This window comes from Solanum lycopersicum, chromosome 7 (assembly GCF_036512215.1).
Source record: "Solanum lycopersicum chromosome 7, SLM_r2.1".
NCBI lineage: Eukaryota > Viridiplantae > Streptophyta > Magnoliopsida > Solanales > Solanaceae > Solanum > Solanum lycopersicum.
Window position 1 is genome coordinate 5,138,443 of NC_090806.1, and position 72,089 is coordinate 5,210,531.

The 72,089-nt window shown below is 31.5% G+C and overlaps 5 protein-coding genes across 10 annotated transcripts; 4 read left to right on the plus strand and 1 right to left on the minus strand.

Annotated features, from left to right (window-relative positions):
- Positions 1-2,238: 2,238 nt before the first annotated feature.
- Positions 2,239-12,112, plus strand: LOC101262733 (uncharacterized). Its single transcript, XM_069286814.1, has 12 exons — positions 2,239-2,471; positions 2,609-2,968; positions 3,568-3,626; positions 3,740-3,873; positions 3,966-4,050; positions 4,131-4,224; positions 4,309-4,507; positions 4,687-4,730; positions 5,785-5,971; positions 11,305-11,339; positions 11,422-11,608; positions 11,724-12,112. The coding sequence occupies exons 1-12, from the start codon at positions 2,239-2,241 to the stop codon at positions 12,009-12,011; spliced, it is 1,905 nt and encodes a 634-aa protein (XP_069142915.1). The 3' UTR covers positions 12,012-12,112.
- An 8,654-nt stretch (positions 12,113-20,766) lies between these two features.
- LOC101254912 (protein NRT1/ PTR FAMILY 8.1) lies at positions 20,767-27,603 on the plus strand. 4 transcript variants are annotated; one of them, XM_010325033.4, is made up of 6 exons: positions 20,767-20,905; positions 22,751-22,802; positions 24,600-24,711; positions 25,412-25,629; positions 25,757-26,310; positions 26,518-27,603. In XM_010325033.4, exons 3-6 carry the CDS (start codon positions 24,603-24,605, stop codon positions 27,389-27,391), a joined length of 1,755 nt encoding a protein of 584 aa, XP_010323335.2. In that variant the 5' UTR covers positions 20,767-20,905; positions 22,751-22,802; positions 24,600-24,602; the 3' UTR covers positions 27,392-27,603. The 4 variants fall into 4 exon arrangements, with proteins under 4 accessions (XP_010323335.2, XP_069142797.1, XP_010323336.2 ...); XM_069286696.1 differs by lacking the exon at positions 20,767-20,905 and adding an exon at positions 21,647-21,696; XM_010325034.4 differs by lacking the exon at positions 20,767-20,905 and having other exon boundaries at positions 22,601-22,802.
- A 4,437-nt stretch (positions 27,604-32,040) lies between these two features.
- On the plus strand, positions 32,041-34,193 carry LOC101255211 (tyrosine--tRNA ligase, chloroplastic/mitochondrial). Its single transcript, XM_004242755.5, has one exon. The coding sequence runs from the start codon at positions 32,149-32,151 to the stop codon at positions 33,709-33,711; it is 1,563 nt and encodes a 520-aa protein (XP_004242803.2). The 5' UTR covers positions 32,041-32,148; the 3' UTR covers positions 33,712-34,193.
- A 5,850-nt stretch (positions 34,194-40,043) lies between these two features.
- Positions 40,044-44,340, minus strand: LOC101255506 (protein CHLOROPLAST IMPORT APPARATUS 2). Of its 2 annotated transcripts, none has more exons than XM_004242756.5 (3): positions 42,616-44,340; positions 41,293-41,448; positions 40,044-40,283 (listed from the first exon to the last, which is right to left on the minus strand). In XM_004242756.5, exons 1-3 carry the CDS (start codon positions 43,708-43,710, stop codon positions 40,236-40,238), a joined length of 1,299 nt encoding a protein of 432 aa, XP_004242804.2. In that variant the 5' UTR covers positions 43,711-44,340; the 3' UTR covers positions 40,044-40,235. The 2 variants fall into 2 exon arrangements, with proteins under 2 accessions (XP_004242804.2, XP_010323337.2); XM_010325035.4 differs by having other exon boundaries at positions 41,250-41,448.
- An 18,084-nt stretch (positions 44,341-62,424) lies between these two features.
- LOC101256101 (probable inactive purple acid phosphatase 27) lies at positions 62,425-69,761 on the plus strand. 2 transcript variants are annotated; one of them, XM_004242758.5, is made up of 11 exons: positions 62,425-62,641; positions 64,075-64,166; positions 66,595-66,670; positions 67,111-67,233; positions 67,569-67,661; positions 67,737-67,866; positions 67,951-68,032; positions 68,114-68,246; positions 68,329-68,534; positions 68,679-69,114; positions 69,202-69,761. In XM_004242758.5, exons 1-11 carry the CDS (start codon positions 62,438-62,440, stop codon positions 69,505-69,507), a joined length of 1,881 nt encoding a protein of 626 aa, XP_004242806.2. In that variant the 5' UTR covers positions 62,425-62,437; the 3' UTR covers positions 69,508-69,761. The 2 variants fall into 2 exon arrangements, with proteins under 2 accessions (XP_004242806.2, XP_019070186.2); XM_019214641.3 differs by lacking the exon at positions 67,569-67,661.
- The last annotated feature ends 2,328 nt before the right edge of the window (positions 69,762-72,089 follow it).

Genomic DNA, 72,089 nt, shown 5'->3' on the forward strand with positions numbered 1-72,089 from the left:
AGACCTGGTCCATCCCATGTATGTCGACTTAAAAAATCTCTTTATGGTTTGCGTCAAGCTTCTCGATAATGGTTTGCAAGATTATCTGTTGCTTTACAGTTTTAAGGATTCATTCCTTCTCTCAATGATTACTCCCTATTTTACAAACATTCATATGGTCTTCTCATTGTGATTGTCATTCCTACTCATTATGATAGCCAGGCCTCCATACACATAGACAATAACTCAATATTTCATGAACGAACGAAGCATGTGAAACTTGATTGTCATTTCATTCGACAACAATTTCTTGTGATCTTGATTTCACTTTCCTATGTTCCAGCCCCATCTCAACTTGTAGATCTTTTCAACAAACCTTTTTGTCAGCCTTCACACCACAAACTTCTGGGCAGGTTTAGTGTCGTCTCTCTCCCCTCCAACTTGAGGGTGCGTGTTGAGAATGAGATAAGAACCAGGTCCAAGTCACAATAAAAAATAAAGAGGAATGGATCACAAGAGCTGCTCACAAAAGTCAAATCCAACCCAATTTTCAAGACCCAACATTCAGATCAATATTTTCAATTAAGAAAGCCCACCACTCATGGCCCATTATATTTCATCATTTTTTTACATAGCATAATATTCTTTTCTTAGATGCTTCTTGTAGAATTTTTAAGGTGTACAAAGTTTGTTAGAAGTTTATTATCTCGTTAAATTATTTTATATTTCTGTCATTTTGTATTAGGATAAGTAGCTGATTCTTCTTCAATGAAATTCACTCAGAAATTTTCCATATTTTGCCTTCATTGCTCTTTTGATTTCCTATAAATCTATCACACGTAAAAATACTAGGTGATTTCTTCTATTTGTCTAAGTCTTGGCGGACAGATTTTACCATTACATGAAAAAGAGATTTCATATATTAGTTAGTGATAGATGTAGTTAAAGTTAGTTAGTTGGGCACAGAAATCAAAATAACTGAATTAGTTAGAACGAATTGAATCCATTTCAGTTGTATTCTCAATTCTATATAAAGTGTAATACAATTCTATACATGATAGGAAATACACAGAATACTCTTCTCTTTCTAATCTCTCTTTCAATTCTTCTTCTTCTTCTTCACTACTAACTGGTTTCTCAAGAAATCCTGAAACAGTTGTTCAATCGTCGAATTCATTGCGAATTCGTGCAATCGAGTAACATTGGCATCAGAGCCATTCTTTCCTTGGCTACAATGGTGAAGGGTACTCGATCCAATGGAGATCCAAATAATGAGGCTATCGAAACTGTGGAAATACGTGATATGATGCAGCAACTACTCACACAAGTAAACACTTTGTCTGGGAAAGTTTCATTGCTGGAAAAATTAGATCAAGCAATTATTGATTTGAGGAATCAAGTTACAGCTGGTGGAATCAGAGGGGAATAACTAGAAGAAAGGGTACGCCAAGAACGAGAGAACAATTTTCACTGTCACCATTCTAATTTCAGTCGATGGTCAAGGATGGAGTTCCTGAGGTTTAATGGAGAAGATCTCAGATCTTGGTTGTTTATAATTGACCAGTTCTTTTCCATGGAATGAGTTACAGCGGAGGATAAGGTAGGAGTGGTTGCTTTACAACTAGAGGGTGAAGCTATTCAGTGGCACTTATCTTTTATGAGATATAGACAGTTTCTTCACCCTGCTACTTGGAATGAATATGTGATGGCTATGGTTGAAAGGTTTCGGACTGATTTTGATGATCCCATGGAGGAGATCAAGAAGGTTAAACAGATAGGTAGTGTGAAGGAATATCAAGCTGTATTTGAAAGGAACTTGACAAGGGTGAATTTATCACAGGAAAATGCTATCAGTTGTTTCATTGGTGGACTGAAGCATGAACTGAATATTGTTGTAAATGTGACTAACCCCAATATATTGGCTCAAGTTTACAGAAGTGCAAGGTTACAAGAGGCTTATATAGCAGCAGTTAGACAACCTGTACAGATAAATTCTCAGGTAAATTCAAGAAGATTCACAGATCAAAGAAATTACAACAGCAGACCTATTCTTCCTACACCTGGATTCGGGGGTTCTAATAGGCCTAGAGGAATAAACAGGAGAACACTAAATGCAGAGGAGATAAATGAGAAACGATCAAAAGGATATGCTACTTCTGCAATGAGAATTACATTCATAGACACAAGTGTAAGACTTCCTAACAATTGTACCTGTAAGAAATAGATGAAACAGGGAAATTCCAAGAAAGTGAATGTCTGATGGAGGAACAGGAAAGGCAAATACATGAGGAAGGATCTAATAAAATGGAATCGGTCCAACCTGCAGAACATATGGAGATATCTATGCATGCACTAAATGGATCATTAGGATATAGAACTTTGAAAGTGGTTGGTTATCATTCAAAGAAGGGCTTAAACATTTTGATAGGAACTGGCAATTCTCACAATTTTATTGAAACTGAGTTGGTTGGTCAACTAGGTTGTGAGATCAGGTCTACTTCACCTTAGCTGGTTGCTGCAGCAAATGGCAACATGAGGGTGGACAAGATGACCACTGTTACTTGGTTACTCCAAGGAGCTGAATTTACAGTTGATTTCTTACTGTTGCCACTTGGATGTTGTGGAGTAGTTTTGGGGGTCCAGTGGTTGCTCACATTGGGAGATATAAAGATGAACTTCAGGAATCTGACCATGGAATTTTGGTACAAAGGAAGGAAGCATTTACTTACACTCTCCTATTACCTACTTCTGTCAAAATACACCATATTGTGCATGTTTCTCTCTTAAAGAAGTGTTATGAGGTGCCTACACACATTTCTTATCCTCCAACTATTGATTTGGCTAGTCTCCATTGTCCTGAACCTGAGCTAGTGTTGCAGAAAAGGATGGTCAAGCGGGGTAACAAGGCTGTTGCTCAAGTGCTTGTCAAGTGGTGTGGTTTTCCTGCTGATAATTCCACTTGGGAATTTGCTAACGTTTTGAAGACCAGGTTTCCGTTGTTTGATCCTTGAGAACAAGGATCTGCTATTGGGAGGAAGTACTGTTATATGAAAAAGAGATTTCATATATTAGTTAGTGATAGAAGTAGTTAAAGTTAGTTAGTTGGCACAAAAATCAAAATAACTGAATTAGTTAGAATGAATTGAATCCATCTCAGTTGTATTTTCAATTCTATATAAAGTGTAATACAATTCTATACATGATAGGAAATACACAGAATACTCTTCTCTTACTAATCTCCTTTCTATTCTTCTTCTTCTTCTTCACTACTAACTGTTTTCTCGAGAAATCCTGAAACAGTTCTTTGATCCTCGAATTCATTGCGAATTCCTACAATCGATTAACATTTACCCTCTACTTCATGTAATTAGTCGAGGTGGACGCAAGCTGGCCCAAACACCATTGTTATCCTTGTGACTAGGAAATCTTCCTAAGGTCATGTGCTCTCTATAACTGTAAATGGTGACTCATTTGTTTAAAGATTTGGTTGTGGAAAGAAGGGATTCGGGGAAGGTGTGATATTTGGGTTTGATTGATATTTATGCAACTATTTCGTCTGGGTGTGATTAAATGCTGCTTTGGAATTAGTGGTTTATCTAGTAGATCAGCTGAGGAGCTGGGTATATATCTCTGTTTGATTGAACATGGTTTGTTCCGAGCAGTTGTTATATGGCATAATTGCTCCTAGTTATTTCTTTATAACTAAAAGGGCAGCCCGGAGTACAAAGCCATGTTTGAAAGAGACGATGTGTCATTTTAGATACTTTTTGGTATATTGTTTTAAATTGTTTTGCTTGCTGTCCACAGAGATTCCAGAAATGTGAATATGCAAGAACTAAGTTGTTCAGGACTGAAGGGCGTGGCTGGGGTCTTTTAGCTGATGAGAATATAAAGGTAATTCTGCTGAAGCAGCTGTAGTTATGATGTAGTTACGGGCCTATGGATTATTTATAATTACTAATTAGCTTCTATCAACCGATTGTTAGGCTGGACAGTTCATCATGGAATATTGTGGAGAAGTGTTATCATCTGAAGTAGCAAAGAAAAGGTGTCTGTCTTATGAAGCTCATAGTAAGTTATCGACAATAGAGATGGTTATCAATGCATCTACAGATCGATCACTACTATATAATTTCGTATGATTTTTGCAGAGGTCAAGGACGCATACATCATGTCACTGAATGCAAATTATTTCATTGATGCTACCAAGAAGGGAAGTCTAGCAAGATTCATTAATCATTCCTGGTAAGCACTGAAACTTCAATTATTGAAATTATGAAAAGTGAATTAAGTCCGTTAACTGATACTGTGTGTTCCTGAATTTTCCAGCCAACCAAATTGTGAAACAAGGAAATGGATAGTGTTAGGGGAAACAAGGGTAGGAATATTTGCAAAGAAAGATATATCCGTTGGAATGGAGCTTTTATATAACTATAACTTTGAGTGGTATGGTGGTGCACGTGTTCGTTGTCTGTGTGGAGCTGCAGACTGTTCTCTTTTTTTGGGTGCCGAATCTCAAGGATTTAAGGTAACTTAAGTTTCTTGTGAATTGTTATATCTAGAATGCCCTTTATACCGCCATTTCACTTATTCCTTATTTCCAGAATTAGACAACACAAATAATGTTTTATGATAGATGCTTCTAAATTCGGTATGAGTCTGTCAATTCCATTTCTTATTCTTTCGTTCACTTTTTAATCTTGGCAGTTGGCTCAGGAGTGCAGCAATGTCTCGGAAGAAGAGGGTAACAGGTAATCAATGTTCTGTTAACTTGATTTGTTTCAGGAGCTCATCTCTTTCCATTACGTATGCGTCTTGATTCTCTATGTAAAAGAGAAACATTAGTGATTCCATTAAAACCACACTGAGATATATAACTTTGATAGGCAACGGCTTCATAAGAGATCTTACATGTTTTATTTGATGTGTTACGCCTTTCCATAAGCCGAAGTATGAGAAGAGCTGCTCCTCCCATAATCTTAGGAATGGGAAAGCTCAAAAGCTATCATATGGAACTGGCTTGCTCCTCACCGCTCTATAATATATCATAGTCATATTGTGTTTCATACCTAGTAGCTACCCTTTCGTTTCCTCATTGTAAGTATAAAAACAAGAGATCGATTTTTCTCTCATTGATCCAATATTGTGTTTATATACAAGAATGGACTAAGTAATTGCCTAAACTAACTTCTCTGAAAGTGAAGTGCTAAACTACGTGAAGAAATATAGGAGTGCTAGACTACTAGCTGAAGAATATATCAGACAATAATCAACTAAATATAATAATTAGCATGTGCTTGAATAGTAAGATACATGTAATAGTCAATGAAGTGAGGAATAGCCCTGATGTCTCGAGTTCATATCAGAGTGGAGACAAAAAAAAATAGGTGATTTTTTTTCATGTGTCCTAACTTTAGTGACAAACTTAGCCAATACATGGGTTGGTGGGAGGTAGCAAGTAAGGGGCAGAACTAGTTGAGATGCAGGTAAAAAGAAAATATACTATTTTCTGAAGTATTACATGCTTAGGTAATAAGGGATGATGAAATAATATTAAAGGCAAAGACGAAGCTTGTTTCATTTTGGTTCACTGTTGGATTACTTGAACTTTACTTTGGAACTAAATGATATAATTAAGGTAGTTCACTTATGTGTCAATAGTAATATAAGAGTAAAATGTCAGGTAGTTATTTATGAGTTCCATTGGAGCAAATTGCCTATGATAATATAGTTTGGATGTTACAACATCAACTCATTTCCTTGTAATGTTTGGATATTTATTTCAATTTGGCTTTCATACTGCAGATATATCGTGGATAATATTCCACTTTATGACACGACGGATGATGATGAATCTTCTCCAGTGATCTCTGGAACTGGTGAAGGAAATAAGCACACTAAGATATTGAATGACAGTGAGGCGTCTACGTTCAAGGTGGAACCAACTAAGAGCAGAACCAAGAAGAAGTCTCAGCCCAAACCCAAGATGAAGGTAAAATATCCCGTTCTAAATTTTAAGATGACTGTGTGATGAGAATGTCTCGCCAAGGCTTAAGATAATTCTATATACTGGTAGTTAGATCTAGACTGTTGTATGATAAATTGAATTTTCTAGCCCTTTGTAGCTCCTTCATTCATCCAAGGGCCAAGTACAAAGGCCTGAGCTTCAACAGCCTCACTCCTCATCTACTTCGTCCCCTCTACATCAGCTATCGATTAGCAAGGATAAAAATTCAATCTAGCTAACGTTCCTTTCAATTTGTTGTACATATTCCCTCTATGATGTTATCTCCTGTGTGATAGTCTTCACAATCTCATCTTAACTTTGTTGCTTCTGTTTGGATAGTCTTGCATTTCGTTCTTGCCAAATGTGATAGGCAGCGCTTGCCATGGTCATTCTATAGATTTCAGCATCTCGTGTTTTCCCCTTGTGGTGTGTGTGTTAGGTAGTTCACTCACGGAGTGTTACCACGAATTGTTTTCTCTCTCTAGATTTCTCTCTCTCTCTCTCTCTCTAGATCTCTCATCTCTTTCTTCTTGAAATTCTTGTGTTCTTGAAACTTCAAGTGTGTGTGAATTAGATCCTAACAACTGGTAACAGAGCTAAGGAGATTCAACACGATCACTGAAGATGGATGGTTCAAAGCTTGGAATCGAGAAGTTTGATGGATCCGATTTCAGTTTCTGGAAGATGCAGATCGAAGATTATCTGTACCAGAAAGATTTTCACGAACCGTTGACCGGTGTGAAGCCGGAATCCATGACGGAGGAGAAGTGGAAACTCAAGGATCGCCAGGCTCTAGGGTTGATCCGGTTGACTTTGTCAAGAAACGTGGCGTTCAACATCGTGAAGGAGAAGACTATGTCAGATCTGTTGAAGGCACTGTCAAACATGTATGAAAAACCATCGGCTATGAACAAGGTATATTTGATGCGTAGATTGTTCAATTTACAGATGTCTGAGAATGGATCCGTTTCTGATCATATAAACGAGTTTAATATGATTGTGAGTCAACTCAATTTTGTGTATATTAATTTCGAAGATGAAATTAAGGCGTTGATTTTGATGTCATCTCTGCCCGATTCTTGGGATACTGTTGTTGCTGCGATTAGCAGTTCCCGTGGATCTGAGAAACTGAAGTTTGATGAAATCCGTGATGTTGTTCTTAGCGAAAGTATTCGCAAACGAGAAGTGGGAGATTCATCGGGCAGTGCTCTCAGCGTTGACCGAAGGGGGAGAAGTAAGACGAAAGGCCAAAATCAACATAGTCGATCGAAATCAAAGAATCGAGGAAAATCCCAAAACAGATCTAACGTGACTTGTTGGAACTGTGGAGAAAAAGGGCACTTTCGGACGAACTATACAAAGCCAAAGAAGAACCAGAATCAGAAATTCAAAGATGACAATGATTCTGTAAATTCAGCAGAGGACATTGGGGATGCTCTAATCCTTAGTGTCAACAGCCCGGTTGAATCATGGATTCTGGATTCTGGTGCATCTTTCCATTCGTCTCCAAGCAAGGAGTTGTTCCAAAATTTCAAATCTGGAAGTTTTGGAAAGGTGTATCTTGCTGACAATAATGCCTTGGAGATTGAAGGAAAGGGGGATGTTTGCATAAAGACCACCTCGGGAAACCAGTGGACATTGGAGGATGTGAGATATATTCCTGGGCTCAAGAAAAATCTGATCTCTGTTGTCAGTTGGATAGCACGGGATATGCAGCAGAGTTTGGGAAAGGTTCGTGGAAGATTGTGAAAGGTGTTATGGTAGTAGCTCGTGGCACAAAATCTGGAACCTTGTACACCACTGCAGGGTGTATTAACATGGCCGCTGTTGTTGAAGGTGCTTCCGGTTCATGTCTGTGGCACAACAGACTTGGACACATGAGCGCTAAAGGAATGAAGATGCTGGCTGCAAAAGGAGCATTAGATGGTCTGAAGTCTGTTGATATGGGTCTTTGCGAGAGCTGTGTTATGGGAAAACAGAAAAGAGTAAGCTTCACAAAGACTCCTAAAGAGCCAAAGAAAGTGAGGTTGGAAATGGTCCATACAGATGTTTGGGGACCATCTCCAGTATCATCACTTGGAGGATCCAGATTCTATGTTACCTTCATTGATGATTTCAGCAGGAAGGTATGGATTTACTTCTTGAAGCATAAGTCAGATGTGTTTGCAGCTTTCAAAAAGTGGAAAACTGAAGTTGAGAATCAGACCGATTTGAAAGTCAAATGCCTAAGGTCTGACAATGGAGGAGAGTATGAAAAATCAGAGTTCAAGGCATTCTGCGCAGCTGAGGGAATTAGATTGATGAGGACAGTTCCTGGTAAGGCAAGGCAGAATGGAATTGCTGAGAGGATGAACAGAACATTCAATGAGCGTGCAAGGAGTATGAGGATACACTGTGGGCTGCCCAAAACATTTTGGGCGGATGCTGTGAGCACAGCTGCATACTTGATCAACAGGGGACCATCAGTTCCTTTAGGATTCAAGATTCCAGAGGAGGTATGGACAGGAAAAGAACTCAAGTACTCACACTTGAGGACTTTTGATTGCACTGCTTACGTTCATGTTGATCCAGAAAAGAGAGACAAGCTTGATGCCAAGGCTGTGAAGTGTTACTTCATAGGCTATGGTTCTGATTTGTTTGGTTACAGGTTTTGGGATGACAAGAACAGAAAGATCCTAAGACATTGTGACGTGACATTTGATGAGTCTGTTCTGTACAAGGACAGAGAGCAGAAGGTCCCAGAGATTACAAAGCAAGTGGGAGTCGAGGTTGAGTTGGAAAAGAGTAACCCCAGAGATGTCGAAGCAGATTCTCAACCAACTCCTACTGAAGAATCTGAAGTGGAGCAAGTTACACCTGAGCATGTGTTAAGGAGATCATCCAGAACCATCAGAGCACCAGATAGGTATTCACCTTCATTACACTATTTATTGCTGACTGATGAGGGGGAACCAGAATCTTTTGATGAGGCCCTACAGGTGGAGGATTCGATCAAGTGGGAGCAAGCCATGGATGATGAGATATGGTCACTTGAGAAGAACGACACATGGGTGTTGACTGAGTTACCTGCAGGGAAGAGAGCGTTGCTGAACAAGTGGGTGTTCAGAATCAAGACTGAACCAGATGGCAAAAGAAGGTTCAAGGCTCGTTTAGTGGTTAAAAGATATTCACAAAGGAAAGGTATTGATTATGCTGAAATTTTTTCTCCTATTGTGAAGTTAACCTCTATTCGAATTCTGTTGAGTATTGTTGCATCGGAGAATTTGCATCTAGAGCAAATGGATGTAAAAACAGCATTTTTACATGGAGATCTAGAAAAAGAGATCTATATGCAGCAACCGGAAGGATTTGTGGTTCCAGGCAAAGAACACATGGTGTGCAAGCTCAGCAGGAGCTTGTATGGACTAAAGCAAGCACCAAGGCAGTGGTACAAGAAATTTGACTCTTTCATGACCAAGAGTAGATTCTGCAAAGCTGAAAAGGATCCTTGTTGTTACTTCAAGAAATACACTGATTCATATGTCTTTCTACTCTTGTATGTAGATGATATGTTGATTGCAGGATCTAGTATGAGGGAGATTAACAATCTGAAGACAAGGCTGTCTGCAGCATTTGAGATGAAAAATTTGGGTCCAGCGAAGCAGATTTTGGGGATGAAGATTTCTCGGGATAGATCTGCTGGCACTTTAAATCTATCTCACGAGTTGTACATTGATAAGGTGCTGAGCAGATTCAGGGTTAATGATGCTAAACCCAGGACTACTCCATTGGCAAATCACTTTAAATTGTCAAAGGAGCAGTCCCCCAAGACTGCCGAGGAGCGTGATCAGATGGCACTTGTTCCATATGCTTCAGCAGTTGGTAGTTTAATGTATACTATAGTCTGCACCAGACCTGATATAGCACATGCAGTGGAAGTTGTTAGCAGGTACATGGCGAACCCTGGGAAAGAGCATTGGGAAGCTGTGAAGTGGCTTCTGAGATATCTGAGAGGTACATCCAGTACTTCACTTTGTTTTGGCAAAGGCGCGGTGACTCTACAGGGTTTTGTGGATGCTGATCTTGGTGGGGATGTTGACTCGAGCAAGAGTACATCCGGTTACATTTACACGATAGGTGGAACAGCAGTGAGTTGGATGTCCAGGCTTTAGAAGTGTGTTTCTCTTTCATCTACTGAAGCTGAGTATGTGGCAATAGCGGAAGCTGGGAAAGAGATGATATGGCTGGCAGATTATCTTGAGGAATTGGGCAAGAAGCAGAGCGAGAAGATTCTTTACTCAGATAGCCAGAGTGCCATACAGTTGGTGAAAAATCCAGTCTATCATTCGAAGACAAAGCACATCAGAAGGCGATACCATTTCACTCGCAGGGCAGTGGAGGATGGTGATATGTGCTTGGAGAAGATAGAGGGTGCAAAGAACCCGGCAGACATGTTGACGAAATGTGTTGATGTTGGGAAACTGGGGTTATGCAAAACCTCGGTTGGTCTTTTGTAGTTGTTGCTACAGATATTGCGGTGCGGTAAAGATGTTGATGATGAAGAGATATTTTTTTTGAGAATTTTTTTTTTGGTGATTGAATCAGTCTCCAAGTGGGAGAATTGTTAGGTAGTGGGAGAATTGTTAGGTAGGCTTTACTATTTATTCTCCATGTATTCTCTGTAACTAAATACTCTGACATATTAATATAAATATACCCACCGCCGTGGAAGTTCACTCACGGGGTGTTACCACGAATTGTTTTCTCTCTCTAGATTTCTCTCTCTCTCTCTCTCTCCAGATCTCTCATCTCTTTCTTCTGAAATTCTTGTGTTCTTGAAACTTCAAGTGTGTGTGAATTAGATCCTAACAGTGTGCTAGCCCAAAGCACTTCTTGTTGGCAAAAGATATAAACGACTACTCCAATAAGATGTTAACAGAGAGAAACTTGATCTTTTTCTATTACTTCAGAAGACAACGCTACAAGTCTTTAAATAGAACTTGGAAAGAAACAAACCTAGAGAAAAAATATGGCACCGTTTTGGCCAGTCGTAGCATAAAAATCCAATTTGGCGACCCCTTGTTGTTACAAACTAATATTCTCCGAGTAACCTTTGGGAATACTCCTCTTAGTTGGATGTACATTTTATTTATCGAGAATCTCGGCATCTTGATCAACTCAGCTTCTCCATATCCTGCAGTTTCCTTTGTCTCCTTTATTTTAAGAATTTTCTTTATTATCCATGATAAGCCTCACCGTTGAAGTGTTTTCTAAAACATAATAGAAGCTTCTAAATCTGATACGAGTCTGTCAATCTCATTTCTTATTCTTTTGTTCAGGGGTGCAACCATGTCTGGGAAGAAGGAGATAACAGGTAATCTTTGATCTGTTAACTTGATTTGTTTCATTACTTATACGTCTAGATTCTTTATTTCAATCTGGCTTTCTTACTGCAGATATATCATGGATAATATTCCAGTTTATGACACGACAGATGATGATGAATCTACTCCAGTGATCTCTGGAAGTAGTGGAGGAAACGAGCAAACTAAGGTATTGAATGACGGTGAGGGGTCTATGCTCAAGTTGGAACCAACTCATAGCGCAACCAAGAAGAAGTCTCAGCGCAAACCCAAGCTAAAGGTCAAATATCTCATTCTTAATTTTATTCCTTGTACTTTCATAGTATCGTATTCTTCATTTTTACTACTATTTATTTTGTTTATCTTGTTGATTATGTTTCATTGATCTTTAACAGCGGTTAAGAACTGAGGACCCGGGTTGGAAATATGGGAAAAGAGCAAGTGAGACCAATAAGGCTGCAGTTGAGTGTAACTTTTGTAAAAAAGTTACTACTGGCGGAATCTTTCGTCACAAACAACACCTTATTGGTACTTGCATGGACGTCACACGGTGTGAACAATGCCCGGATGCCGTAAGGGAAGAAATGATAAGATATGTTGATCAAAAGAAGGAAGAAAAACGCCAAGCTTTACTTCGATCGGATGTGACTAAAGATATGGAAGAAGGTGAAGCTACTGAATAGTCACTTCCTTCAACAGTCATAAAATGCAACAAGCATAGCTAGTTGACGAAGCTGAGGAAAATGATGATGAACAGTATAATGATAACATTGGAATACAAGATTCTGACGATGTTAGAGAAGTAAAGTTTTTAAACAATGAGAAATAGATGTTGAACCATTATAAATTTGATTTTGTTTGTCCTATGGTGTATGAAGGATTTTGTGATAACTACCTTTTAGCTTTTAATGTGAACTTCTGTGTATATTTATTGTCTCCATTTATTTTGGTCTTTAATGAAGTGCGCGCTTTGCTTCACACTCTAGCACAAGTATAGGACGTTGTCCCTTTTAGTAACAAGTATGAGTCGCATACCAAAACCTATTTACTGTACAAGGAATAGTCGCGTAAATCCTCATAATTCGTAAATTTTAATTGATAGAATTCGTAGAGTATCTGATGAAGACTTTTTTTTACCACTAGACAGTGGTCTAGTGGCTTTTTATTGATAATAATCATAAAAAAATCTCAATAGGAATAAATACAAGCAAGGGAGGTTAGGTCTTACCTTATCAATCTTAATGAGGTACCTAACCTCTACTAGTTAACAACCACAACCATAGAGAAATACAAACTAGAGAGAATTAGATAATCATCACAAAGTTTATAATACACTCTATGATGATATTAAAAGTGAGGATTCTTAAGTAATGAAAACTCATAAACGCCAAGGAGAATATTGAGTTATTAAACCTCAAACTTTCTTTTACAAATGTATGAACTAAATAAGATAGATTGGTCTTCTAAGAAACCTGATATATGTTTCTCTTGTCTTCTTCTTCTTCATAATTATCCAATAACAGTTGATAGTGCATCACTTCTTGGCTTTATTGAATCTTGTTGAAGTTGTTGATTGATACTGTCAAAGGATTTTGCTTTGCGAGTCGCATCGGTAGTTGTCTTGGAACGAAATCCTTAAGTCACTTTACCATCCCAACCAATGGTGGCAAATGGACGGGTTAAAAATGGGTCAACATAAAATGGATAATAATTTAACGCGCCCATATTTGATATGGGTAAAATTGGTTGGGTAAGAAATGGATTGGGTAAAATACTAGTTTGCCCATATTTTCATGAGTAAATAGTATTGTACTAATTTCAACTTAGAGAAAATATTTGTCTTTTTTTAGATGAAAAATATTGAAAATGTTTCATTTCTTACCCAATCATTTTTACTCATATCAAATATGGGCGGGTTGAATTATTATCCATTTTATGTTGATCCATTTTCAACCCGTCCATTTGCCACCGCTAAGGAGTTCATTCACCCAACCCATTTAAATATGGGCGGGGTGGACGGGTTACCAAAATATGGGCTTATTTTGCCGGCACTAATCCCAGTTATGCTTTCTTCAATGCTTCATTTTGTGGTTGCATTGTTGCCTAGGAGAAATATCCGCATTCCTAGTTGCAATTGCAAAACAATAATCCAGCATTTCCTCTTCCTCACCTTCATCACCCTCCTCAGAGATGTCCTCATCATCTAGGTTAGCAAACTTACTTGGGGACGAAGTACTACTACCACCAACTTGAAGTTGTTTGTTAATGTTAATCGGTGCAAGTGAATGCAAATTTTCAATATTAGAACTCACCAAACGATCACTTAAGATTGCAACAACATTTATTGATGGTGACAAACCTTGCTTGGAAGTTACTAACTTGGCACTATAATTAGACACAAAAGTAGGAGTTGTTCTTCCTCTTCATCTGATATATCTATCCATCTCAGAGTACTTGTCGCACCTTATTTTTCCTTAGAAATAACTAATTCATTTGTAGAGTTAACTTGAGATAAATTGATCTCAATTGCACAATACTATTCGTAAGAGCATCAAAAGTGTTAAAACACATGACCTCTTGTGGAACAATTTCTCGACCACCTAAATTCATAGTTTGACTATCTACAACTTGTTGCACGTGTTACTAATAAGCGAACCAATTCCAATACTTGGAGATTTTCTCTTCGTCACTACAACCCAATTAGATTCACTCCCTCACCTGTACTCTTGGAATTCATCAAGGCAATTGAATTAGTTCCGACATCACTTTCAAATTTTTTGTTGATATTGTCAACCTGTTGCGTCATGTTCTCAACCAAACATTCAATAGTTTCAACACCATGAGTATTTCTAGTAGTTAAACTTTGATCCCCTGAAGCCAATTCGTGCACAACTGCGAGTTGCCCAAAATTTTCTTTATTTTGGCACTCCTAATCTCATGCCACAACTACCTGATCATGGACACCACTTTTATAAACCACAAAGGATTTATTTTCAGCCCTCTTTTCATCTAATATTTCTCGAGCATCACCTTGATATTTTTCATATCTCAGAGCCTACTTGTGATGCTTCTTCTTGGTTTTTTGCTGCATTATTTCCAACAATAGTCGATATTCACTTTCGTTGTGGCCTTGGTGCTTATAAAAGTTGCAATAAAACGACAGATTACCATACACAAACTTCTGAAATTGCTCCACACTTTTTCCTGTTTTCTGATCGACATATTGAATTCTCATGTGGCAAATTTTCTAGCAAATCAAGTTCGATTTTATCTCTAGCCATGCTAGGTCTCGAATTATCTTGAGTGGCTTTATCAATCGCTATTGGCTTACCAGCAGCCGAAGCAATTGCAATAATGTTTTGGACTGAATTTAGACATGCGGCATAAGTTGCTTTTGGATTAGAACTAGTGTTAGTGTTATGAACCAAGTCAAACCCAATATCGATACCAAGGTCACACAAGTAGCGCTATTGGGCTGACAGGAGCTATTGAGCCGAGAGCAAGTAATAGTCCAGGCTATTTGGAATCCGGGTCAAGTAGTGGTTATTAAAACGGTTCCATTATATGGGGCAGTGGTCGTTATTGAGGGATTATGTATATTGAAGAAAATGTTTGTCTTCCCCTCTTCATCTAGAGTGTAAGCTTCTCATCTCCATTCTTCTTCTATCTTTAATTACTCGTTATTTCACTATTTCCATTATAATTCGATAGTTTGATTATTGCAATTAAAATCGTAAAATTGTAATCGTGTTCCAGTGCTCTTATTAATATAGTGTGGATATCCTAATTATCCATTGGGGATTTTGACCTCTATGATATTAAAGACGAAGAAATCACAAATATTGTGAAAGAAAAATAACTATATGTTAAATGTGTGTACATATTGTTATAGTAATTTACTCATAGAATAAAAATAGATTAACAAAAAAATAGTTACAAATTAGAATAATTGATTAAGAAAAATGTATAGAGAACTTTCACATATATAATAAATATTAGGCAAGATAGAATGCATACTCATATTGCAGCTATCTCTAATTTTCTTTTCAAGAAAATCAACAAAGTCTTTCTTTTGTAATGGAAGATTCATGTACTTTTTTCTTGTAAAGATGGTTCTTAACTTAAGTAAGAGAAATTAATCAATTAAATTAGAGAATTGTAACTTAAACTTTATGTTAGAATTAAAATGAATTAAATGAAAGAAAGTGAATGATGGGAAACAAAGTCTCAAACATCTTTACATATTTCATCAATAGCTAAAGGCCTTAGTAGATGAATATGGCCAATATATTGAATTAAGTGTATTTAATTATTAAGTAACCCTTCAAATTCTTCAGATTTTCTATTTTCAAAGAGTGTTATACTAAATATATATTTATAGGATTATTTTAGTAAATCATATGACAATATTAACAACTTTATCAAGATCCAACAAATCCAAGAAGTGATGAACTATCAATTATTTTTGGACAGATTTGAAGAAGGAGACAGGAGGCAAATACTTCAGATTACTTTAGACGGACAAACTAGTTGTTTTATTTCATACATATATCAAATGAACTTTGAGGTGGCTAACTCATCTCTATTCTTAGATTTTATATTCTTGCATTACTTAAGCATCTTCATTTGTAGTATCATCATAAAGAGTATTATAAATTTCATGATTATCATAGAATACCGAGTTTTCTCTAGTTCTTTTTTTCTTCATGCTTGTTAATAAGTAGAAATTTGTTGTCTCATTAGGATTAGTAAGGTAAAGCCTAGCCCCCTTACTTATACTTACTCTATTTATATCTTTTCATTTAAAAAAAAATCATTTAGACAACAACCAAAAATAAAAAAAGGAATTCAACCTTTGACTTTTTGCTTTCCACCTTTAATCTAATAGTTCTATTTTTTGTTATGAAGTTTGTAAAATAAAATAGTAAATCAGAGAAAAAGTTATCTAAAATCTATACAACATACATTTGTGGTCACCAAAGCAAGAATAATTAACAACCATGCAAAGACGTAAATAAAAAAAAATTGAAGTCTTATTTTGTACAATAATTTTTTATTTGTAGTTATTTATTTATTGAATAGGAATTAACTCGGAAAAGAAAATAGTGATTTTTTAGTGATAACTAAAAGAGCACCTCTCAAGAAATCAACAAAAAAATTATAAAATAAAGTTACAAGTAACAATGTGAAAGAAGAAAGTAGAAAAAAATGTAGAGAGATAAGATGTGACAACTTTCTTTTTCTCTCTTCCAATTATTCAAAATCTCTTCTGGTGTGTACAATGTAATGTTCAAATACCATCCTTTATAGGATATAATAATTGAGGGACTTAATCATGAATATGTCATTAACCCATTTCAACGATGAAAGGTGAAAGTAACAAACATAATATTAATGAACATCAAAAAATGTATAACATCTTCATTACTATAGGGAAAATGTACAAGTACCCCCTCAACGTGTTGACAATTTTTTTTTAAGCTAGAGTCACGTAGATCAAAATGGAGTAGAAAATTATATATGAAATAAGTTCAGGAGTAATAAGTGTGTCTCTGAGATTTCGGACATAGATTGAAAGGTACTTATGCATTTTTCCTTACTAATATAATAACACAAAAATAAAAAATTCCACTTGAACACATAGAAAAGAAACCTAAGCAGATCTTAGTTAATCTACAATAAAATTATCAATCAAATATTAAGATACAAGAAGTGAAGAGAAGTAGCTATCATCAAAATTAAGACAATATATATCATGGCACAATTTACAGATCGAAAAATCAGTGAAGCACGGAATGATATTATAGCCAAGAAATATAGAAACTCAATAGTCAAGTTAGAAAAAGAAAGTGTTATGGAGAAGTGAAAGGGCACTTTATATTTTATTCATTAAAAATAGTTAAATTTCCAAAATTATTAAATCCAAATTTGTCGATCGGTTATTGTTCAAAGTTGAAGCGTATGATTCTATATACTCATTTTGTCCCTATTTAGTTGTCCTTTTTCCTTTTATAGTTATCCTTAATTACTTGTTCATTTTGACAAATTATAAAAGGATAAAAAGAATTTTTTTATTATATCCTCAATTAATTATTTAGAAAGAGGTAGAACTTTTTTAAAATATTAATTTTTAATTCATCTATTTCATAATTAATAGAGGTAAACGGGTAGACTCATTATGTCAATAATTATTTTCTTAATAGGTGTGTTAATTTAAAAATTGATAAGTAATTAGGGACGGTGAGAATACAATATATATATATACTTAGAGAATTGTAAGAGATAATGTACTAATACACATATAAGAATATGAAGAATCAATTCTGAAATGCATATGACTTCTAATGACTTTTTGAAATTAGTAAAATTGATAGGTGGAGAAGCATATAATTATGATTGAATCATTGTATTGTACTCAATATGATATTTAGCATTTATTTAAGGCATAATATATATATTAGATTCTAAATTTGACTTTAAATTTTAATTTTGACTTTAAATTTTCATAACGCACAAACAGACACTTTAACTATCCAATTTTTAAATAAATAAACACATGAGTCCTACATGGCACAATACACATATGACACCACGTAGGACAAAAAATGACATGTAGGATGACATGTGGGACATGTGTGTCTATTTGTTCAACTTTATACAAGTTTAACTGTCTATTTGTGCACATCCAAAGTTGAAGGGCATAAATGTAATTTGAAGCCAAGTTAAAGGGCACATTTATGTATTATGTATTTATTTAAGGGAAAAGGGTTTGATATACCCCTCAACTTTGTCATTTAGAGCTGATATACCCCTTGTTATGAAAGTGACTCATATATACCCCTACTTATAAACAAATGACTCACATATACCCTTTTCCTCTAACGGAAATGAAAAAATAATAATTTTAATCTAAATTTTTATTATTTTTTTCTAAAAAATATAATCCCATATGAGTAAATTTAATCCTCGTCAAACATATTTTTTTTTACTTCTTTTTTTTGTTTCAATGACTAATTTATAATTATTATTTGGGAAAAGGGTCTGATATACCCCTCAACTTTGTCATTTGGAGCTGATATACGCCTCATTATAAAAGTGGCTCATATATGTCCTTACCGTTATACAAACGGCCCACATATACCCCTGCCGTTACAAAATGGCTCACATATACCCTTCATTTAACGGAAGTTAAAAATTTAGTTTTAAATTTATATTTATTACTTCTAATTTTTTTAAAAAAATTATTTAGGGGTATATATGATTCTTCTATCAAAGTTCAAGGTATATTTTAATTTTTTTCATACATAAATTATTTTTTGACTTCTTTTATTATAATTATTTGAATTTCTTATTCTTATTTTGTTGTTTTCTTTCATTCTTTAGTTTAAAGAATAAAAAATTAAACTATTTTTTGTGTGTGTATAGTAATTTAATTTCGTATTCGAAGAAAAAATTTGGCCATCTACAATAAGTTTTACAAGAATATTAGTGAAACATAAATAAATTTGACTATCAAAATAATAATTATAAATTAGTCATTGAAACAAAAAAAAGTCAAAAAAAAATATGTTTGACGAGGATTAAATTTATTCATATGGGATTATATTTTTTAGAAAAAAATAATAAAAATTTAGATTAAAATTATTTTTTTTTCCATTTCCGTTAGAGGAAAATGGTATATGAGAGTCATTTGTTTACAAGTAGGGGTATATATGATGCACTTTCATAACAAGGGGTATATCAGCTCTAAATGACAAAGTTGAGGGGTATATCAGACCCTTTTCCCTTATTATTTTGATAATCAAATTTATTTATGTTTCACTAATATTCTTGTAAAACTTATTGTAGATGACCAAATTTTTTCTTCGAATACGAAATTAAATTACTATACACACAAAAAAAATAGTTTAAGTTTTTATTCTTTAAACTAAGGAATGAAAGAAAACAACAAAATAAGAATAAGAAATTCAAATAATTATAAAAAAAGAAGTCAAAAAATAATTTATGTATGAAAAAAATTAAAATATACCTTGAACTTTGATAGAAGAATCATATATACCCCTAAATAATTTTTAAAAAAAAATTAGAAGTAATAAATATAAATTTAAAACTATTTTTTTAACTTCCGTTAAATGAAGGGTATATGTGAGCCATTTTGTAACGGCAGGGGTATATGTGAGCTGTTTGTATAACGGTAAGGGCATATATGAGCCACTTTTATAAGGAGGGGTATATCAGCTCCAAATGACAAAGTTGAGGGGTATAACATACCCTTTTCCCTTTATTTAAACATATAATTACATTTTCTTTTGTACAAATTACTAAAGGAGTGTTTTCTTTATTTGCAGGATTAAAAATTTTAATTGATTATAATAGATGAATTTAATTAAATATTTTATAACATTTTCATTTAGTATATAGGGATAGAATGATAATTCAATTTTTTTACTTTAGAATTTCTTACTTATAATAATATATATGCTGATATGATATGATAATGATATGATTATCATGAAAAGAGATGAAATAAACTCATAGTGGGCTAATTCGTGAATTGAACCAAATGGAATTTTTCAAATTTGAACTTAATTAAACTAAAGAGTTTGTACTCTTTCTACGCCCTATAAGAAGAAGAAAGAGGCTTAAGTCATCGCTTCAATCGATAAGGAGCTTTTTCAGGAGAGTCCGTCCCAACAATTGTTAAATAAAAATATGAATAAAAAAAATTTAATCGCCTTGAGAGTCGTTTTTTCATTTTTAAGTGAAAGTTCCTTATTATAATAAAATAAAAATTGTCCAAAATATATTTAAAAGACTATTTTAAACCTAAACTCAAATATACATGAATCTTTTTGTCACTTTTTGTGCTCCTACATAAAAAAAGAAAAAAAGGAAAGATAGAACAAATTTAAGATCATCACAAACAAGGAAGAAATAAGAACTTATAACTTTGTGTGTCTGTGACGGAGTTCCAATTGTGGAAAGAGATTTCAACTCCTGATGGTGTTTTTGATACGAAGAAAAATATTTTTTCGAAAGCAAAAGATATATAAATGAATCTCTTACTTATTTTTTGTATTTATTTATAAATAAATAAACATCATACTTAATCTAGATAAATATTATAGAAGGAAGATGTGAGGCTGGGGCCTACTATGGGTGTGTTGGAGGCTCTGAATGACACAATCAGATGAAGTTGTTTTCCCCATTTATTTAGAAAAGTCATTTTTCTCATTTTAGGAAAAAAAATGTTTTTCTATAAAAAAAAAAGTATTTTAGATTTTTTTGACTAAACAAACATGATAAAATCGAAAAATATTTTCAGCGACTTTCATTAAAGGACAAATATTACTTAAAATATAATTTAGGGACCATTTTTTAAATATTTTCTATCTACTCCTACATTCATTTTAAAAAATATATATAAAGGACAGATAGAACAAATTAAGGATCAATTATAACAAAGCATAAATATAACTTTGTATTTCTGTCACTTAGTCCCAATTGTGGATTTCTAATTTCAGGAACAACCTTTTCTTCTACTAAGAATTTCTCTTACAACAACAAAAGGTTTCAGGTTTGATTCTTTTTCATATCTTTTTGCTTCTTCTGATCGATTCGTATTAATCTGTGTTTTGTTATAGGTAATCATTATTTATATTGTTTAAACTTTTCGAAAATATTAATTAGTGTATATTGGATTCTTCAAAAATAATGTATTTTTGAAGGATCGACATGACTGATGCAATATATAATATTTTTGATGTTTGAGTAACATAAGTCAAGTCAATTCAATTCAATTTATTTGGTCTTTTCAAAAGTATTTTTTTTCTTAAGTTACGATCATTTTCCTTTTTAGAATCAAACGATAAGAATTTTGATTAATAGTATTTTATGATGTATTTTTTCATCGAATTGATATATGTCAAAAAAATTACAATTTATAATATTTTTCGTATAATTTTTTAATATCTAAATTTTTAATTTAAAATATCAATCTTATTAAATTTTTAAAAATAGTCAGTTTTGAGAAATATAACATGACAACTAAAAATCAACGGACACAATAAGAAATATGATATTAATAGGATGGTGAATAAAAATTAGGTGTATGTGAATGTAGATTGCCGTTTGAGTTTAAAGTTTAATGACTTTCATGGTTAACTAACACCTACTACTCCAAAAATAAAACAATAATTCAATGAAAGAGGGAGAAATGAAAAGTAAATTAAACTCTTTGTTTGTCTTTTTTCATCAATTCAATTAATGTATTGTAACCAATATTTTATTTTATTTTTCCAATAGGAACAAATATTAGTATTTATTGTGCTCATCTGTACTCTCGAAATTTTTGTTCCATTTTAGAAGGTATCTTTGTTTAGTTTGCTTATTTTATTTTATTTTTTTCCATTTATACAAGTACTAGTAAAACATGCTAATAGAAATTAAGGAGTCATAATGAAAATATACTAGATGATTAATATTGCATATTTATTCTTTATGTTTCAATTTATATGTTTTAATTAGACTTATTCTAAAGTTTAATTATCAAAACTTTTGAATTACATGATCTTAAACTAAAAATATTATGGAAGGTGGGTGTGGGGTGGTGGGAAGGGGGTTATGTGCAGTAGCGGCAAAAGTAGAAATTCCGTTAAGAGTATTTAAAATTAAGTTTTATATATATGAAAAATAATTGTTGTGCTATATATTTAGTGTAATTTTTTATATAAATATTAACTTTTTCACGAAGGGTGATCGACTGGCGGCATACAATGTGCAAATGAGATCTGTTGAAGGATGAATAAGATACAATTAATGTCAAAGCTTATTTTTCTTGAGAAAATATTTTCTAAATTCTAACTAACTGAACATGAAAAATCAAACACACTTTTTCCACTTAATACATCCTCTATCTAAAATTCAGTGATTTTCATCATTAAAGGAAAAAAAAATGGTCAAAATACTTCCTTTGACCCATTTATTTGTTCATTTTTTGACTTTTACTAGTCATTTTTGATAAATCAAGAAAAGATAATATTTTGATTATCATATCCTTAAATTTATTTAGAGAGATACTATTTTGAAAAATGTAGAACCTCTTTAATGAGTAAATTTATTTTGAAATTCTATCAATTAATAGAAATAAAATGATAAACTCATTATATCAATTATTATTTTTTAATAAATGTTTTAAATTAAAAATGAACAAGTAAATTCGAACAAAGTGATTATATTTATGGGAGGATTTTTGTCATTTAAAGGTCAAAATATAAAAATAAAAAGGACAGAGGATCAAATCAAGGATCATTTATTCCAAAGCATAAATATAATTAAACAAATTAATGATCATTTATCACAAAGCTTAAATATAATTTTGTGTTCTTTGACTGAGTTCCCAATTGTGAATTTCTAATTCCAGGAACAACCTTTTCTTCTGCTAAGAGTTTGTCTTACAACATCAAAGGTTTCAGGTTTGATTCTTTTTCACCATTCTTTTTGCTTTTTTGATCGGCTCGTATTAGTCTGTGTTTGTTACAAGTTATTATTTTTATGTTGTTTAGACTTTTTTTTTAAAAGAATATCGATTGATTATGTCTGATTCTAAAAAATGATGTAGTTTTAAAGGATCAAGAAGAGTGATATAATATTTTTTAAGAGCCCTAGTAAAATTAAGTCATTCTTCATTTCCTTTAGTCTATTGGCTCTTTTTAAGAGTACATTTTTCTTAAATCCCGATCATGTCTTGTCTCCGATATGGTGAAAAAAGAATTGATCAAAAGATAGAAAAGTAGATGTGACAATAATAGGATGAAAAATCCCATATGAATAAATTAGGTGCATGTGAAAGGAGATTTAGGGCTCGAGTTTGAAGTTTAACGACTTTTATTGTTGACGAACAAACACCTACTATTTTTATAAAATTAAATTCTTTATTTTTCATTTTCATCAATTAAATAAATGTATTGTAACATTTTTTTCCCAATGAGAACAAATATAAGTGTAGTATTTATTGTACTCCTATGTTCTCTTGAAAAATTTTGTTTTACTTTTTCAGGTTTATTTGTTTGTTTAGTTTACTTTTTTTTCTTTTCTCATTTGTACTAGTACTAGTAAAACATACTAATAGAGATTAAGGAGTCATAATGAAAGCACACTAGATTATTAATATTGAGCATTTACTCTTTATATTTCACTATATGTGTCTTAGTTTGACTGAACATGAAATTTAAAAAAATACTAAAAACTAATTTGACTGAACATGAAGTTTGAAAAAGTATTGAAAACTTTTGCCTAAACTAAATAATAATTTTAACTTTTACCCTTAACTCAATTCAATAAATGTGGAGAGAAATTAGTATAGTGAAAAAGAGAAAAGTATGAAATTGAGATCAAAGAATAAATAAAGATATATAATTTAGTCAAATTACTCTTTTTTAATTAACGTTTTCTTAAAAAGCGTCAAAAAAATATAACAAGTAAAATGGACCAAAGTGAGTATATGAGTGATATATCAAAATATCAGCTTCCGTTCACTTTTGTTTGTCCAGTTTGAAAAAACAAGAGATAATTTCACTTATTTTTTTGTTTGCCTTTATTATTAACTATAGTCATTTTCAAAAACATTGAATTTATGTTATTCAAAGGTGATATAGTAAAAATATCGTTTTATTTATTGTTTCTCAAAAAGTGTGATAGGTCAATACTGATCAAATAAAAATGTACGAACGAAGTATATATATCGAAAGTGATATTTTTCTTGAAATGGACTAAAAATGACGTAAACAGACTGAAATGAAAAAAATAAATGAGATGAAAACTCAAATAAAACAAATTGGTTGTGAGGAATTTACAAGGATAGTTGATTGTTTTATTTTATTTTTCAACTTTATCTTATTGTTTGATTGATAATATGAACCACTAATATTCCAACAAACTAACACAACACTTTCTAAGATGTATCTAGCCTTTTCATTGGTTAATATACATCTAACTTTTCTATGCCTCATAATTCAATTAACCAACATGTCAACTAATCGATTACGATAAACTGAATCAATTTTTTGCTATTTTTTCCCAGTAGTACCTCGACGTGACATGAGCATAATGCCTTAAGGTTTATGCTAATGAACCTTAAGAATAACATTGTGAGATAGCTCAATCTTTTTGCCTCCCTCTAAATTGAGTTTTGAGTTTCTAGGTATCGATAATTTATTTGATCAACGAAAACCAGGTTGATCAAGAACGTCGTTTTGTTTCATCTTTGTTAGGCCATGGCAGAAGAAGAAGATGTCTATACCAAGGATGGAACTGTTGATTATCGGAATAAGCCTGCAAATAAGAAGAAAACAGGAACTTGGAAGGCTTGCCCTTACATACTTGGTAATAATATTCACTTATTGTCATTATGATCATTTCATAGTCTAGTGTTTTTTTGGAGTCGGGACAAACGTAGTTCTATACCATAATCTTCACGTATTATGTTTGTATCTTTTATTTGTGGGATAATGCACAAGTAGTCCCTCACCCTATGCTCGAAATCTTAGAGACACACTTATACTATGTAAGGTCCTATTACCCTTGAACTTATTTTATTGATAATTTTCTACTCTTTTTCTGCCTACGTGACACTATCTTGTGGGTTCAATGCTGGTTGACTTTTTTTTTCAAGTTAGTGTCACATAGGCCGAAAAGGGGTAGAAAATTTCTTATAAAATAAGTTCGGGGTAATAGGACCTTAGTATAGTATAAGTGTGTTTCTAGGATTTCAGGCATAGGTTAAGAAGATACTTGTACATTTTCCGTTTATTTGTCAAACTGTCTGCACATTGGTTCGTCTTCCAAGCAAACATTTACAATTTTATGCCAGACTATTGCGTGGTCACTCAACTAATTGTAGTTATTTCTGAAAGTCGTATTTCTTCTTGATTCTATTTGTTTTTCAACAAAGAAAGTGACTTTCTGAGATGCTAACTATTAGTTGAGTGACTATAACACGCAATTAGTTTGGCATAAAATTGTTGAGAAATCAACTTTCTGCGATTATAACTATTGTTGATATTAACTGTTGTCATTTTGACAGGGAATGAATGCTGTGAAAGATTGGCATATTATGGAATGAGCACCAATCTTGTGTATTATTTCAAGACTCAACTCAGTCAGGAAACTGTAACGGCGTCTAAAAATCAGTCGAATTGGTCAGGGACCTGTTATGTTATGCCTTTGCTTGGAGCATTTCTCGCCGACTCTTATCTTGGAAGATACTGGACTATAGCCATATTCTCAATCATCTATGTTTGTGTGAGTTTATTAATTTACTATCTGGTGTCTACAAGTGATTTAGCGACAGATGAGTAACGAAGTTCATAGCTAATTCTAGTTTCTTTTGTACTGATGTTTTAACTGATTTTTCTTATCATTATTCAAGGGGATGACACTATTGACAGTATCAGCATCAGTACCGGGGCTTAGGCCGATTTGTTATGAAAAGAATAAATGTCACTCGACGGATAGTCAAACAGCAGTGTTCTTTGTTGCACTTTACTTAGTAGCACTGGGAACCGGAGGGATCAAGCCGTGTGTCTCATCCTATGGTGCTGACCAGTTTGATGATGCTGATCCTATCGAGAGGAACTACAAAAATTCCTTCTTTAATTGGTTCTACTTCTCTATCAACATTGGGGCTCTCGTTGCTTCTTCGTTGATAGTCTGGATACAACAGGATATTAGTTGGGGATGGGGATTTGGTGTTCCTGCTGCAGCTATGGCCTTAGCTGTTGTATCGTTCTTTTCAGGATCTCGTCTCTATAGATACCAAAAGCCTGGAGGAAGCCCTTTGACGCGTATATGCCAGGTTGTTGTGGCTTCTCTTAGAAAATTTCATGTTACATTGCCTGCCGAAAAATCACTGTTATATGAGACTGCAGAAGCTGAATCTGCCATCAAAGGGAGTCGAAAACTTGCTCATACAAATGACTTGAGGTACGTTCAGAAATGACGTAATGATTTTCCATTTTCATATTGAAAAAGTAATTCATAAGAATGAAAGGTGTTAAGCTTTTGCTCAATTGATACATCTGAAAGAATCAATGCCTTGTGAGTCGAGCCTGTCACATAGATTTTTAACTAGCTTGATGTTTGTAGCATTTACGAGGTTCTGTCACTCGAATATGTTTGTTACTTTTACAGGTTCTTCGATAGAGCTGCTGTGAAAACAGGGTCGGATGAGAACAGAGGTTCAATAAACAGTTGGAAACTTTGCACAGTGACACAAGTTGAGGAGTTCAAGTCTGTTGTCAAGTTGCTACCTATTTGGGCTACTGGGATCATCTTCAGCACAGTGTATAACCAAATGAGCAATTATTTTGTGGTGCAAGCCATGTCTATGGATACATATTTAGGCAAAATGAAAATCCCCGAGGCTTCACTATCTGTTTTTGACACCATCGCGGTTATTCTATGGGTTCCTGTCTATGATAGAGTGCTTGTACCATTCGTACGAAAGTTCACAGGTCACAAGAATGGATTGACTCAACTCCAACGAATGGGAACGGGGCTTGTTATATCTGTCTTTGCTATGGTATCTGCTGCACTCGTAGAGGTAGTTAGGCTCGGGATAGTAAAAAGGCATAACCTTTATAACTCCAAGGACATCCCAATGTCAGTATTTTGGCAAATTCCTCAGTATATGATAATTGGTTGTGCTGAAGTTTTCACATTTATCGGTCAGTTGGAGTTCTTCTATGATCAAGCTCCTGATTCAATGCGGAGTTTGTGTGCTGCTCTCTCTTTGACAACCACCGCGCTTGGGAGTTATGTGAGCTCGTTGTTAGTAATCATTGTCACGGATATCAGCACGAGGAATGGGAAGATGGGATGGCTAACAGACAATCCAAATTACGGAAAGCTTCATTATTTCTTCTTCCTATTGTCCGTTCTAAGCGTGCTAAACTTCTTCATTTTTCTCATCGTTGCAAGGAGATACAAGTATAAGAAGGCAATCAACAAGGACGACCCTGTTCCAATGATGGCTAACGATGATGACAATAAGCTCGCTTATTGATTTATGATGTAACTTTGGTTTGCCTTGTGCTAATTAGTATATGTTAAAAAGTGTTATCTATTAGACACTTTTTACTCACATGACATAGCGTGTGAGATATATCTAAAAGTTTTGCATGTAAGGTTATAGCGCTAGCTACAAACTTACATCGTCTATAATCCGAACGTATTCTATAGACTTATCTCATGGCTACATTTTCTCTCTGATTGTTATATGTGGTGTTTGGAGCTAGAGTGTTCGCTACAGGTTCAATGCAATCTAGTAATTTTGGTCAAAATTATATTTATCTTATGAAATTCATTAAAAACATATACCAATTACTTAACTTACAGCCCAATAACTTAAAGAACAATAATATTATAGAATTGTTTGTTCAATTATAATAGAGAGTTAGATATATCATATATTCGTCTATTTGACTTATGATAATAGATATTTTAGGGGTCGTTTAGTAGAATGTATTAGGGAATTTGATACAAGTAGTTGTTATTGTATTATTCAATTCTTTGTTTGGTAAGATTTTTATCTTATGTGAATAATTATGCATAGTTATATTATACACTAGGTAAATTATTCGCGATTCGAGGTGGTTACTTCCCAAATTAGGTCATCTTTTATTTGAATTTATAGGGTAGCTATTAAAGATAGTATTAACACATAAGGGCAACTTATTATCATTTTATTTTTAAAATGTCTATATGGTTGTTGATGGATGTCTTAATCTTCATTGTTTGAGTCTGAGGAAGCCGGGTTAAGTATAATTCATTCCCTACAAAATTGTTTGCACGTACTAACAAATTTTATTTTTCATCTAACTCTTAGTGGGCATCTGTTATGTAACCTATTATATTATTGATCTAACAAACGGATTATAAGCCTAATTTCACTTCATTATATTTAGAGCTGTCAAAATAGGTTTGGCCTGCTAGGTCGGTCCAACTCAACCCTTGAATTAAATGGGGTTGAACTCAATTTTTCAGCTCATTTAGAAACGAGTTTTTTTTAACCAACCTCATTTATTCCGCTGGCCTCGTAGGCCAAACCCGCAAACCTCAGAGGTCAGCCTTCGGGTCGTGAATTTTAAAGATATCTATTATATATATTTTAGGTGGTGTTTTACTTGTTAAAATTTTGTCAATAAATATTTTTAAAATATCAACATAAAATCAAGACTATATTTTTTACATATCTTTTACATTTTAGGGTTATTAACCCACTAAATTTCTTATTAGCTTAAGTTCATTACTCCATTATAAGTATGAATTTTTGACCTCTTTTACTCTTTTTTTATGCCTAAATTTCCATTTCTCCTTTATTGTCTTGTTTATAAAAATAATGATCACGTGATGTTTTTTGCTCGAATGAATCTTATGAATATTGTATCTTGCCTATTATGTATTTGTTTTGTAAATTTTCACTGAAGTATGTGTAATTCATCAATGAATTTATGTATGTGTTGATATCGTATTCATCTGACATCAACGTTACGTATCTTTTCTAAGAGGAAAATGTTGTCCCTTTTTTGGTTGAAGGATCAACCCGTCCCAATCCATGGCCTCCTTTGGACTGCATTGAGCTGTTATTTTATAGGCTCTGTAATTAAAAAGATTAACCCGTTTCAACCCATTTAACTCTCTAGCCCTTTAGAATTGAATTGGATTGGATTGGGCCAATCCATTTTAATAGCTCTAATTGTATTGATGCAGCAACTGTGTAAGAGTATTCTTATATTTAAATAAAAGTGAACATCAAGAAATAACACATACAACATCAATTTTTAAAGCAATTTTCTGCAAACTATAAAATCGAACTTTGCTTTGTCTCCATTTCAACTGTCATTGAATTTATCGCTTCAACTAATACAATGAAAAACTTATTTTTTATTATAATTTGTAACTTATACATGTAGGTCAAGTTTGTTAGAGATACTATTATTGATTCTAGGTTGAAATTAAGTGTTTCAGATTTATGTATATTAAGTTAAAAGAACTATTTAGTTACGCTGTTTTAAATCTTACATATTGCAAGTATAAGATCTGTTTTGAATACTTCATGGGTGTTAAAATAATCAGATAGTATTTTCATTTAAGAATTGATTTAGTAGCACCTGTAATTCAGTTTTACAAACCGCGAGTAAAATTTCGCATGCATCCCAAACTTGACTGCAACTCTTTTTTCCCCAAGTTGCCACTTTTTTCAAAACGACAAAGATAATTGTCCATTAAATTGAGAGATGATAAGTGAATAGTGATATTTGTACATCAATACCATGAACTGACATATAAGTTGTGATAAGGACAAAGAAAATTAGAGTGAAACTTGCGTGTGATTATGGTCCAAATATTCTGATCCAGTTATCCATGTATATTTAAGAATGTGAGATTCATGGCTTTATGACCAATTACTTTTGCGTCTGGTGTTCTCTAAAGAAATGTTTTCAGTGATCACTAAAGTCTGGTATAGAACACATTATTCGAGGCTTTTGTTCCTCTTTGTGGTGCTCAAGAAAATTAGTAGCCTAAAGTCAAAAATAAGAATTATTTTTTTATGCTTGAGATTTAAGTTATTTTTTTTCTTTAATAAAAAAAGTTATATATATATATATTTAATCTTGTGGTCTTAAACATATCATGTGCAAGTTAAATTTAAAAGTTGATTTATAAAAAAAATATTCTTTAATATTTCGAAAGAAATTAAAACATTCTTTGTTTTTTTTTTAAAAAAAAAAAGAAGTTAAAGATAATTTTATTATTACTAAACAATTAGGCCTTCGATTTTGAAAGCCTAAGGCATATGTCTCATCTTTAAAGGCATTGAATTATCCCTACTATACATTTCTAGAGAGATTCTTAATACATAGTATCCTGCCACGGTACAGACTCGGGTTCGATTTCCAATGCATTTGATAAATGTTTTTACGACGCATAAATGAACTTTTTATGATGGCATGGTCACAAAAAACAGTATGATTATAACTTGGATAGGCAACAACCGGGTGAAATACTTTCATCAAAATCATTACCAAACATCAGGCCCAGAAGAAAAAATAAAGAGAACCCCATATATATATCATAATGATATTAGAAATACAAAGGTTATTACTTATTACTATATGGATAAGTATGCGAAAGATAGAATTGTCTGATACAGTAAATTAAACTGTGGATATATAGAAAATAGTTTAAGCATAACTAATTTCATTATTATAAATTTTAATATTATTAATACGATATAATTAATATTATTTTTATACATTCTATCAAATGAATCTTCAATGTATAGGGTTTAAATTTTACATATAAAATTAAATTATCAGTATAAAGTGTATGTTCACAATTAAGATGAAAGTTAGACAAACTATTACTATGAATCTATGATCATAACATAAAATTAAATATTATTTATCTTTAAGTGTAAAAATAATATAGTTCTAATTTTTTATGCTTGTACGTTTCTATATATATTGAACAAAACTGATTAAGTTGAGGTAGACGTTTTAATTTAGAAAAACATATGCTATAAACTATTAAATGTACAATTATTATGGGTTGTATATGTTAATTATCATTTTAATTTGTTAAATGGTAAGATTCAAGGGTAGATCAATATGCATAATAGATTGGATAGTAATGATGTATATTAAAAGTTTGTGTTTGAATATAAATATTGATTATATGCCTTTTGAGAAATATATAAATTTTTGTTGTGCAAACTTTGCAAGTGAATTTACTAACGAGTTTACGAATTCAACCAATTTAGTAATATTTTTTTAAAAAAATTACCTTTCCGCCGGAGCTTCATGGGCGTTGCCCCGTTCCCCAATCAGATGTTTGGATGTGAGCTATACTCCGCGAGGAGCCAAACGGGCGTATGGCCTTGCCTTGCCATTTGACCTCTTTTCCCGTGCCTCAATTTATATGGTACTTACTATTCATTTTTCGTGAGTCAGATAATTTAAGTTTAATTATGAATTTGGGCATAGGATGTTAAATTTTTTTAAAATAAAATTTATATATTTGTAAACTGCATAAAAAGTATTATAAATAACAATATTGTCAATTTAAAATATTTAAAAGATATTTAAAAAAATTATGATCAAAGATAATTTATTTGAATCTCAAAATTTGAAAGGTGTCACATAAATTAAAGGGAATAAGAAATTAAATTCACCAATAATTTATGGAGAAACTACCCAATTACACAAACATTCCTACTATCTTTACTAATTGTCTCCATAGTTTGAAATAAATACATTTTATCTCAATATTTAACAATTTCATATCAAATTTTAAGGCAAATACGCTTAATATCTGTTTTTTGATACCAAATACAGTGAATTAGGGAGAAAGGCGAACGAGAACAAGAGGTAGACAAGTGAAATTTGTCCACATAAAATAAATGAAAATCACGTTACACACATATCATGTATAAGTTGAACTTCACATGTATCTAGAATACCAAATATATCATAGAAATGGCAAGCGAGATACGAGAGAGGCAAACTACATTTATCTATATATATCAAATACAAATAAATTGACTTGAATAAATTACATCTAATTTTGATCATATATATTTTAAAATACAATATCTATACGTATCTAAATAAATCAAAATCTAAGAAAATTTATAATATTAGAAACTTGGTGTATCTAAATTATTAGAAATATGGCCTTCCAAGAACAGTGTGTTTCCAGTTAAACTCATCCAAGCAGATAAAACAGCATCACTCAGCTCAACAGTCAACACCCACAAAAATGGCCGCCGGTGCCGGTGCCATTAACTCCGGCCTACGTTCTCTTCTTCTCAATACTACCCTTAGACCTTTCACTTCATCTTTATTGAGAAAATTACCACTACCCACATACGTTTTTCTCCCCAATACCCCTTCTCGCCACAACTTCTCCCATCGACCCTTTTGCTCTATCTCACCATTGCCGGCATCCCAAGAAGACAGTTTTAGCAAACCGAACAGTAAATCACGACCCAATGTTTTACACATTCTTGAAGAAAGGGGGTTATTGGAATCAGTGACTAGCGAATCATTACGCTCCGTTTGTTCCGACCCGAATTTGGGTCCGTTGAAAGTGTATTGTGGGTTTGACCCGACTGCTGAAAGCTTACACCTTGGTAATCTTTTGGGTATAATTGTGCTTTCTTGGTTTTTACGTTGTGGGCATAATGCTGTGGGGCTTATTGGAGGTGCTACGGGTCGAATTGGTGACCCTTCTGGGAAGAGTTTGGAGCGACCAGAGCTTGATTTAGTGACTTTGGAGAAGAATATATCTGGAATTGCTGGTATTGTTAAGAAGATTTTGGTTTGCTCACCAGGTGTTTGTGAAAATGCTGGAGAGGTACAAATTTTGAATAATTATGATTGGTGGAAAGATGTGAAGTTTTTGGATTTTTTGAGGAATGTGGGGAGGTATGCTAGAGTTGGGACTATGATGTCGAAGGAAAGTGTGAAGAAAAGGTTGGAAAATGCAGAGCAAGGGATGAGTTATGCTGAGTTTACGTATCAGCTTTTACAAGGTTATGATTTTGTGCATTTGTATGAAAAGGAAGGTGTCAATGTGCAAATTGGTGGTAGTGATCAATGGGGTAATATCACTGCTGGTACTGATCTTATTCGTAGGCTTGTAGGAAAATCTTCCGATAATGGAGCTGTTGTTGGCAGCGTTCCGGTTGTTTTTGGGCTTACTTTTCCTTTGCTTCTCAAGAGTGATGGTACCAAGTTTGGAAAATCAGAGGATGGTGCAATTTGGCTATCCGCTTCACTTTTGTCGCCGTATAAGTTCTATCAATACTTTTTTACGGTCCCAGATGATGATGTAGTGAGGTTTCTTAAGATACTTACTTTTTTGAGCATTGAAGAGATTGCAGAGCTGGAGAAGGATATGGGAAAACCAGGATATGTTCCTAACACAGCTCAGCGTAGGCTGGCCGAGGAGGTTACACGGTTTGTTCATGGACAAGAGGGATTGGAAGAGGCTCTAAAGGCTACAGAGGCTTTGAAGCCTGGAAATGCTGATACCAAATTGGATTGGAAAACAATTGAAGGTATTGCAGCTGATGTACCATCTTGCTCCATGAATTATGAACAGGTGTTAGACATACCAATTTTAGATCTTTATGTTTCCAGTGGTTTGCTTGAAAGCAAATCAGCTGCACGACGAATGCTTAAGCAAGGGGGACTTTACTTGAACAATGCCAAAGTTGATAGCGAGAGTAAGAAGATTGAGGCAGATGACATTGTGGATGACAAAGTTATCCTTTTGTCTGCCGGGAAAAAGAACAAGATGGTTGTTAGAATTTCCTGAACTGTTGCTGTTCGTCTAAATTTCCATTTGTGTTCGTATGTAAGGATGAATGTGGCTATTCCCACTGGTTGAATTTGAGGAGTACTTGTTTTTGAATCATACTTGTAGATGACAGTTCCATATTAGCATTCTGAGTTGGCAAGATACACAGTTTTACATGATATGCATATGAATGATAGAATGAGAGGAAGACAGACAAGTGTTGAGAGGAAGTGAGAAGTTCTACATTACACAACGGAAAATTTTTCCTCTCCCCTTGGTATTTTTATGTAATTATTTTAAAAATAATGCTCCAGGAGGGAGACAAACATGAGTTATGCAAGCTTTAAGAGTTTCTTGGACTCTTGCAGAATTTCCTTTGATTGAAAAAGGTTCTGCTTGTTATTCTCCTTGGACAGACGTGATATCTTGTTGCAGTTAGGAGGACTCCTTATTTATGGTTCAACTTTAGTGATTGCATCTTTTGCCTCTTTTCTATTCAATTTTGCTATATATCTTTCATTCGACATGATTTTAGAAGCTAGTTCTATCACAGAGAATCTGCAATCTTGTTTTAGTTGAAAGCCAGATACAAAGTACAATTGGCTTAGCTAATACTATACTGATCCTGGGATACACATAATAATTTGTCTGGGTTGACGAGCATTATTTGTTGGTTTGGTGAGATGTGATCTGAAATAGACTCTACCTTTATCGGTTTCTGGAACTGTACCAAAAATTTTTATTTGTTGTGTTCAAATTATAAACTTGCCTGTCCACTTTCCTGTTTAATCGTTGGAGTAACATGTATAAGTTTTTGTTGGTTGCCAGTGTCCTTTGGGTATGTTGTGTACTTTTCTGAAAAGGGAGAATTGCATCAGCTTAGGTTTGTCTCTTCTGGTGACCAACACATTAGTTGGAAGTATTGAATATTTAATGTTGCTGGTATTGATGCAAAAGAAGACTATGAAGAAGAAAAATGACACTGATTAAAAAGAAGAATAGAAGGAGGATGATGATCTTGTTTATTTTGTTGTGGGAAAATAAAAAGGAATGTTGCTTCTATCGTTCTTGGTCTCTAGCCCTTGATTCATTATGAGTCTTCTTTATATGATTGATATGCGTAACTTTTTTCAAATGTAAAGGAGGGGTGGCCTTTGCGATGTTGCTTATATTTAGTATTGTCAAAGGCAAAAAAGCTTTAGAAAACGCTCCAAATATATTGAGGCTTTTGGCGCAAAGCGCAGTTAGATCGTGGGCTTTAGTAAGAAAAAGTTAAGAAAAATAATTGTAATGCAAGAAAAAAGTAGCAATTCATTCATAATAGTTTCCTTAACAATTAATACATCCCTTTGTTAATTACATTTATTGTTTAGTATTGCTTAATTCAAATAGCATTTGCAAGAAATGAGGCGCCCGCCTTAGTGTCTTCCCTACACTGGAGCAACATAAGCAAGGCGAAGCATCCTCATTGAGCTTTTTGAGCTTCAGGACTTGACCACGCCTTAATACACCTTTGAAGTTTGAGCACACTGCTTATGTCATTCTTGGTGGTTAGCTTTAGCTGTATCTCTTATAATTCAATGGCTTCTCTATTAAGTCTTATACTTAAATTGACATAATAAGACATGAGTTTTTACCAATGTGTTTGACCTACACAAAGGAAGGGTGTTAGAGGTACCTTCGTAGAAACACTAGCATGCTGAATGTGTATCATTAAACTTAATATGCTCAATGTGGTTACCTTTTTGAATTTGTGAAGGAGTGATTCTTTGGCCTTTTTTATTTCTGATGTACTTCTTTATTTGGTTGTAACTTACATGTGTGTTGGAAGAGAACATGTATTTGCTTAGTTTGGCAATGGGGTAGAGCAGGACAGAGCTGAGGCTGGGTAAAGCATAAATAGTGAAGTGAAGATGAGTTCTTACACGAAGATGAGGCTGGGTCTTTAAGCCTGAATGCCAAAGTGAAAACACAGTTTTGGGAGCCATTGTTGCTGGCAGGTGTTACCTTTTGCAAATCCATTGTCTACAGCTTCCTCGAAGTCATTCTTGACAGTAAAAGTGCTTCCTTTGGTTAATCTTTTTTTCCTCTCTCACTTCATTCTTCCTTTATTTTCTAATGTTGGTCTATGTTTATTTGACTTTAATCTAACTTAGCTTGACCTCAATATGATATATTATGATTTTGTGATATAGTTTCTCTTGTTTCCGTTTGATTTTTAGTGTTGTGGATTGAATATAATTTTGTCTTAGATGGGCACTTGTGGGTTTCAGATAGATAATTACCATAGCTCAATTTCAGAATTCGCTATATCAGTTTGAGCAGAGACAAGGAATTTTAACTTCTTGAAGCATAAGGTTGACGATTGAATGAACTATTTTCTAAAATATAGGTGAAAGAAGAAAACACTGAAGATAAGGAAAAAATGTGTACCTCCACTAATTAGAATGTACCAATCTTATCTTCTTATATAATTGAAGAAAGACTTGAACTACATTCAGGCAATGGTTGATGCAGTCCTCCATTATCTTTCCCCTTCCTAGGATGAATTTGACACCTTCCTGTTCCGGCTTACTCGTTCAGTTATTTTTATTTTTTATGATGGTGATGTCGAGGCCAACTTGCACGTATCTCTGACTATTTAACTGGCACCTACTACCTCTCGTAGCACAACTATTGGTAACACTGCTCACAATGCTAAGGCAGATGAGAAAAATCACCTAGTATATTTTTCGCCTCTGTTGGTATTGAACCTGAGACCTCATGGTTACTTTATTGACCTCTAGATCACACCCTTGGCTGCTTTACATATTTACTTTTAAGCAGTAACCGCCTCTAGAAGTAGGGTCAACTGAACAAATAGGGGTTAGTTGCTTCAATGTCTAGACTTAATTGTTTCAAAGTTCCTTCATCTTTGTAGAAGTCTTAATTTCCTATGGGACATTATCAAAGGTCAAGAAGAAAAAGTTAGTTTCATACAAGTGTAATTCTGTAGTGACAAAGAACATGAGATCAGGAAAAGTAGAAAAAGAGCTAAAGTGAGCTGCATATAAAGAAATAAGTGTGAAATTGCTAGTGTTACTTCGGAATGAATAAGACTACTTTACTTTGTCTATGTAGATCATCTAAACAATAAAGTCTAGAAGATATTATGTGTTGCTTCTTATTTGTGTGTGTGAATGCAATCTAAGCTACCCTTATCTGCTGGTACTTTGTAATCTGGAGGGTATTATCAGATCAATATTGCCAAAAACAGAAAAAGTGAAGATTCAAGGGTTTCTTCCCATCACAGATAACGGTAAACTCCATTTAGGTTCCACGTTCTTATATGGCTCTTGCAGCTCGGTGATTAGAAAGCTTAAGTCACCTCTGTAAGCATTTTAAATTCATAAATATAAGTTGCATATTGTATCAAGAAGATATCTCATAGAGATGATTACTCGGCCAAAGACACATTGCCATGCTTTTATCTGGGAGTTCATCTTGAGCTTGTTCAACTTCCTGTTAGTTCTCAACTTCTTTTCATTGTGTAGTATTCTTGCTATACTAAATTACTAATACTATTATATTTTTTCTTCTACGTTATCATTTTCTGTTCCTCTCTTTTCTGTGCTGATTGTTGAGCCACTTGTGCATTTAATACATCAGCAACATTGTAATGAACGTGTTGCCTTATAACACTATGAAGCATCACAACAGTTTGGTGACAAAAAATATTATGGGGCAGTATTAGCGATATTCAACTTCAACATATTGATACTAAATTGATGCTTTGAACTATCTATTTTCTTTTTAAGTGTGATTTCAGTTATTCATAGAGTTTCACACTCCACTTTGCTCAATGAAGAGTGGTCTATAACAGGTATTGTTGGGGTTGCTGGTTGTGATTTATGGCGGCTGTGGTGCTGCAAGTACGAAAAATGGTGTGGGTGGATATTGCAGCAGTTTAATTTGCTTTTGATTTTGGTGAAGACTGTGGCATAGCTGCACAATTTGTTTAGTTTTGCCGCTAGCCTGTTAGTATGCTGCAATATACTGAAGCGGGACAAATAAGCTCAAATTAAAGGAAATGCTTTCTACATTCAGAATCTGAAATCATCCAATGCTCTAACCTTGCTTTAGACTTCAGTGTTTTCTACTTTTGCTGTTTCATCTTGTTAGAGTGGCTAAAAGTCCCACAATGGTTGGGGAATGGACGGATGGTCTCCTTATACGGACTTGGGGAATCCTCCCCTCATGAGCTAGTTTTTGGGGTTGAGTTAGGCCGAGGTGTCATATCTTGAAATGGCATCAGAGCCAGGTCCGTTCCCGTTTGGACTCTCAGTCCACGCTCAGTTGGGTCTGAGCGTGAAGGGGGGTGTTAGAGTGGGTAAAAGTCTCACATTGGTTGAGGAATGGATTGGTGGTCTCCTTATATGGACTTGAACAATCCTCCTCTCATCATTTTCTAGTGTAATTCGTGTTTGTTACTTTATGATAATACAGAAGGGCTGGCTATTTGAGTTTGGTTCTCTTGTATTTGGAAAAAGCTCTCTAAGGATTTTTCATATGTACATGTAGGGTGACATGACCAGGTACGAGAGCGGCCTAATGAACTCCACTTGTGAAGAGTTGTCCTTGCAGCTATGTATTAGTTGTGGTTAAGTAGTAAGGGGTCGTTAGGTGTGAGGGATAGAAATAAATAGTGATGGGATAAGAAAATAAGGATAGGATAAAGTTTTTTGTATCTTGTTTAGTTGTCATATTTGAGATAACTTATCTCGCCATTTATATCATAGTGATGAGATAAGTTATCTCATATATACAATTATCCTGAGATTACTTGTTCTGAACCAAACGACCCCCAAGAGTGCAACTATTGATGTGAAGTTATGTTATGTAGTAGTGGCTATCAAGTAAAAGCCTTGCCATGTAGACAAAATCCTGGTGCTTAAAGTGATAGAATTCATTATTCACCGAGTTTTGAACCGCGTAAAAAGTACATTGTGGCAGTCATGTTGTCTATATGTACTTGTTTGGGGGTATTGGAATGTTGTACTGTTTCGTCACTATGGTGGCACAGTTACTGGTCTTTTGGGTTGTAGTTGGGGCCAGAAAAAGAGTGTACTATCAAAAGGTATTACTGAATAATGATGCATGTACTTGGAGCACTTCTTTGTCCAAAGTTAGAGTTGTATACATAAAAATATAGAAAATTGTGAGCATCTCTTTGTCTATTTTGGTTGTATCTTCCAAATGTACGTATATTTATCTAAGTTAGCGTTTGGCCATAAATTTTTAAATACTTTTGACAAATATTATTTGAGTGAAAATTTGGGCAAAATTTCACCATGCGTTTGGCCATATGATTTGGAAAATATATTTCATCTTTTTAGAAAAATATGATTTATACTCATAAGTAGTAAAAACTATCAAAACTAACTATAAGTTTGTATTACAAGTCAATTGAATGTTTGATACAACAATAAAGAAAATAGTGTCCATGATACTGGAGCAATGTGGTAAATTGGAATGAGTACAACAAGTATCATTCCATACATCGTGAAGTAGACGAAGCACGTGACTTTGTTAGCTTGAGCTAATTTTTTATCATTTTCATCAACAATCATATCATTATTTAATATTCACTAAATATTTCATCACTATTTTGGTGTTCACGTAAAAAATTATGTAATACAACGCAAACAACTACTCTACAGAGGGTGTTCTCGTAAAAGATAAAAGTTGATGATAAAATTTAATTTTCAAAAGATCTCAAATAATGAGATTTGATTCAAATACTAGAAAAAATTAGTATTTGAGAATTTGGGATATATTTGTCAAATAGTGACAAATTGTATGGACAAACATTATTTGCCGAATTTTTTCCCAAAATATTATTTGGAAAATCTATGGCCAAGCACTTGTGGAATCTATGGCCAAACAGGCCCTTAGGGTCCTCTTGAATTCATACAACTTATCGAAAAAAATATCTCATCGAGGAATTTTACTTTATCTTGAATGTAATTTGATGATTATTTCTTCCTTGACTATCCTATCTTGGTGATATGCAACCGAGTGGTTAGTGCTTCTTTATTGTAAAATGTCTAAAAGACTTGGCCGATTTTTGGCCTTTTTTGTTGTGGGCACACAAATGTTTACTACGGAAAAGGGTCGATGTGGGACTCTTCACAGTATCTGCTTTGGCTCGATGCGACTAGATGAGTGGTCTTGAAGTGAAGGAGAATTATACATAATTGTTCAGTATCAACATATTTCCTACTTCTAACTGTCCTTCTAACCGCGCTAAGATAATAAGTTTGGTACAATTAACAAGAAAAATGAAAAAAAGAAAAAAGGAACAAAACATAAAATGAGAAATAGAAATGTAACTATTCTGCTTCATATTCCTTGTTCTCTACTAGTCTATCTTCCTTGGTACTTTATTCTAAATATAAAAAGGAAGAATAACTTTTTAAAAAAAGAAAAAAGAAAAAAGAACAATGAAATAGAAGAAACAAAATTGCAAATACTCAAAAAAAATTCTAATAATTTTAGAAAAATCATCCTAGCTCATCCTCTGGTGAATTTGGGCTTTTGACAAACCTACCCTGCAATAATAATAATAAAAAAAAGAATATAAAACTTGAGGTCCAAAACATAATAAAGATAAAATCAAGGGATGCATAAAGAAATTGAAATATTTTGAAGAACATGTATAAGTACAAAATTTAGAGACTTTTTTTATTTATTATATGAAAATGGATTATATAATCAAATTTACTTGTTAGATATGTTAATTAAGTGGAGTTTTGATTCCCCCTTATAAATATATGACATATAAATGAGGATTTAAGAAGAAATTGTAAATCTATCCTTAAATATAAAATTTGGTTTTTTTTTCTTTAGAAATTTTCTACATTTCTACCTAGTATAGGAAATCAATTTTTTTCCTAAAATTTAAAAGTGATTATAAAAAAAAAAATCATTCACAACAAGAAAAACTAGTATAGAAATTCATCATTATATAGTGTAAAAATAAAAAGTATTATTTCCTAAAGTTTTAAAGTGCCTTTATTTGATTTATTAGATCCCCCACCATCTTATTTGTCTGCACAATGATTGAGTTACAAGAATTTAACATTGTCAATTTTTTAATAGTAATGATAAAAATAAAAGAAAAAATCATTTACCTTTATAAGATTTAGAACTTTTATAAATATTAAAAAAAAATTGGTCATATGTTCCATGTTTTACTTTTTCTTTTTACTCATTTCTCCTTGTTTCACATTAAGGATCAAATCTTTTTTATAATAAATATATATATAAAAAATATAGTGGAAAGATTTTTTTTTTAAAAAAAAATACACCTTTTTATTTCTTTCTCTATATTTCAAGCCCAAATAAAATCAAAATAATTAATTGAACACTTCAAGTATCCCAAAAACAAAAAAAAACTCACTAAAACTTACTATCAGATTACTCAAAAAATAATTATAATGTTGATAAAAAAACGAAATAAATAACCTTAAAAAATTATGGGAAACAACTAACAATGTCTAAAAAAAAACTCTTACATTGTCAACGTATATAAGTTGATTTTTCTTCTAATAATAATACCTTCATTCTGGGTCGTCGATCCGCGTTGACTTTTCTAACTTGGTATCTAATTTTTTTAGAAAATAATCGAGTACGTCGTTTTTCTTTGTAACGTAACACACTAGCCTCTCTAATTCCTCCATTTTCTGAGAATAAGTCTATTTGTGCTAATCTGGCCTGCATCCAAAAAAAATAAAATTAAAAATTAAAACAAAATGAAATAAAATAAATAAAAAGAAAAAATATATCTTATTACTATACATTCTTCAAATTTTAATAAACTAGTTCTAATTTCTTATGGTGAAAACAAACATGTATATAACAACATAAGGGTGAAAACAAAAATGTTGATTGTAACAACAAGACACTTAAATATTTTTTTATGAAATATATGATAATAAATATATATTCAGTAGAATCGTACAAATAAAATATTTCACTATTTTTTTTATGGATATTTCATTTTTAAAAAGTGAAAATTAAAATATCAATAAAAAATAACGATAACAAAATAACAGAATAAATGAACCAACAAATAATAATAAAACAAGTAGAGAAGAATTTTATAAAATATATCTTAACAAAATGAAGTCATAATAAATGATTTGATAATAAAACACTTTATTTTGGATGCATTATTAGTCTATTACGTCAACAACAACATTATTGAATAAACTATTAAAAAAAAGTAATATTTAAAATTATAACAATCATTGTGTGTGTTAAGGATGCATACACGTAGTATTAAACTAATTATTTATTAAATACTATATTTTATATCAACAATTATTAAACTTCGATGGCTTCAAATTTAACTTCAAACAAGTATATACTAAAAGTAATATAAAACAAATTGAACTTTTCAAAAATATTCTTAATAAACACATTAGTATTATCACATAAATTCAAACTATAAAAATAATTCTTTTTTCAAATTTTATTAACGTGAGAGATTTTATATATCGAACTACGATTTTATATATTAATGTGTCAAAAAGGTCCCACTTTCTAGCTGGAAAGAGGCAAGATTGTAACAGTCATTTGATGCCAACTACCAACTTGAATATTATGTCATGAAATTCAACAAAAAGAAAAAAAAAATAGAGTCAAATAAAAAGTGTATAAAAAAGCAAGAAAAGTTTTTTAAAGAAAAAAATAAAAATATTTCTTAATAATTAAAGAGAGAAAAAAAAGCATGAAATGCACGTGTCGTGGTCCAAAAATTATGTTGCAGTTTTATCTAGTATGCTTACTACTTTCAACTAAAAATAACAGAATCGAATAAATAAAATTCTTCCTATTATTTCAAATCATAAAAGATAAAAATAAAAATAAAAAACTTACTTGTACATCATTTCCTGCAGCATCCGAACCCTGAATGTCGTCGGAGAACGGTGATTCCTTATCGGACCACGCGTTCAAAACATCATCGAAGTTCAATTTTAGTAACAACCCCGATTTTGGTTTAGGAACGTCGATTACCTCTTCTTTAATCGAATGATTTGAATTCTCCTTATTCTTCTTCCTTGTAATCGAATTATCTTTAGCTGATGATGTTTCCGCGCCCACTCTCATCTCGACGAGTCTCTCGACTTTCTTTTTCTTTTTTTCGATAGGAGGTTTACTAAATTTCGGAGTAATGTCGGTAACGTTCACACTAGAAGTATACCTCCACCAATTATCACCATCATCAACATTTCTCAATGGTCTCACCCCACCTCTCATTGTACCAAAATCATAATATTGGTACCCATTTTCGAATCCTAATCCTATCGGAAAACCATAGCAAGTGCCACCAGAATTATTCTGGTGGCGCTTACTATGACTATAACTATAACTAAATATCGACTCATTCTTGAGTTCATTCTCATCTCTTATCTTTCCCATGATATTATCAATAACACCTTCTTCGATTTCCTCATCTAAAATCGATTCAGCATCGAAATCTTCATGAAATTCTTCACACACGTCTATCGAAGCACTCCCTTTAGAGTCGATTTCTCCAGGACTCAGGCATGGTTTTTCACAAGAACTAACAGATTTATGCTCAATTACGACGCAATCAGGTTTTTCAATCAATGGAGGATGAAGCAAAAACCCCGAATTTTCGACAATTTGGTAAGGGACAACAAGGTCTGAGGAGTCATATGAAAAGGGGTAATGTGGTTTAGTGAATTTGCAAGGCTTAGTGAGGTGTTTTTTTGAGAAAATTTTGGGATAAACTGTTGATAAAAGAGCAGCAGCTTCATTGTAGGTTTGATTAGGTCTTTTTCGAGGTGTTCGAGGTTTTCTAGTAGAGATTGCAATGGGAGAATTGCTCGATTCAGATAATGTTGAAGATGGCGAAGATGATTGGGAGATCCACGAAGTAGATGGAGATTTTATAATCTCTAAATCTAATTTATAAGCTGCTCTACCACCAGCTAAACAGGATGACATTTTCTTTTTTCTACTTTCAAATATCAAAAATAAACAGAGAAACAAAACAGAGAACAAAAATTTCAAAGCCCAATCATTTGGGTACTTTTAAAAAAACAAAGTAGTTGGTGCAATACAAACAACTTTCTAAAACCCTAAAAAGAAAAGAGTGAAAAATGAAATTACTCATTTCACACCATAAACCAAACCTTTTCGAAATACTTGTTATCTACTTAAAGATTTATCAAATAAATGAGTCAAGCAGTAGGAATAACCCTACCAAAAACATAAGAAAGAATTTTGACAAATTAGACAAATGAAGTAACTAATCCCAAGAGAATCTAACCTTAAACAAGAAGAAGGGGAGAATTATAGTTGGGCAAGAAGATGAAAGCACTGAATTCAAGAAATATCTAAGAATGGGAAAAGGGGTATTTAAATAAAGGAATTCACAAGGGTTTTGGGGTTTGGCATATATATATATAAATATAACAAAAAATATGAAAAAAAATTTAAATTGTTTTGAAGTATGATAGAAAGAAAAAGGGGGTCACGGGGGAAGATAAAAGGCTAAGATTTGTTGTAAGAGTTCACTAGAAGAGATTGGGGTGTTTTTGGGTGATGGAAAATCAGTAGTACAGAAAGAAAAAAACAAACAAAGCCTACAACTATTGGATGGACCACTTATTGCTTTGTGATTTACAATTTTTTTATTTTTTACTTTTTTTTTTTTAAGAAGTCCAATTTTTTATTTTACTAAAATATCCTCTTAACCCAATGTATTGTTTGTTTGAAATCTTGTATTAACCTTCTTGATAAGTTTTGAGTATTGGATTAAATTTCGAATACTCGACACTGATGTGACATATAAATGTTGGTGGTGTACAGATGATTATTTTATAATTTGGAGTATTGTTCAGCTGATACAGTGAAGATCTGTTATGCATCTTTAATATTAGAGTGTTTAATTATAAGTTGAGGTTAAGATGTATGTCTATGTGTATCATGCCTAGTTTAAAATAAGCTCAAGCAAGTTTTGGTTGTCACAAGAATTAATATCATTGTTTTAATTTGTTTGTTTGTCTTGACTTGGTTTGATACGGAATTTAAGTAAGTAAAAACCTTTCAAATTTTATGGTCTTGAACTAAATAAATGTATTAAAATATTATTTAATCTTATGATTTTAAATGTGTAATGTAGACCGTTGAAATTACGAAGTTTTCAAATTAGAAAGATGTTTTTTTCTAAAATGAACTAAAAAAAAAAAAGCAATACAAAGAAATTAAAACAAATAAGTATGAAAATATATTAACAATTTAATTTAATCCCATCAGTGAGGTTTAATGACGCTAAGATGTATCAAATTTTACTTCTATCTTTTTAGGGTAGAAAATGATTTCGACGCATTGCAAACAAGCTATAAAACAAAATAACAATAAATGAAAGAACACATAACATGCTACAAAATCTATCATTAAAAATTAATTATCAATCATTAATTTTGTTTAATATTAAATTAATCATAAGATTATCTAAAGATCTTGTCAGACTAGCTATTAGCAATGAACTTTTTAACCAATTCATATTCTTTTTGTAGTCTATGGCACTACATAATATAAATTAAAAAAAATTGTACACCATAAAAATTATAATCTACATTATTGAAAACCACTCTCATATATATTCATTTTGTTTTACTAGAGAAATACAAAAAAAAAAAAAAGATGAAATAATAAATAGTATCTGTCTAGATATCCTAGGTTACAATGAAACATTTCAAAAATTCCAATTCTGGAAAACTCAAGAAAATATCTTTCTTTTTCATAAATTATTTAATAATATCTTGAATACATCAATTTTGAACAAAAAAAAAAAAGGTTCAAAGAAATGGTTATCTTGTTGTTTTATTATAAAGTATGGGGCAATTTTGTAACAAAGAAAGATAAATGAAATAAAATTTTTAAAAATAGGTAGAAAATACCATCTAATCCTTATCATGGGCACTCATGGATTTTCTTTGTTCTATCATAAAAACTGCTAGTACCATACCTAAAAAAAAATTAAAAAAATATTAAAAAGTGTTTCTTATCTAATGACGTGGTGTGTTGTGATTGGTTAATTGAGATTTTCATGGATGACGTGGAGTGTCTTATATGGAGTTAGAGGATTTTCACATGTATCTAGAAAAGAAAAAGAAAAGGGGTGGGGGGTGGGTGGGGGGGGTATATTTTTGGATGTAAAATGAGTGCAATGATTAAAACCCTATTGGTGTATTGTGGTCCTATATGTGTGGCATATGGCAATCCAACGTATGCCTCTTTATGATCAATGGCTTCTAATCAATATTGCACTACTACTCCTCTATGTTCTTCAAAACTTCCACAACTCCCCCCCACCCCACCCCCACTCCCCACCCACCACCCACCCACACCCACACCCCCACACCCTAAACCCTAATTTTTTTCATCGATCATGTCACGTCGAGGTATTGCAGAAAAAACAGTAGAATATGATTTAGTTTGTTGTAATTGATTAGTTAACATGTTAATTAATTGTATTCTGCAACATGAGAAAAAATTATTGGCTTTTGAAGTAAAAATCGAATCAAACTTTTCTTATAACAATGTTGTTTGTTCAGATATTTTGAAAGTACTATAGGAAATGTTTGTTATATAGACATGACTATCCAAGCAAAATTCGACCTACTTCATTATAATTGATTAGTTAACATGTTGATTAAGTGTATTCTGAAACATGAAAAAAGTCATTAGCTTTTGAAGTAAAGATACAATCAACCAATATTGGGTTATGGTGCATTGGTAGGAGTGGTTCACCCTTAACTTAGAGGTCACGAGTTCGAACCCTGGATATGGACAAAATCCTGAGAGTGCTACCCCCGAATTGGGTTTTGCAATGTGCGATCCGAATTTAGTAAAAGTTTCAAGGTAGGCTTCGAACACCGGATAGAAAACCGAAAAAAAAGTTTCAGATATTATTGGACGATTCTACGAAAATGTTGTTATATAGACATAACATGACTCTCCTTACAAATTCAATTCAATTTATCATAATTGATTAGTTAACATGTTGGTTAATCGTATTCTAAAACAGGAAAAAAAAAGTCATTGAATTTTGAAGTAATTAAAGTGCAATCTAGCTTTTTTCATAACAACGTTATTCGTTCAAATATTTTGAATTGCTATAGAAAAATATTGTTATATAAACATAACATGACAAATCAATTATTCAAAAAAAAGAAAAACTTAATCATCGTAATAAAATGTTTTATTATAAAACATGACTTCTAATTGTAGTTAAGAAAAGAATAGAAATTGAAGAACACCATATGAACAATGCCACAAAGGTAGAAACTATAATCATCATTAGAATTATTAATTTATTGATAAGCATATGAGTATAATTTCAAGTATTCCGTAATAAAATTTTGTGCCTTTTCTATTACGAGACAATTAAATGATCGAAAAAATCTAATAATCGCTTTGAATTAAAAAGTTTGATATTATGGAAATTTAAAGTTTTATTTTATTTCTAAAGATAAAATGAAAATTAATAAATTTTATTCGGGGAAAAAGTTAAAATAAATTTTTCTATCTAATAAAGTCTTGACGAGTAAAATTACTCTATTGGTAATATCAACGAAATAGTCCAAATATGCTATGTTATAAAATGAATACCATCATTGATAATTATTAAAAATAATAAATAACTTTGATATAATGTAAGCTACAATATAAGCTCACCTCAATTAACTTTTACAACTTGTTCTGCCTATAGGCCAAGACTATATATTTCAAATTGCATTTGGACTAATGAGGATGGATGTGCATTTTGTTGAAATTTGATCTCAGGTCTAACTTAAATCCCAAAAGTTAGCTTAAAGGGAGGAGAATTTCTCAAACCTTATAGCATCTGGTGCGTGGGTAATTTTTGATTTTGGGGGACTCAATATCGGGTTAGACGGACTCTGCTCTGGTACCATGTTGAAATTACGATTTAGGTCTGACTCACACCCCAAAAGTTAGCTCAAAGAGGAAGATTGTCCAAACCTTATAAGGAATCCACCATTCTCATTAACTATCGATGTGAGACTTTTTTAATTCTTTAACACATTTACCCCTTCTTTTAGGTCCTTTTTGTGCAAATACTAATTGCTAAATTACTTATTTTGTATTTTTTTTTCTTACAAATCTTCTTTTCTTTGGTCTAGGAATTTCAATTTTATAAAATTCAAAAAAACTATTATATTATATTCAGTTCTATCTATAGGGTCTACTAGAGATCCTTTTTAATTTTTTTTATGCTTGGTACTATATATATATATACACACACCGCTACGCCAAGAAAAATAAGTTGAGAACAAAGAGAATAAACAATTCAAAAGTGAACAAGTGTTTTAAAATTGGATAATTTTAAAAAAATGAAAAAGTACAATAAAATATTATATAATATTTTTTCATAGAAAATCATTTTCCATTTTATTTACATGACCTATTTATCTCAAAAAGCAAAGAGAACCATTAAGTTTAAACATGATTTGCTTTAGAAATATCATAATAGATGACCTTAGAAATATAAAGTTAATAATCAGCTTAATTAGGATGAGATTAAATTTTGTCTATGTAGGGACAAAAACAAATTGCAGAAAAAATAGAAAAGATATTAAAATGAGGTCCCAATTTTATTTGTTTAATTTTTTTTTTCTTCTTGCCTTATTTGAAATACAGTTTATTGATTGAAGAGACCTCTCTGTACAGAGTTTTCCCTTTTACAGCCTTTAAGGATTCTTTATCATAAGATATTTTCATAATATCTCAATGAGGATTGAATATTTTAATTAGGAAAAAGTCAGGTATATTTCTTTTTAGAGTTAATATATTTTTCGTTATTAAAGTAATTTATATATATTCTCAATGTTATACAAATGACTTGTATATTTTTTTTTTAATGAAAGTGAAAAATTAATTTTAATTTATATAAATTTTAGATTAGATGTGTATATTCTATTGGTTTTTCATTACCCTTTTTTAAAATTTACACCGTTAGTTTTTAAATAACATAATAACTATAATATATGCAGTGTAATTTCATAAGAAAGATATGAAAAGAGTGATTTTTATTCAGATTTTATTTTTACTTTGTGAAGATAAAATTATTTCTTTCAAAAAACAAAATAAAATTACCGCTCAAATATAAAAGCAAGCTTAAAAAAACATAATAATAAAGAAGTCATATTGAAAAAGGGAATAAAATGAGAAATGAATAGTATCAACAATAAATAAAGGGAATAAAATGAGAAATGAATCGTATCAACAATAAATAATACATTAGTTCAAGTAAAGGAAATTACTAATAATGATAACATTTAATAAAATAGTAGGATAGTAATAAATAAAATAATATTGGTAAAGGAAACTAAAATGCTTAACTCACTGTTAATCTTTTATTTTAATCCTCAATCTTTAAGTCCTTTTATTTATGATTATGTTCTTGGTAAGTTGATATAGCGTCATGTCTCCTCATATCAAACTTGAAATATTGCCTTAATATTATTATTTTTAAATTGATCTAGTTACAAATTACATTGCTAATTTGTTGATAAATTACACATATTTATATTTAATTAATTATTGGTAAATATAATTTGTGCCTAATTTTTGTTACTATCTAGACCGTCGTGATTGACACCCACACTAACTCTAAGGTAGGAGAACGGTTACTACAACCAAAACAAACAACTAAACAAAAAACTAAGGCATTTAAAAATACAAAAGCAATTTTAAATAACTAAATTATTTATTTAGGGACTAAACAACTAAACAATGTGAAAATACAACCCCTAGATCTTGAAAGTCATTGTACCAAAACTCTACTAACGACAAGCCTAAGAACAAGGGGTACAACCCAAAACTAAGCTACACCTTAACGAATAGTCTGAGTCCGAAGACAGTGGACTTAAACAAAAGAGAACTCAAGGCAGCCCGGAAGAACTAGCTCACCCTTGAATTCGACACGGTCACTAATCTTCTAAACGAAGTCTGTCAATAGCCGCTGAAAGAAACCTTGTACATAACAAAAATAAGGTACACAACCATAGTGTACTAGTAGAATCACACAGTTATCCCACTAAGTGAAACATATATAAGTAATCTCAACATTATAAAGAAGGCATATACCAAACATATACAATATCATTATCATTCACATTAACGAACAATTTCACAATTCTCAAAAATATACCATTAGATCATTTTAGAGCAACGATTAGTCCTTCAAGTTCAATCATCATTAGATATGAACATAATCATCACAAGTAGATACACAACACAATTCAATGGTCCTCTCATGGAACCCAAACCCAAACTATTAGTTTGCAGGAATGTGGAATTCGATCCTATAATTATGTCGGAATGTGGCAATCGATCCCAAAATTGTGCCGGAAATCAGAATGGGCAACCCAATTCAATAGTTGTACCGGAACGTAGCAACCAATCCAAATTAGCTTGCTGGAACGTGACAAACCAATCCCCAATCACACACCACAATCACAAGTACACCATTAAGATCATACAACAAGAGGTGATTCATGTCATACAATTATTCAATTATCCTCAATTACGATTAGGGTGATCAATAATGCAACATTTACATACATACGTGCATTATAACGAAGCAATTACAAACATACATCACACCAATATAAAATCACAATCATCACCTACCTCGAATCTAAGCTTGAAACCCCTAAGACACTTGAATCTTCACTGTCCGAATTATTTCCGCATGTTCTAGGTCTACAACAATTAATATACGCGAGAATCAACAATCAAAGGTCTAAATATTCGAATTATAACAAACCTAATAACCCTAGACCAACCCAAGATCCTAATAACCAAATTAGAATTTTTTCCGCCATAATTCTTAGATCAAAACCCTTTCCCCATCGATAATAACCCAAGAAAATAGGTTCTACGGATCGAAAAAATGGATTTGGGATGTTAAAACCTTACTTTTAGCCTTAAGAATGGTGAAATATTGTCAAGAACTCGTCTGGGGTCGCCTCCTTAGCCCTAAAAGTCGAGCATACAAAATATGGTCGATCGTTTAGGGGTTTATTAGCGCCTTTAATTTGCGTCTGGCCCGCTCCAGCGCGCAGAATTCTGTTCCAGCGGCCTCGACGGAGACAACACGTACCCCATTCACGGAAGATCATTTTCGGGAGTTTTATTCGCTCAAATTTAATTTCGTAAAGTGGTACGAATTTCTTATCTTCTTAGCTATCCACTTATGCAATAAAATTTCTCAATCATTACTAGATTTTTCTACACCTTGATACCTCCGATTTCATTCAAATCTGAACTAGGTTGAAAAATTTCAAGTTACTACTAGAAAGTTTTCTAACTCCAATTCTTTCTTCATTAACTTTTCCATAACAACAGAATCATATCGTTACAATTTTTTCTTTTTATTGTTTAGCCGAAGAATTTATCAGTCGCTAATTTTAGATATTCACAGTTGCTAGGACGTCATTTTTATATTCAAAATGAAAGAAGTGGATTCTTGATGAGTATACCAATTTTTAAAAATTATTAGTTATTAACTTTATATTGCAAATAAAAATTATCATAAGAATGGCTTGAAAATTGAAAAAAAAAAAGTGAACTAGATATAAATATTTTTTTGTGACATTTTCTGTTGGAAATATATGCTTATAATAATAGTGAAAATTAATCACGAAACTAATAAAGGTAATAGTGGAAACATGCATGTGATGACTAATAGATTCCAGGTATTAATAAGTAGTTAAAAACATGAAGTTGTTCGATGATAGGTCTGTTTCTCACTGAGGTTATTTATTAAAAAAAATTATTAAAAAAATTCGTTATATATTTTTCGAAATTTAATTTTGTTAAATTTATTTATTTTCTATGTGGATAGGGGAAAAGAAGCTTGGCGACAAGAGGAATGAATCATAAGAGAAGCACTAAGGTCTATTGTTTTGAGTTGTGATTTCAATTTATATCTTAAAATAAAAGACAGTTTTATCTATGAACAATAAAGTTATAAGTAATGCATGAATTTCATAAAAAGTAATTTGATTGTGTTTCGGAATGAATATTGACGATATTGCATAATACATATAAGTCAAATAAAATGTTATGTTTACAATGACAGGTACATGAGTAACACATAAAAACCTTCAATCATAAGGAATTAAGGATAGCAACGATTAGAAACGATCGTTAATTCAGTAGGTTGCGGAGAAAAGAGAGAAATCCAATCAATCAAAAAAATAAAAAGTTAACTAAGTGCACTAGTTTAAACCCTACACTTCTCCTCACGAGGGAAATATTAATAACTCAGTTGATTGACTATCTAAAATCTCACCTTGTTGTTACGGGTTCACTTTCATATACTGTGATCCCCTCCTATTTCCCATTCCCTACCCCACAATTTTTTTTTTCAAAAAAAAAAAAAGGAAAAAAAGTAATACAAACAATATTAACTTTCCATGGCGATGATTAGTAGTTGATATGATAAGATGATTAGTCACACTGGATTAAAATACGATAAAGACTCTTATTAGTCAGGGACGGACCCACATAGAGTTCACTGGGTGCTCGAGCACCCATTAATCTCGTCTCGAAATACATGTACCTATATAGAAATTAAGTGGTATTTGTATACAATTGACATAGAGCATCTAATGAACAAATGATTTGACTGGTCCATTGAATTTTTTGGTGGATGGTTGGGTGTTAAAGGCTCTTTTAGTGTTGTTGAGCTCGGGTTTGAATCTCACTATTAATAAGTTCTTTTATTTTTTTATTTTACCACTTTCAGAGCACCCACAATCTTAAAATTTTAGATCCCCACTGTTAGTAATAGAGAAATTCTTCAGTATGAGCTAAAGCTTGAGGACAATGTTGTGCAAAAGTAGAAGACACATGGTCATGAACTTCTTTATTCAAAAAACAGAGAAAAAAAATAACGATATCTGGAGAATAAGTATCAGCTAGTTTTGTGTCAATAACCATATAATTTAGTTTAATTATTAGTAAGCCTGGCTTGTAAAGTATGAGCAACCCCAAAGCCTTCTAGATTCAAACATTTATTTTTACTAACAAGCATGTGTTCATGTATGCTATTTGATATAAATTTGACATAACCTAATAGCATTGACCCTGACTTGTCTACGATTAAGAGAATTTATTAGAAATGTGATGAGGTAGGGCACGAAAAAGGTAAAAAGAAGGGCCGTCATGTGTGCATAACAAAAGTTTTCCTAATAATGATCTTTTTTGGTGTATAAACGAGACTTAGCTTTCGGAGTATCACATAAATAAAAAAGTCAATAGATCTTGAATAGCCTGTAAGAAAAGACTTATGAAGAGGATTTTACTTGATATATGTATTAAGAATTTCTCTAAATATGAACAAAAATGAAATTCAATTTTCAATTCTTATCACTCGGTTATTATTCTAGAATTTAGAACTCATAAAGAAAGATTAATGAATCTTTGATCCACCTATGTGTAACTATGAATAGTAAAAACATTCTTAACATGGTTAGAAACTAGTGTTTTCAATAGCAAATGAGTAAATAACGCATAAAAACCTATCATTTTTTGTGTTGATATACTCTCATTCCTTTAATTTTACTATCTTTTGCCACTCACATAACCTAATTGTTTTCCCTCTTAAGATAAATACCAATTTAGATTATTTTATTTTTTTTGAAAAAAAAGAAGAAGAAGAAATAGAGTAAATTTAGACAATTTAACTAAGGAGATGTTTAACCATTGGATTTTGGGTTCAAATTCGAAGTTTTAATATAAAATTAATATTTGTTTATGAAATTTGAACAAAATTTCAACTTCATTTTAAATCATAATTTGAAATTCCAAATTATTCAAAAGTAGAATTTCAAGTTCCAAGTTGTAATTTCATTTTTTTTTTTTTGATTGTCGGGTTATTATTAATTTTTTTAAAAAAAATAAGAAATCTAAATTGCATTAAAAAAAAATATCAAATCAACTTAATTTCAAACCAATAATTTATTTCCCCCCAAAAAAGTTTTACTTGAGAGAAAAGTGAATTGTGTTTATTTAAGGAACTTTACATACCAACATTCTTGAATTATTAAACAACAAAATTTCATTAATTTTTGACCTGTTATCTTGCAACAAAAGATCATATGTCAATTTGTAAATATATATGAAATATTATTTGTCATAATCTCTTTAACTTGAGGTCTAAAATTGAAATGTGTTGATAATTTCCAAAGCATTAATTAATAGCTTTAACTGTCTAATCTTTTAACAAAGAAAAGACAAGTACAAAATCTATGACTTTATACTCCTAGCTAGTTGATAAAGAGAGAATTTTCATCAAAAATATTGAAGGGCTAAAAAATCATCACAAGTATATCTTGATTAAATCTTGACCACAAATGTATATTTCATCAAATTTTCATGACCTATAGGTGGACTATACCTTATCTTGTGAGTTGGAATATTTGTAGCCCTATACTTTGGATAGCTATAATAGTAAGAAGAAAGGTTTGAAACTTTTTGAATTTAGAGTTTATAATGATTATACATAATTTATCGAGGATCTACTGAAATAATTTTTTTATCTTTCAAGATAGAAGTAAAATTTGTAACTTTGTGTAACTCTTCATCAGATTCGATTTGTGGGATTATATTAAATAACTTATTATTATATTTAATTTAGAAAACTGTTAAAATCAATAAGAGTTGTGGTACAGTGATAAATACACTTTCGTTCTCTATCAGAGGTTTGAGACTGAGCTTCAGTCTTGTTAAGTACGATATCACCTTTGTTAGGACTAATTTACCTTTTAATGTTAAACTTTTCGATGTAAATTTAAAATATAATCGAGTTCCAAATTAAATATGTGACGGAAATTTTACAAAAAGTAAGTGCATATTTTTTTGATTGAATGTAAAGGTTTATTTGTCTTTTGTTGAGATAGAAATTTGAATGCAAAAGTTTAGAGATGTGTAATTAGTGGAACACATTTTGACACCAATAAAACCTTTTGTCATTTGAGGCCATAAGTCATCCTTGAATTACAACCGTTCTAGCTAATCTTCAGACAATATATAATTGATTAATCATAATTCAAAGATTTTAAAATCAACAAAAACCAAAATAAAATATTCTTGACAATTTTCTGTGATAATGAGGGGGGGATATATGATTATTTGGTTGAATATATAAATTTATTTTGGATATTTTATCTTGTTTCATTAATAAACTTGGTATTGTTTATCCTATTTTTAGTGGGACAAATTAATTTAAGAATTACAGTCTCGGGATAATTTAGTCTTCGAATCAAATAATTCATAAATATATATTATCTGCTTATAAAAAATTTCAACTATATAAAGCTCTCATTAAAGGTAATTATAAATAATTTTGCGGAGTTAGGTTTGATAAGGGGTTTAATTAATTTTTTTTGTATGAAAAATATTATACTGTGTAAAGAGGATATAATTTTTTAAAGGGATAATTATATATAATAGCAAACTAATAACCTAAAATAAATGGAGTAGCTACTGTTTGATTTAATTGTGTCCCATAGTAAACGCTTGCTAAAGTTTGCCAGTCACCTCTCTCCCAAAACTCTCGCTCGCCACTCTCCCTCTGCTCGCCTCTCTCGCTTTATACAGCAGAAGTGTATAAATTGTGTTTCCTTTTTGTAAGCGAGAGAAAATTGTATATACACATGCAAAAACATATATATCTTCGTGCTATATACTTAATTATACAATTTACAAATATTTTTAATTTGATTCAATTGTATACAAATACAATTTTACATAAATATTGCAGCGAAAAAGGCCAAGGAATTATACAATTGCAGTGAAATAGGCCAGCGAATTATACAATTGCAGCGAAATAGGCCAGCAAATTATACAATTTAGGCCAGTGATATTATATAGTTGTATATGTATAACGAATTATACAGTTATATGTTTGCTATGGAGCGCAGTTATGCAAACTTTGTTATAGCATACAGATATAAATTTTCTGTTTGTTACATGAGAAAGTTGCCCTTTTTAAAAATATGTACGTACTTATGGAATTTCGTATCCTTGACATAAGAGAGGAGATATTCTAATTTCGAGATTAAGGGTCTCAAAAGTATTTTAGGTCTCAAATTCAAATTCTAAATATAATATTCAAGTATTTTTTTAATTTTCTTATATGTATTTTTTACTCGCTCTATTATAAAGAAATTTCTACTAATATATTTATTTTTGCCAAAATCATGTAGGAATTTTCCTTTAACACATAGCAACAAAGCTAGATAGAAGAAAGGGAGTTCAATTGAATCTTGTTAGATATTATCCAAATACATTGTGTAAAATTTTACACAAATCTCTATAACATTTTGTATTCTTAAGATAGAAGATTGGGAGATTCGGTAAAATTTCATTTTTCTCTATTCTTAAGATACTATCCAATTACATTTCACAAAAAGAAAAATTACTTGGATCGAGACCTTTTAATAAATAATCATTGATTTTAGCAATATTTTTTATTGATTATCATTTATAGCAACACTATGTTAAATCAACAATATGTATTAAAAGTGAATTATGTATGCAATAAATATGTATTATAACTGTTTATTAAAAATATATTATGCTTGTTTTGTAAGAAATTGACGCATTGATATTATAGGTGTATTAAAATGTGTGATAAATGTATTGATCATCAATAAAACTTTTATTATATGTGAATAGTAAATTATTTTTTGTAATATATATTAAAATTGTATTATAAATGTATTACAAATAATCAAGTGAAAAAGATGTTATTGCTATAAATGGTAAATACTTTCTTAATATAGTATATTTATGTAATTTCTCTTTCACAAATCTCTTTAATATTCTCCCCAAATCTCTCCATCATATACTTACTATAACTTATAAGAATGAGATATACATAAAGTGAAGCTTTATATTGAAAATTCGAGGACTAAGAAAGCTCTATTTGTGTATCCCACTCTGTATCCTGTGTATATCCCAATGTATTAGTGCGTATCACATTGTATATATCATAAATATCATGTATATATGTATGAAAATCTGTGTTTTATACACTGATATTACGTGATATACAAGTGGAACAATGTTATATGAGAAAATATAGGTGGGCTATACACATATTACAAATGATTTTCTAGGTCAGGTTTCTTACTTGAAACAATAAATATCAGTTGATCAAAAATATGTTTATATAAGTGTCAATATCCAAAATTTAGAAGTCCACTACTTGGGCTAGTTTATCTAGTTGGACTATAAATGATGACATGCCCAAATATAATTTCACAAGTAAATAATATTATAATCAAACTATATAAAATAACGACACTACAAAAAAATCTCAATTTGTCAACAGATTTTACTAACAACTTAAGTTGATTAGTATTCTACTAACAAATTACCAACATATTTTTAATCGAATAATCTTTTAAAACTTAACAACGAAATTCTAACAGATTACCAACATAAATCTTACTAACTAAGTATTTTTGTTGGAAAATATGGAGGGAAAAAATGGCGCCAAATTTAGCAACCTTCTATCAATGGATTACAAAAAAAAAAATATTACTAACGCACACCTTTTGTTGGTAATATTACCAACAAAGTATATATCGGTTGGTAAATATGACAAAAAGTTGTTTATATAATTTATTAACATATCACCGATGAATTACTAATCAAACATTTATCAACAACAAGATTGTGATGCTAAATTTACCAACCAAATATAAATGTATTGGTAAATTAGGAACGAAATGTAATTTGTTGGTAAACTTGCTAACCAATATCAAATTAGTTGAAAATTTTGCCCACGAATAAAGATTGGTAAAACTTCTATAAATTAATACTCGATTAATTAATAATTTCTCTATATTAATATATGATCCTATTAATATCATAAATTAATAATTCTTAAAAAGTACAAATATATCTAAGACAATTAGTGAAATATGATTCTATTGTGTTCTGTTTTTTCTTAAAATTTAAATCTAGTTGAAACTCTTCTCTAACTTTTTTTATTGCATCCAAGAATTTCGATGTTGTCTTTTCAACTTCACCATAAAATGTGAAGAGTTCTAAATGTGATAAGCGTTTCCTTATGCGTAATTGGTTCCAAAGATATAGTATCATCTTCAACTTCATCATCAACATGGATTTTTCTGATGGTATCCCTAGTTTCTCAAAACTGCTTTTAAATGGAGCAGAAGCAGTTTTTCTGTTGTTGGGAAGAATCTAAAAATTTCTGCTTCATAAAAAAAGTAGAAGCAGAAAATTATATATATATATATATATACACATACATATTTACCAATATATCTCTTATTAATTATTTAACATATATCATAGATTTGGTTACGTTTCATACAAGAATTTTATTTTTATTTTATGTAATAATTTTTTTTTATTTTTATATACTATTATTATTTTATATTTTGTATATTATTTTATGTCTTATTTTAGAGAATCATAAATAAATGAAACAACAACATTTTTGTAAGATTAAAAATATGAAGGATTTTATTGATTTTTGTGGCGAATTTTTGTATATATAGTGATTTAATTTATGGAATAGTTTTTAAATTTATTTTTTGATATTTTGAATTATATTTAGGTCATTATGCTAATATTATATTAATATTTAATTAATTAATTTATTTATATATAATATTGATTGAAAGTTTGGATATGATATTTTTATTAAATTTCTAATAGATATTTAAAATGGTTTTTCTCTATAAAATTATCTTAGTATTAAAAGTATATTACTATTTACCCTTTTCGTAATTTGACTCTCAAAAACACTTTTTAAAAAATATTTAGTCCAACATGATTTGCTTATCAAAAGCACTTTTTAAAAAATTATTTGAAAAAAGTATTTCTAAAAATAGGCAGTTTTTTACCGCAATGCGCTTTAATTCTGTAATTGCTAAACTTGAAAAACAATGTGATAAATCAATTAATTCATATTTATTTTCAATTTACTATATTTTATCTTGGAATTTATATATCTCATATTTATTACTTTCGTTATTTTAAATTTGTTTGTTTCATTTTGATTTGACACATAATTTAATAAAGTACATAATTTAGATATATTTATTTTCAATTTGTTATCTTTTATGTTGGCATTCCTTTTCGCAATTATTAATATCTCAATTTTACTTTTTTTTTTACCTTGTTTTGGTTTAACAAAGTACTCCCTTCGTCCCTATTTAGTTCATACTTTCTCTTTTAGCTATTCCTATTTACTTGTCTATTTTAACAAATCAAGAAATGACAATTTTTTTTCTATCATACCCTCATTTAAATTTCTTGAAAATTTTCAAGTTTTAATTCATTCTTTTTGAAACCATAATTAATAAGGGTAAAATTGTAACTTCACTATGCTAATTATTGTTATCTTAATATGTGTGTCATTTCTAAAGTAGACAACTAAATAGGGATAGAGGGATCTTCTAGTCTTACTTATATCAGGTAAGAAGTTCGAACTAAAAAATTACTTTAAATGATTTTTTTAAACAAACCATAAAAATTATTGAACAATTAAATTAAAGAAAAACAACTATTATTGATGCAGGTAGGGATGATCAAGGTTTGGTTTAGATCGTTTGTTGGTTAAAATCAAAATTAAATTAATTTAGTCAATTTTTAAATTTTTAAAATCAAACCAAATGGAAAAAAAAATTATCGTCGATTTTGTTTGATTTTTTAATTTGAAAGTAACAAATATTTTTGGGACATAGGTAGCTCGATAAAAAAAAAGACACATAGTACACATGGAAGTTGTCGACTCAATCGAGCAATTATTCATATTATTACACAAACAAAATGGTTCAATTAAGAGAAAATTTAATTATCTTATGTGAGGTAGAGAAGGTAAAACTTAAAGTAATGGATTTTGATGGACTTGGACTTAGGATTGTAATAGTTGCGCTTAAATTTAACTTTTGAGCTCGAGAAAATGCTAAAATTAAAGATTTAAGTTAATTACAATTTAACAAAATATTTATATTTTATTTATGAATAATATATTAATAATTATAAAATTTACATATATCATTATCGGTTCGGCTTAATTATTTTGCGATTTTTTTAGTAACAACAAATCATACCAAATAATTTCAGTAATCAAAATTTAAAACTAAATCAAATAAAATATCATTTTTCAATCAATGTGCTTCAAATTGCAATTCAATTTAATTTTTTAATCATAACCATTACAACCCCACATACATGTCACTCTTCATTGTTCATACCATCTCGACAAATTCATTGAAATTTTCAATTATACTTCTATTAAATATTTGATTAAATATAATATTAAAACAGGGAGACGAAGAGGTTTTTAAGGACATTTAGTAGTAATTTTATTTTTTAGTCTCAAATTATATGTAATTTTTAAAACTATTTGCTTACTTTAGAAGTTTATGATTTTTTTTTCATAAAAGATTACAAATACCTCAATAGAATAAATATTTTATGAAGAAATATTATGCATATACTTAAGACATAAATATGGATAAAGTTAATGTTTTAAAAAAACAAGTAAAAGAAAATGAGATAAATAATTTAAAACGATAGAATTGATTAGGTAAACATTTTGAATGGTTGTATCAAGAAAATGAATCTTTATATTGTCAAATTAAATAATGTCATGTTAATTAATAATTTACCTTTTAAATAATGCATGAGGTCAAGTTGCCTACCCTTTATTAATTAATAAATTAGTACTCACGCAGATCATGTTTCAGTTTTAAATTTTGATTTTTCCAAAGCTGGATCAGACGATGTAAAAAAAAACAAAAACATAATACATGACATAATACACGTAAGATAAAAATTGATATGTAGGATGATATGTAAGATATATGTGTCTATTTGTTCAACTTTGTCCAAGTTTAAGTGTTTATAAGTCATCTCCAGCCATTCAAAGTTGTCCGCATAATTCATTTAGACACCTCAACTAATCCTTGTGCCAATTGAACACTTTATTTGTTCAAAAGTCATTCCTATTAGACACAAAATGTTGACATGGCAAAAAACGTGTAATTCACTTTCCTTGAGCGCGTTAATTTATTAAAAATAATATTTTTTTTCCTCTTAATTTATATTCCTAAGTTAATTTTTTTAAAAAAAATTAACAAAAAAGAAGAAGAACAGTTGTCTTCTTCTTCTTCTTCCCTATTTCTATCAACCCCACCCCACCCCACCCCAATCCCCATACCCATACACCAGTGGTTATCTTCTTCCCCCATCACTCTAATGATTTCAAAATTTTTAGTATCAGTGGTTATCTTCTTCCCCCACCATTCTAATGGTTTCAAAATTCTTAGCATTTTGTTTCATTTATAAATTTTTCGAAGAGATTCTTTTCCCCATCTTTCTCTACCTAAAGAACGAGATGAAGTAAAAAGTTATAATTAATAAAAAAGCTAATGAAAAAAAATTTGTCGGGTTAAAGATGGAACTGTACAGGGAGGGGAGGGTAGTAATTAATGGAGTTAGAGGAAATTTATGTTTTGTTCTAGTTGAAGACAGGGAAGTTTAGGTTTTACTTTTTTTTTTTCATTTTTTTTACTTTAAAATAATTTTTATTTTTTTTACTTTATAATATAATGTTTAAATAATTTTTTGGATTAAAAAATAACACATGTCATTATTTAATTGGTCAAATTGACATGTCAGCGCGAGTGTATTTCACACATCCTCTTTTTTTTGTTTATTCTCGAAAAAATGTTCAAATGGTTCAAATTCAGAATGGTTGAAGTGTTCAACAGGTAGTACGTCTAGTTGAGGTGTCTAAATGAATAATCGGGACAAGTTTGAGTGGCCGCATATGACTTTGGCCTAAATATAATTTTGAAATCAAGTTATAAAGCACATTTATGTATTATGCCAAAAAAAAAAGAATTATGCCAAAAAAAAAAAGAATGTCCCAAATACCCTTTGTCTATTTTGAATGTTTGTAAATGAGTAGAAAAATATTTGGTGTTTTACTTCATAAAATATATTATATATATATATATATAGAAACGGATGGAGTATTTAACTCAATATTATATTCTGCCCATGTTAATCATTTTATGAACAAAATTGATCTACATTTTTAAATTTAATTGATTTATGCAAGTTGATCTAGCTAGTCACTTTCCCCATATATGTTTCTTTTTCTTGTATAGAGATTACATCCTGTTTATCTTATAAATATTTTTAAATTTTCAATTATTTTGACTTATAATATTTTTTACGTGATTTTCATATATAAATATTTCAATAAATTTAAATAACTTAAATGATTTTATCAATTCACAAACTCTCGGAATCTAAATAATGCCACATATGACATATATAAGTTGACCCCGCAGGGGCGGAGCCAACCTTCTGTCTAGGTTCATCCAAATTTTCTTTGGCGAAAAATATTATTATTTATACATTGTAATTTGTATATATAATTAAAATTATTTTTTATGTATATATAATACATGTCGAATTCCTTTTGATTAATTCGTATATTTAGTTCTTCAGATATTGAACCCCTCGTAAAATCCTATCTCCGCCACCTAACCCCTTTCCAACCCCTCTTTCATTCTTTCTATATATATATATATATAACTCTGTAAAATTAGTACTTAAGCAAAGAGAGAAAATGAGGAAGAAATTTTACTTGTTATTAGTTTTGTTGAGTTTAACTAATAGTGTTTCATGTGAAGAAAAATATATTAGATTGGGAGCCCATGAACATGGACAAATGGAACATCCATTATCTGGAATTAAAATTCATAATATTGTTGTTGCTCTATCTAAATCTGCATCCATTGAAGTTGATGGACCTACTCTTCTTGGCTCTAAGGTAAAAAAAAATATTATATTCATATTCTTCTTTTCTAATTTAGAACGAGTTCTGTGAGTTCAATTGAATATTATGTTGTTTTTGCATCGGAATCTTATTTTCTTGTTCCTCTTCCCTATGCATATTATTGGATTTAATTAAGAGGTTTCTGTTAGTTCAACTAAATGTTTCATAATCTTTTTCAAATGTTAGTGTTGAATTTAAGATTTTATCTATGAATTCAACCTTTTTATGTTAGGCATAATACATAAATATGTCCTTTAACTTGGTTTTAAATTATATTTATGCGTTTTAATTTTGGGTGTGCACAAATAGACACTTAAACTTGTATAAAATTGAACAAATAGACACACATGTTCTACATGTCATCATACGTGTCATTTTTTGTCCTACGTGATCTCTTACGTGTACTGTGTCATGTAGGACTCATGTGCTTATTTATTTAAAAGTTAGATAATTAAATTGCATGTTTGTGCATTATAAAAGTTGGAGATCAAAATTAAGATTTGAAATATTCAAGTTTAGTGTTCAATATATTTATTAGTACCTTATGTTATGTTAGAATTAAAGATGTATTTTGTGAGCTCTAACTGAATGTGTTTTTGCCTTGGAATTTTCTTTTTCTATTCTATTCCTATCTATACAACTGGATTATATTAATTTAAGATGGATTTTGACTTTGAAATATAAATATTTGATGGCCGGCTAGTCATTTTCCCATAATTAATAAGATTTCCCTCTTTAATCTATCGATTCTAAATCTTAGTGTGAAATTAATTTTTTCTAGATTATTTTTTTCTTCTTAATTTAGTTTATAATTTTTCTAAGTAAGAAGAACTTTTCAAACTGCACAAAGTTTCTTTCAATGATATAATGTAACTACATATTTGGCAAATGTATTGGACAAGGTATATATCAATGCTATTATTTGTAATTTCATTGTAAATAATGTTCTTAGCCATATAAAAATATTTAGTAATAGGGTGGTTAGATGAATATCTTAAATTATATGAAGTATATTAGGTTAAAAAATTGCTTTACATATTTATGTTAAAGGCATAATACATATATTGGATTGTAAACTTGACTTCAAATTTTAACTTTAACCTTTAACTTCCATAATGTACAAACAAACATTATAACTATCCAGCTTTTAAATAATTAACACATGAGTCCTACATGACACAATACACGTAGGATATCATGTATAACAAAAAATGACATGTAGAATGATATGTAGGACATGTGTGTCTATTTATTCAACTCTATACAAGTTTAGGGGGTGGGGGGAATAATGAAAGGAATGAAGTAACAATCTTTTATGTTAATAACCGTATTATATATTTAGAATTTACTGATTCGATTAATTGTAACGAATCTCTTCTTTTCTTCATTGGAAAAATATTTTAATGCAAGTTTTTCATATATAATAGGGTGAAGATTTTGAATGGGTTACAATAAACCTAAGGAATGCAGAGCCCTCACAAGATGACTGGGTTGGAGTTTTTTCTCCTGCAAACTTCAAGTAAGTAATCTTTTTTACAATTTTTATAATTTAGTGACTATACATTATTTATTCATAGTTATACAATAAATATATGAGATAATGCACAAGTATTCCCTCAACTTAAGTTCGAAATCTCAGAGATAAATTTATACTATACTAAGGTTCTATTACCCCTGAACTTATTTTATAAGTAATTTTCTTCCCCTTTTCGACCTATGTGACACTAGTTTGAAAAAAAAGTCAACCAACGTTGCACCCACAAAATAGTGCCACGTAAGCCGAAAAGGGGTAAAAAATTAATAATAAAATAAGTTCAGGAAATAATAGGATCTTAGTATAGTATAAGTGTGTCTCTAAAATAACGTGTATAAATTAAGAAAGTACTTGTGCATTATCCCTAAATATATTAGTATATAAATTGTACTATATAACTATAATAATAACCAAAACTGAAAGGCTAATAGAATGGCATAAATCACGTTTATAATATCTGTACCTCTTTCAAAAAAATTAAAATATATATTACACACCCACCCACTCAAATGAAAAAACAGAGGAAATGACAAAAAATACTTTTTTATGCTTAAGTTTAAAATAAACTCTCAGATATTTTTTAAAAATTTCTTAAAATATTTAAACAAACTTTATTATTTACTCCGGATATGTTTTGGTTATTGATTTAAATATTATTTAGTAAATTTATTTTTATTTGATTTTAAGAAAATAATTTTTCTACTTAAAACAAACAAAATATTTTATAAAACTTCCTTTCAATCTTACCACTTGACTCGGATCCTACATGAGACCAAATTATCGATCTTCATTCATGACCCCAACGCCTGACCTCAATTCCAATTGAGGACCCAACTCTAACCTCCACCAAGGATTAGAGTTGTGTCGGGTTCTGGGTTGAGGATCAAGTTCTGAGGGGAGGTTTAGGTTAGTATTCGAGTCAGGTCCCTTGTTGAGGGTGGGGTCAGGATAGGAGACTAGGAGACTTGACTATGTGTTTGATGTTAATTGTCTCACTTTTTGCTAATATTATACCTAAATATTCTCGAAATAATATTTTTTTTCTTATTAATCAAATATCAGAAAATAAGTAATTATCCTTCCGCCACATAAATGGGTACCATAAATTAATTAGATATTTGTTGCTTTGACTCCATATTCTAAAGGAACAATACATAAAAAAAAATGTCTGAACTTGTCTGCTAAACTTACTTTAGTACTATACCTTACAAATAATTATATACCCCCTAATCTCATTTCAAGTGAATTAAAATTCACCCAAAAAGCTGATGTGGCAAATAAAATAAAAAAGCGAGTGAAAACGTAAGAAATCAAAAAAATAAAATAAATAGGCCCCTTTGTTTCTTTCCAACCAATAAGATTTGATCTTCCTCACACCCCACCACCTTTATCCACCAACAACCCCACCCTTTCATTCCTCAAACCCTCCACCCACACCTTTCTTTCTCCTATTTCGAACCCCGCAACCATCCATATTTGCCTCACCCCTTTCTTCTTCGACGAGCTTCCCTCCCCACCACCTTCTTTCTTCTTCTTCAAAACACCTTCACTTATTTTTTCATTTCAAATTATTCTTGCTTATTCTTAGAAGTGATGAATAAGAAATAAAAAACCCAACAACTTGTTGCTTCAATATCTTACATATGAAATGACTTGTTGATTATGATGAACTTGAAATTTTTTTTAATAAAAAATTTATAATTTCTTCATCTCAAATTAGTTAACCCCTCCCATTAAAAAAGAATGACCTCATTTTTTTTAGTCTGTTTAAAAACAATTACTTCTTTCTTATTTTTGGTAACATTTTAATTTCAGCTTTCAACATATGACATGTTTAAAGCAACAAAATTAAAGAACAATTTTATACATTTGAGATAACTTTAATTTAGGACCACAAGATTCAAAAGACTTCTTTATTTACTTCAACTCCGTGTTCAAACCAGGTCATTCTTTGTGAGATAGAAAGAGTATTTAATTTGTATTATTTATTTATTTTGATAATGTGTTTTAAGTATTGAAGGTTTTCTAGTCTTTAATATGTTAGAGTTTGATTTTATTTTTATAATTTTAGATTAATTCCCAATTTTATTTCTATTTTACCTTCCTAAAATTGTATAAATAAAAATAAAAAAAAAAATTAAAAACTCAAAATGTATAATTTTCAATATGGCGCTGACGTGACAATGAAACGACGCGTGTGTAATACACTTGTCACTGTGAGACTGGTATTATAGTATTAGGGTTGAAAAAAATCACTTCAAAGATATTAAATGGGGTAATTTAAACGCGTGTGTAGTTTAAGTGCTAAAGTCAATTTTGCTCTCAAATTCTAATAGTTTTTTTCCCTATTCTATATGATTTTGTTTTAAATTGTTTGGTTAATTAATTTAATATTTAACTGTTTGAATTGCAGTGAATCCATTTGTCCTCCACAAACCAGTAAAGAAAAACAATCTGGAGCACCATTTATTTGTACTGCGCCCTTAAAGGTACGTCTAACAACTTGTACTTCCAAAATAATATATAATAAACACGTAAAAATTGTGTATACAAACATATATAGTTATTAACCGAAGCGGATCCACACTTGCAAGTGAGGTTTTACGTGCACTCGTTAATTTAAATTTTTTTTATATATATACATGTATATCTATCTTGAGAAAATTGACCAAAATGAGTATATAATTAGGCGTGCACCCAAGAGAAGCATATGAGACCAGGTAGGGTTTGAATCCAACCAAAGCCCGTTTTCAATATTTTTTATTTTAAGTTTAACTAGGTGATGACATTGGTGCATCTAAAATATCTTCAAATCGTGAGTTCGCTTTGATTTGGTTATTAGTTATGTGTATTATGCACTTGATCCCTCCTAATTTATATAGTAACACTTAACCAAAAAATGTTTGATTTTTCTTTGTTCTTATTACAGTTCAAATTTGCAAATTACAGCAATGTCAAGTACACAAAGACTGGGAAAACTTCACTTAAGTTCCGGTTAATTAACCAACGTGGCGATTTCTCCTTCGCCTTCTTCTCTGGTGGTTTGCAAAATGTAATTATATTTTCAAATTCCGCAAATTATATGATGTCTTCTTACTATACGTTGTTTTCTCTGCTTCAGTTATCGCATTATTTAATTGTTTTCTCTGTGTTTACATAACATAAACTCATTTTTTCCTTAACACTTGAATTACTTGAGAGTGACTAGCTATGATTTTACACATTAGCAATGAAACTTAAACCATAATTGTATGAAATAAAATTACTTGAGCTTTGTAGGTTAGTTTACTTCATGTCAATGATTATTATGATTTCTGTTTGTATTATTTTTATGAAGTAACTTTGATGAGACATGAATATGAAGTAACAGATTCATGTATTTTACAGCCTAAGTTGATATCCGTCTCAAAATATGTCACATTTTTCAATCCAAAAGCGCCTCTTTATCCACGTCTTGCTCTGGGCAAGTCATGGGATATAGTAAGTTTTTTCTTTTGCTATAGTCATGTTTTATGGAGTTTAGTACCAATTATATCGAATTAATTCTTCTCGTAGATGACTGTTACTTGGACAAGTGGTTACAACATTGATGAGGCTGTTCCATTCGTCGAATGGGGTTGGAAGGGCCAAGAGCAAAAGCGTTCCCCTGCAGGGACACTCACATTTCATCGGAACAGCATGTGTGGTACGTTACGTGTTTATAAGCAGAGAACAGAGGTGTATTTTGGTTTTGCATTCATACTGAATAATGTTATGGACGCATTTGTAGGATCTCCGGCTAGAACTGTGGGATGGCGTGATCCTGGATTCATACATACAAGTTTCCTCAAGGATTTGTGGCCAAACGTCGAGTAAGTTTTGCTGATGCTACAGTTTTGTTAGTTCCGTTAACATGTACATCCGTTTTTTAGCTCATATTTGTGAACTTTCAGGTACACATACAAATTGGGTCACTTATTAAGCAATGGTTCAGTTGTTATGAGCAAACAATATTCATTTAAATCTCCTCCATTTCCAGGACAAGAGTCATTGCAACGAATCGTGATATTTGGAGACATGGGGAAGGTATATATAATCTACTAGTACTATCTTCTCTTATAATCGTGATATTTGGAGTCATTTCTCTTAATTCTGTTTGTTCTTCTAGCAAGAGCGCGATGGTTCAAATGAATATGCTGATTATCAGCCAGGTTCACTTATGACAACTGACACCCTTGTTAAGGACCTTGATAACATTGACGCGGTTTACCTTATTGGAGATCTCCCCTATGCCAACGGATATATCTCACAATGGGATCAATTTACTGCGCAAGTAGAGCCAATAGCATCGAGAGTACCTTTCATGATTGCAAGGTCTGTTCATCATTACTCAAAAAGGGCCTTTTTGATTGTAGATAGACAGATTGCTTTTGATTATTTGATAATGTATATTAGTTTTTTCGTTTTCGTGGCAGACACAGTTATTGTTATTCTAACTCTCCACAATTTGTTTTGTAGTGGTAATCATGAAAGAACTTGGGAGAACAGTGGATCAATATACAACGGTCTAGACTCGGGTGGAGAATGTGGTGTACCAGCTGAAACGTTGTACTATGTTCCCGCAGAAAATAGAGCTAAGTTCTGGTATGCAGCTGATTATGGGATGTTCCACTTCTGTATAGGAGATACTGAACATGACTGGAGAGAGGGATCTGAACAGTACAAGTTTATTGAGCAATGCTTTGCTTCAGCCAATAGACATAAACAACCTTGGTTGATTTTCGCTGCTCATCGTGTTCTTGGTTACTCATCTAATGACTGGTACGCTAAGGAGGGATCATTTGAAGAGCCCATGGGAAGGGAGCATTTGCAAAAACTCTGGCAAAAGTATAAGGTTGATATGGCGTTCTACGGGCATGTTCATAACTATGAAAGAGTTTGCCCTATTTACCAGGTACATACATACACATTTTATTTCTATTTCACTTAGATATATATATATATATTTGAAAACCATTCATATTATTGTTTGTATGGACAGAACCAATGTGTGAACAAGGAGACATCACACTACTCTGGCGTAGTGAACGGAACGATTCATGTGGTTGTTGGTGGAGGAGGAAGTCATTTGTCACAATTCACAAGTCTTAACACTAGATGGAGTGTGTTCAAAGATTACGACTGGGGATTTGTGAAACTCACAGCATTTAACCAATCTTCCCTTTTGTTTGAGTACAAGAAGAGCAAAGATGGTAAAGTGTATGATTCTTTTACAATCTCAAGAGACTATAAGGATGTTTTAGCTTGTGTCCATGATGCTTGTGAACCAACTACTTTGGCTAATTAAACTCAAGACGTTATTTCTTATTCTATATACCTTGTCAACAAATTACAAAGTAAATATCTCAAAAGGTCACTCAAGTATTTGAAAAAAGTCATTCAACTTTGTTCTGCATCAAGAAATGGTGATGGCCAATAACCATATTATGACTTTTGTTGTTTTGCATCTTGCTCATTATTTTAGTTGAACATAGCAATGGATAACTGGAATATGTGAAGAGTGGGGAGAAAATTTAATAAGAGTGATTGAATTCTATGATTTATAGCCTCTATCTATAATATTTGATTCGTACATGTGATTGATTATTGTTATCTACTTAATTAATGAATGCAAGAAAGATATTAAATAGACTTATGGAGAAATAATAATTCTCATTTCTCTCTTACTGGTCTTGGTATTACACTATCGCGGAGGAAAAAAAGACTCCAAAGAACTGAACTAAAGTAATCTCTAAATAAATAATGACGACATCCCTAATAAGCAAGGATTATTGAAAGGGGGAATTTTCACGTATAGCAACTTAAAAATAATTAATTACTCTCCATAGCTATAATTTGATAATTACAATTTGTAGATACATGTTATATGAAGGAGAGAGACGAAAGAGAGGGGGGAAAAGAGTGAGAGAAAGGTGAATTGTATACGTTTATTTGTTAGATAATTGTATATTGTCCATATGTATCTGTATAAATGGCTAGAGAGATTGGAAGAGGGAGGAGAGAGGCGAGAGAGAGGGCAGAGAGTAGGAGAGAAGTGAATTGTATATGTATATAAGTTAAATAATTGTATACTATACATATGTATTTGTATATCCTGGCGAATTATACATATACAAACGTGACTAATTACACAAACTCGAAGTCAACCCACGTAATTAATGTACAATATTAGTCGCGAGTGATAATTATAGCAAACTATAGCTACGATCAGTAATTAAATAATATAAGTTTACTTAGTTGCGTAATTTTATTCGATATGATTTTTAATTTCATACCACAAGTCTAACAATATTGGCCACGCCCATCTAGTATATATATGTATATAGGCATGTGCACAACGCATAATAAACTATCTTAGCCAAATTAAAAATATATTAAAATAACACCATGATAGGCACTTATCAAACACGTGAATTGTCACAAACTAGTCCATTCTTTCTATTTTTCACAAAGAAGAAAATCTTTAATTTTTTGTACAGAGAAGTTTATAATATAATATATCAACTTGTATAAAAATAATGGAGTACTACTATGCAATACTCAATATTAAACTAAACTTATATGCAAAAAATTGTTGAATGTGCGCTGGACAAGTGGGGCTGCTTATAGCAACAGCCGCCATTAAGATATTATCTAATTCATATTTTTGTTTAGCTACAATTTTTTTTCAAGTACTTCATATTTTAATGAGGAGAAGAGATGTGTCTCCCCTCACGTAGAGTGTCAAACAAGCGGATTGAGCTGAGATTATAGAGCTGAAACAAATTGAACTAAGAATGGAATTGAATCATTGATTTGTTTAAAATTACTTATGTTAAATTGCGATAAAATTTGGGTTGGATCATGAAACACTTAATCTAAACAATATTAATGTACTAATGTAATTCATTTACGAAAAGAAGATCCAAAAAATAAGGCTCGAAACCTGACTTGAGACTCGAGACCTAAGACTTGAGCCAAGATCGCAACAGATGACCCGACCCCAACACGAGACCCAACTTAGAATCCAATCCCAACCCGAGGGCGCCCCAGCCTCGAATCCCACCCAAGAACCATCCCGTAATTAGCTTTGAGCCGAGACCTGAACTTGACCCCAATCTAAGACCTAAGCCAAACTTGAGACCTGACCCCAACTTGAGATTCAACCCCGATCAAAGACTCGAGATTCCATGCCCTTACCCAATCCGAGATCCAAGACCTTGATCTAGGAAGATCCAATCTCAATTGCAACCCTAATCTAGGATCCAAGATTTGATCCCCCCCTGAAATTCCAACACATGGCGGGGACTCGAGACCTTACGCTACCATGACCTTAATATGGGACCCTGAGATGTGGTGTCAACCCTAGTTTGGGACCCAAGAACCAATCTTGATATTCAAGACTCGCCCCTGACCTGAGACTCGAGATCGGAAATCGAGATCCCTGACCCTTACTTGGGGCATACGACCCGACCTTGACCTGGGACTGTCCCTCTCCAGTCTGAGATCCGATATTTTATCCTATTAGACAGATATTATGGGTTCAATCGACCCGTTAACTTTTATATAAATTATGTATTCAATTTTAAATAAATTATTAATTTCAAACCAAAAAACTATTTCCCTTCGTTTAAAAAAGAATATCCTTATTTCCTCTTTAATTTGTTTAAAAAAGAATGACCCCTTTCCTTTTTTGGCAACAATTTAATTTTAACTTTTCACGTGACATGTGTAAGACCACAAGATTAAAGGGCACTTTGCTACATTTGACATAATTTTAATTTAAAACCACAAGATTAAAAAATCTTCTTTCTTTTCTAAAACTCAGTTCCAAATCAAAGTAAATCATTCTTTTTTAAACGAAAGGAGTAAAAGACTAGAGTAGCAAAT

Excerpts from the sequence above, each read along its gene's own strand:
- LOC101262733 (XM_069286814.1), top strand. The coding sequence starts at position 2,239 with ATGGAGGAACAGGAAAGGCAAATACATGAGGAAGGATCTAATAAAATG. Across the intron at positions 4,508-4,686 it reads CCGAATCTCAAGGATTTAAG|TTGGCTCAGGAGTGCAGCAA; the intron begins GTAACTTAAGTT and ends TAATCTTGGCAG. Across the intron at positions 5,972-11,304 it reads AGCCCAAACCCAAGATGAAG|GGGTGCAACCATGTCTGGGA; the intron begins GTAAAATATCCC and ends TCTTTTGTTCAG.
- LOC101254912 (XM_010325032.3), top strand. The coding sequence starts at position 24,450 with ATGCTAATGAACCTTAAGAATAACATT. Across the intron at positions 24,477-24,599 it reads TGAACCTTAAGAATAACATT|GCCATGGCAGAAGAAGAAGA; the intron begins GTGAGATAGCTC and ends CATCTTTGTTAG. Across the intron at positions 26,311-26,517 it reads GCTCATACAAATGACTTGAG|GTTCTTCGATAGAGCTGCTG; the intron begins GTACGTTCAGAA and ends TTACTTTTACAG.
- LOC101255211 (XM_004242755.5), top strand. The coding sequence starts at position 32,149 with ATGGCCGCCGGTGCCGGTGCCATTAACTCCGGCCTACGTTCTCTTCTT.
- LOC101255506 (XM_004242756.5), bottom strand. The coding sequence starts at position 43,710 with ATGTCATCCTGTTTAGCTGGTGGTAGAGCAGCTTATAAATTAGATTTA. Across the intron at positions 41,449-42,615 it reads CTGCAGGAAATGATGTACAA|GCCAGATTAGCACAAATAGA; the intron begins GTAAGTTTTTTA and ends TTTTGGATGCAG. Across the intron at positions 40,284-41,292 it reads ATCGACGACCCAGAATGAAG|GGTAGGTTTGTCAAAAGCCC; the intron begins GTATTATTATTA and ends TTATTATTGCAG.
- LOC101256101 (XM_004242758.5), top strand. The coding sequence starts at position 62,438 with ATGAGGAAGAAATTTTACTTGTTATTAGTTTTGTTGAGTTTAACTAAT. Across the intron at positions 64,167-66,594 it reads TTTTCTCCTGCAAACTTCAA|TGAATCCATTTGTCCTCCAC; the intron begins GTAAGTAATCTT and ends TTTGAATTGCAG. Across the intron at positions 66,671-67,110 it reads TTTGTACTGCGCCCTTAAAG|TTCAAATTTGCAAATTACAG; the intron begins GTACGTCTAACA and ends TTCTTATTACAG.